General features: G+C 43.8%; 1 protein-coding gene across 1 annotated transcript; it reads left to right on the forward strand.

The window, feature by feature from the left end:
• The first annotated feature begins 4,627 nt into the window (after nucleotides 1–4,627).
• GRPR (gastrin releasing peptide receptor) lies at nucleotides 4,628–54,718 on the forward strand. Its single transcript, XM_073328012.1, has 3 exons — nucleotides 4,628–5,046; nucleotides 48,943–49,294; nucleotides 54,326–54,718. Exons 1-3 carry the CDS (start codon nucleotides 4,628–4,630, stop codon nucleotides 54,716–54,718), a joined length of 1,164 nt encoding a protein of 387 aa, XP_073184113.1.
• Nucleotides 54,719–72,089: the final 17,371 nt, after the last annotated feature.

Raw genomic sequence — 72,089 nt, forward strand, 5'->3', positions numbered from 1 at the left:
TCCTTGACTTTCACGAGGCACTGCTGTGTGTCCCTGTTATAGCCTCTCTCCACCATGCCCTGTGCGATTTTGGTATATATATATTAGCATTTCTTCTTTTTGATCAGAGTTCAGCCTGCACAGATTTTTCTCCCCATACAGCAATCAGATCTAGCGTCTCCCGTTCGATCCATGCTGGAGCTCGTTTGCGATTCTGGGACTGCATGGTCACCTGTGCTGCTGAGCTCGCCACGCTGACCAAACAGGAAATGAAATTCAAAATTTCCCGGGGCTTTTCCTATGTACCTGGCTTGTGCATCAGAGTTGAAAATGCTGTCCAGAGCGGTCACATTGGAGCACTCTGGGATGGCTCCCGGAGGCCAATACTGTTGAATTGCATCTGCACTACCCCAAATTTGACCCAGCAAGGTCAATTTTAGTGCTACTCCCCTCACTGGGGAGGAGTACAGCAGTCGATTTTAAGAGCCCTTTAGGTTGACGGAACAGGGTTGGTTGTGTAGACACATTGCTTTTAAAATCGACCTAACGCAGCTAAATTCAACCTAACCTCGTAGTGTAGACCAGGGCTAAGTTTGATGTAAACAACGCAACATTTTTGTAACATAAATACTGTTTCAAGCTTCACAGTATTTGGCTTTTCCTTCTCTTGCTTTGTTTCTTGAACTTTCCATTCTCTGGATCTCCATTTCTAATCTTCATCTTTTCCTTTTGACAAACCAGGTCAGTGCTCCCAGAACTTTTATGAACTAAAGAACTTTTCAATCATTTATCAGTGCCTAGTGTCATTTCTTGGACATCACTGAACATGATGAGCTGACTGGATTTCCCTGTCTGGCTACAGCTGACAAAGGCACTGCAAGATGATCTCCAAGAAGAAGTGAAAGAGAGGGATGGCAAATAAAGGAACCCGCTTGACAAAGACAGAGTTCAAATAATTGTCCCATCTTTACTTATTTTCCTTTTATTTGTTTGTCCCAAATAGTTTGAATGAAGGAGACTTTACATCCTAAATTGTGATGGGTTGCGGACTTATGTATTCAAAGAAATGAGACTGGCAAGTGCTGTGATTTGACTGTATTTGTTGTTTAGATTTTTTAAAATGGCCTATTATCAGAAGAGAAGTTATTACAGATCCAGCCAGAAGTTTCTAAAGTAGTATTAATATACATTGGTGCTCACTGAAAACATACCATGCTGCATGGCTGTTGTCCAGTCTCTTTTTTATAGAATCATAGAATCTCAGGGTTGGAAGGGACCACCGGAGGTCATCTAGTCCAACCCCCTGCTCAAAGCAGGACCAATCCCCAACTAAATCATCCTTTTCTCCAGCAATGTTCCCTTTCCCATGCAGTAGGTGCTATTATTAGAGCCTCTCTTCTTTTCTGCATAACCACATGATCCCATTTCTGTTGGACTCCCATGATTTGGCTCCCCATTACCCTGAAAGGAAACAAAGGCTGCTACAGTAACTAACAACAGAGTCTGATAGAGATTGTGTGTGTATCCATTTTTTCTGGGCCAAATGCATGGTATGTTCTGAAGAGTAAACTTTAACTTTTGTCATACCTTTTTGTTTCAAATGGGAACAGTGAGATTTATTTCTTTTCCTACTCTCTTCCAGTAGGCACTGGGGCCCCGCTTTGGCAAAGCAGTCATTCATGTGCTTAACTTTAATCATGTAAGTAGTCCTGGTTAAAGTGAAGCATGTATTTAAGTTCATTTCTGAATCGGGGCCTGAATGGATAGCAGCAAAGCTAGCATCAAGTGCTTACGTAGATCACATGGTTGAGTCAAAACCCAGTTATCAATATGCTACAATGCTCCCACTGACCCTTAACCTCATTTTAGCATGCAACTCATGAGTATCTGGCAATTAAAGTTTGTCCAATTATATTTGGAAATATTCAGCTCAATCTAATGGTCAGTATTTATGCTTTTTAGCAAATGTATTATTTGATTCACCCATCCCTTCTTGTGAATAATTCTGGTAATTGATAGCTTATTGTTTTACTTGCAGAATTACCAGGGTGCAATCCAGACCAGTCAGGGACTGTATCACGACATGCCCCATAACCCTCACAATGCTTTGCTGCTATAGCTCCCAACCTGGGCCACTCACAAACAGCCTGACAGCATGCAGGTCACACCCTGAGTGTCTGTGTATAGCTATAGCCCTGGTCCAACATCTCTGACCCCAGGAGCCTGTCAGCAAACACCAGCCGCATTCTGGCTTCCAGCAGCCTTGATTACTACCTGCAGGGCGAAACCAATCCACTCCCAGCTCTTATTTTTCCCAAAATGTGTGTTATGCACTGTCCAGCGTTCTCCTGGGCAGTTTGGATATTAGAGGTCCACTGCCCTTGTAAGGGTCAATATTCAACAGTTTGCTACTTTAATTGGAGTTTCCACACAGCACAGTTTAACTGCAACACTGGCTTAGTTTATATTAAAAATAAAACAAGTTTATTTCACTACAAAGAGATAGATTTTAAGTGAGTACAAGTACAAGGTATTAAAGTCAGAAATGGTCACAGGAGAAATAAAGATAAAACGGTTCCTAGTAGCTAAAACTTAACAAGCTAGACTTGATTCAAGGTAAAATCTTTACCACAGGTGCCCAGCAACATAGCTGACCAAATTCTCAGGACAGGATCTCCCCCAGAGTCACAGGGCTGGTTCCTTTGTCTTCTTAGGTGAAAGAGAAAGAGAGACGCCTTGGGATGTTTTTGCTCCTCAGTTTTGTAGTCCAGTCACCCTCTGACGTGGATTCTTCTGAGGATTACCCTCAAATCAAAGTGTATTCAAACAGTAAAGAAGGCAATAGGGAGTCTCATGGAGAAAATGGCTCCATGCTCTTTCTTCTCCCCTATGAATGCTGAAATGCAGATTTCATTGTCTTCTGCCATTTCACCTCTCTTGCTGTCTCAAGGACCCTGTTTACTACTTATATGTAAATTGAGGTAAAGATACATTCCTTTGTTTAGGATAGACCTGTATAACACCTTTCTCCTAGTCAGGGCTTTGTGGGTTTGAACATGTGCTAACAACAGCAGGCAAGGAGAAGTCATAACTTTACAAATAATGTTCCTACATATATTTCACCATGATATTATTGACTAGCAAGTTATTAGTTTTTGAATGATACCTCCCAAGGCATATTTTATACAAAAATTATTACAATAGTGGGTAAGGAGTGAATATAGGGGTGCTTTCAGTCAAAACCAGTTGCAAGGGTAACTTTCAAATTACATAACATCATTGAATTTTGTAGTGTGATTTAAATTTACCCTTATTCCTTCAGAAGACAGAGTCCTCATACTGTGAGTTGCATTTCTGTTATAAAGCAGTGAGGAATTAGTCATAATGGTCCCTTGATTAATTTATAAGAAAGATCACCTGCAGTACTTGGAGTGACCTAGATACATCATCCCCATGCTTCATCTAAATGTGTATTAGTGTTCTGTGTATACAATTACATTGAAGAGAAGTGTTTGGATCACTAGCATGAAAGGCACCTCAGAAATAGAAATTCCTGAGTTAAACAGTAAAATTTACCACTCCCCATGGTTGCCATGGAATTCCTGAATTATAGTGATGTTTCCAATAATGTGCAGATTTCAGGCTTATGGCAGTTGCTTAGTTTTCATAAGTGTCTACCTAGGCTAACTGTAATATTGATTTTGTCTTAATTGGTCAAGTTCAGTGGAGTTGTCCTGGGGGATGATTTTATTTTATTTTATTGAAGCAGATTGAATATTAGAATGCCAGCACTCTCAGTTGCAAAGGTATAATTGCTGGGCAAATCATAGTATTTGCAGGCTAATAAAACAGTCATTTTTAAGGCATTCCCTGAACCACATCCAAGAGTGAATTAAATGAGACAATGAAGCTCTTTTCGCTTATAATACTGAAAAAAACAAGAGGTAACAATAACAGTTTTATTGGTCTAAAGAGTTAACAGCGACTTCTTTCATGATCAGGCAGTGATTAAATTGTCCAGCAGGTGGCTGGCATTCTCCAGCAGAAACCTGCAGCTTCCATACTATTATTGTAATCATTTAAGCAAGCTTGCTACCCTCCTACAAAGCAGGGAGAGTGTTGACGTCCAGAGGTTCCTGCCTATAGGATCAGAGTCTTTAAAAGAGCTGTTCCCTTCCCTCACATTTAAACCCAGCCTACAGCTGCAGGTTCTGAGAACCGGAAGAGACTGGGAAATGCAGTTTGACAGCCACAATCAAAAGTTTTTGCAAAATGTAATTCATGTAATTCAGACTGAACTCTGCTCAGAAACAGTGTGCTGATGCTGAGAATTTAACTAGCCTGGATTCTGAAAATGCCTTGCGTCTATTTGTCTCTTAATTTGGTAAATGGCCTTTTAGAACTGAGTAATATGTATTCACAAGCCAAATGAATGAGAGGGAGAAAAGTTCAAGGATCAAACTGATTCCAGATTATGGAAATAGTTCTGTTCAGTGACTTTTAAAAAAAAAATCACACAGTGATGTATGAAGTTCAGTCTCTTCTGTCTATTTAAAACAAGCATACAGCAAGAAAACTCAACTCAAGCAGCTTTATGTGAGGATTTTTGAACAAGAACATTATCTTCCAGTAGAACTGAATTCAGACAATGGCTTCTGAAGAGTGTTTTCTTCTAGACTTGGAAGTGGATAACTTTATTCTTTGCAACATCTCCATCAATCAAAGTGCAAATCTTTCCATCCTGAGTGATGATTGGTTCTACCCAGGTTTCCTGTATGCTATTCCAACTATTTATGGAATCATCATTTTGATAGGACTTATTGGCAATATCACTTTGATTAAGATATTTTGTACTGTGAAGTCCATGAGAAATGTTCCTAATTTGTTCATCTCCAGTCTGGCTTTAGGAGATCTACTCCTCTTAGTGACCTGTGTCCCTGTGGATGCCAGCAGGTACCTAGCTGATGAATGGCTCTTTGGTCGGGTTGGATGTAAACTTATCCCCTTTATACAACTCACTTCAGTGGGGGTGTCAGTCTTCACACTTACAGCTCTCTCAGCCGACAGGTGAGCTTCCTACTGAAAGCCTGAAATGTGATCTAGACTTTTATGGACCCACAGGCCATAAAAGGTACAAATGCAGATAGGTAAAATATATACTGTTGCCAATCTAACATAGTAGATTAATGCAATTTCAGTTTATTTCTGGTGTTCATGCCTCCAAACACAAATGTTAGTGGGGAAGTTTTCTGAGGCTACACTGAGTCTTTGTACAGATTAGTTAACATGGTCAGTTTAATTTAATGCAAAGAAAAATGATAGCCGATTAAGATAAAGTTAAAGCCTGGTGAGAAAAGTATCCATTAGTGAAGGATAATTTGTCCTAAGGCAGTATTACAAGTTTTTTAAATAAGATGATTTAGTCACAGGTCTTTACCAGGTCATATTTCAAGAAGTTTGAAGAGACTGAAGTAGCAATTTACTATAGGTGAAATCATTTCTCTCTGATGGCTCAGCTTTCACACAGCTGATTTCATCTGAGGCAACAGTTTATCACGTATGTTCAAAATATTCAAAATTAGGTGCCTGACGTTAGGGACCTAAATCTGTATCAGACACCTAAGTGGTCTGATTTTCAGAGATCCTGCCCTCAAAAGATTTGCCCTGGTTCACTGATTTGCCATTATCTAACCAAAACTGATCTGTGCTATAATTTCTGGCAAACGTGTTTTTCCAGTTAGTGTTCAGGTTATCTATCTATCTATCTATCTATCTATCTATCTATCTATGTTTGACTTCTTAAAACTGCTGTGAGTGTAGGAATCAAGCTGTTTTAGATTTATGTAAAGCTTTTTGAACCAATTTTATAAACTTTAGTTTTCAAAAGTCAACAGACATTTGAATTGTAATATTACTTGCAAGGATACAGCCTACTTTTCTGATATATTACAAGAATTCACTTGCAGTACAGCTCTTACATAAATGCATGCCTATGTCAAACAGCCCAGACTGTCTCATTTGCACTCTGGGCTGCAGAATTGAAGTAACAGATTAATGAATACTGCTATACCTGCTTTAAGTTCTGAACCCTCACAAAGGTACCAACTCTGCCAGTAAGAAAAATAGTGTCCGTTTTGTTCTGCACAGAAAGACATTATGGATGGTATTTTCCTATTCATAAGGAAATCAAATATAAGCTGCTGTGCGAAGATAGAATTAACCATGTGCCAGTCTGGTTGGGCTTTCCTTCAAAAATCACTTCAAATATTTTCATTTCACTGTAAAGGGAGTTTACACATCGACTCCTACATATGCTCTGTGGCTTTAAAACAAACAAACAAAAAAACCCAGTCCATGACACTTCAGAGCATGGTTGGATGTCAGTGGGAATGGAATACAGTTTTGTAGTCACAGTGATTCGACGACTGTATATTAATGCACACATAAAGACACCATTATCAGTGTCAGTCCTAGATAAAACATACACCTTAATGAAGCCAATACTCTCGCTGTAAGAGAGGCGAGAAAATGAGCAAAGCTATATCAATACACCAGAACAGATCCTGTGATCCACCTGTGCTCTTCATTTCTGTGTGACAGGCAACAGGGCTCTTCACCTAGCACAGCTCATTTGAGAGGTTACTGAAAAGCAGGGATCTGTCATGATAGTATTTTTTTCTCGAGAAACTATTGAAAACTAGTATCCTTTCTATGGGTTTAATATAAATCACTCAAAACATGTCAGGAAAAGAAGAGTTCACTGCAAAGAACAAATTACACCAAGGGAAAGATTTGTTGCTACCTAATCACTTGCCAGTAAAAGCAAACAGTGCAGATGTTTTTTACTGAACAATCAGTGAACACAAGCTACTGCTGGAACAAGGGAGCTGAACAGAAAACTGCAGCTGTAGCAAGCTGTTTTCCAGAGATTGAAGCTTTTAATTTCAGCCCCATTTGAACTCAAAGCCATTTGCCCATCATGCTGTGCTGATAGTTGAAAATTGCACCACACTGAAATGTCATTTTGGGAAAATGACTTAAGGAACTAAGGCACCCTTCTTTCTGGCACAACCTGCCCACTCTCTGAGGTAGATTTTGAACTCACTGTATGAGGCTGTATCCATGGAACTACTATTAACCTTAGAGTGAAGAAACTTAAATCCTGTGCATCATACTGACACTGTTCCTTTAATGGCCTTTTCTGTTTAGTTTACTAAGATTTTTATTTTGGTTATTGTCAGTGCTGCTGGGACAATAAAGTTGCAAAAGAACAGGGGGTCACATTGGCCAGTTTGCAGATGCTCAGTAATATAATGTTTATTTTCCGGAGACTGTCAGCTTATGTTCCAGAATCCAATTAAAACTTACAGAATGGTTTAAAAAAAAAACCCCATCTCTCTAGACTCTAACCCTCATGGGCGCAAAGAAAGCTGTCCAAGTGTGAACCACCTGTAAACCAATGCAGTGATCTCTGCCTGAATCAGCAGCCAGACTGAGATGGTAGCTTTGATGTGTATGAACTTTGTCATTCATCTCAGTAAAGTGTTGACACTTAAACCCAGTGATTACAATTTCATTGTTTACTATGTCAGAGTTGATCCAAGTATGTTAGGAAGGACAAGGAGGGTCATATTTCTGAGGAGCTGCTCAATCTACTTTGAGCGGCATCCAAGCCCCACTAAAAGTGAGCTTAGTCCACAGAACTCAGCTGGGCATCTGAGCCTCACCAAGGAGGAGCATAGCCCAAGGATTCCAGCAGGGTATGCCATCCACACGAAGGGGAACCAAGTCTGAGGGGCCCCGTAGGGCATCTGATGGTCACTAAGGGGAACTCAGGAGAATCTGAACTCCACTGCCCTGTTATACCAAAGCTGTGGAGCCAGGAGAGCATGAACATCTGCACAGCCTGCTTTTATGTCTCCAGTGGAGGGGGTTTGTCATAGCATCGCAAACTTTTTTCCCCAGTTCATCTTTTGCATAAGAGTAAACTCAATTCTAGTGTACCTCCGGCACCACTGGCAAAGTTGCACAGTGTGTTGACAGTTAGAAAAAATACTATTATTATTGTTTATTGAAGTAGTGCCTAGAGGCTCCAATTAGGGATCAGAGCTCCAGTGTATTAGCTGCTGTAAGAACATATAGTAAAAATAGAGTCCCATGCCCAGACAGCTTACAGTCATATCTTACAATCTAAGCACACAATGAGAAACAATAGGTAGAATCAACAAACAGATTCGGGGGCAGGAGGGTAGGAGTCACAAGGTAGCAGTGAGATGAGTATGATAGTATAATAAGCAGTAGCCACAGCACCCCATTGTGTAGGCATCATGCAAGAGGTGAGTTTTAAGGAGATTGGAGAGAGGAGGGTGAAGTGATTGGGGAGCTGCTGCCTTGCAATCTTGCTCTGGTATTTACATTAAGCTAATTTGATATGGAAATCAGGGATAAGGAATAAATAGGAAAACCCAGGTGTTTGACCATAATGACTCTTTAACCACTGAGCCACCACACTATTTTAAGTTCCTTTTAGTAGAGAAACCAGAAGAGTTACAAAAACCATAATCAGATTGAGTGCCACATAGGGTGACCAGATGTCCCGCTCTTATAGGGACAGTCCCGCTATTTGGGACTTTTTCTCACATAGGCACCAATTACCTCCCACCCTGTCCCAATTTTTCACATTTGCTATCTAGTCACCCTACAGAGAATTTTATATATTTATTTATTCTACTGATTTTAATTGCCAAATGCACTGAATTTATCAGGCAGGAAAAGTTTAATGAAAGTACAATGTAGAAGGAATGCAATTTTTAAGCTCAAGATAAAATAATTGAATGAGTTGATTCAAGTCAATTTAACATATCCTGAGCTCAGAGGAAGAGAGCATCCCAATTAGCAGAGTCCATGACAAGCTTACTGCAGCACATGGCAATAAATAACCCTTTAACCTTGACAGCCCTACACACATACACAGATTTTTTTGCTAAGTGCAAAGTAAAATCGTTATTTAATGACAGTAAGAATGATGGAAACTGCAGGAATGAAATGTGACTTTTCTTAACTTTTTTTCATTAATGAAAAATTAAAGTTTGTATTTTATGGGCAAATGTTCATACTTCTCTGGTTTTCTGAAGTTAATTTTAACATCAATTAATCCATGGTTTCATCACCTCATGTGATCGCTCTCATGTCTTTCCACTCTGTTGAAAAATCCATTCCACCAGTCTCCAGTTAGATCTGGAATCTTTAAGAAACAGCCCACTCAAAAAAATGCCACTCATGATAAGCTTTCAATGAAGTGTTCTTCCGTGAAAGGTCATTTTGACTGGCTTGGAGATATTTGTATTTCCTTTTGGCTTGGTAGCACCATTAGTTTTATATTTTCTTTAGGCTCATTCTTCCTTTTGAGCCTGTCATAACGAAGAATGAACTCACTAGGACAGTGGCATGAAGTTTGTGATCTTTAAGCAGTTTGTTTAGCGTTCCCTAGAAAGGATGAACAGAACTTCTCTGATGAGCGACCAGTTGTGATCTCAGGCCACAAAGAGACGCAGTTCAGCAGTGTAAGAAACAGAATGTTTTAAATCAGGGGTGGGCAAACTTTTTGGCCTGAGGGCCACACTGGGGTTGCAAAACTGTATGGAGGTCCGGGTAGGGAAGGCTGTGCCTCCCCAAACAGGCTGGCTCCCACCCCCCTGACTGTCCCCTTCAGAACCCGTGACCCATCCAACCCCCCAGCTCCTTGTCCCCTGACCTCCCCCTCCCGGGACCCCTGCCCCTAACAGCCCCCCGGGACCCCATCCTCATCCAACTCCCCCGACCCCTATCCACCCCCCGGGACTCCCATGCCTATCCAACCCTCCCCCCCACCACTCCCTGTCCCCTGACTGCCCTGACCCCTATCCACACCCCCACCCTTAACCACCCCCCAGGACCCCACCCTCTATCTAACCCCCCCTGCTCCCTGGCCCCTGACTGCCCCCCAGAACCCTCTGCCCCTTATCCAAGCTCCTCACCCCCTTACCAGGCCACTCAGAGTGGCAGGAGCTTGCAGCCCCGCTGCCCGGGTAGAGCCAACCACACCGCCGCGATGCCCAGCAGGAGCAGTAAGCCAGAGCGCTGGTGGTGCAGTGAGCTGAGGAGTGGGGGAGAGGGACGGTGGGGAAGAGGGGACAATGGGAGGGGCTGGGGCGAGCCTCCCTGGCTGGGAGCTCAAGGTCTGGGCAGGACGGTTCCATGGGCAGGATGTGGCCTGCGGGCCATAGTTTGCCCATCTCTGCTCTAGAGGAACAAGCACAGGACTAGGAGCAATGAATTCTTGCTTTCTAACGGTAGATCTGATGTGGACTTCCTCTGTTGACATAACTATGTCACTTAATCTTTCTGTTGTAGTTTTCCCATCTGTACAATAGGGATCCTACCACACAGAGTGTTTGTAAACTACCGTATGAATGCTAAACTTCACTAACATACACACAAACTCCTCCAGTGATCTGCCCTCCAGGGACCTACAATTTATTTAGACTATTGAACTTTCACTTGCAAAACTTCTGGCATTGTTAGCAGCTATGCACAAACACCAGGACAAAGTTCTGAGCTCTATTTCTCCTAGAGTAGGAGACAAGGATGGGAGCTGAAAAGCCCCTCCCCCTCCCCCCAAATTGAATTGGTTAAATGTGGGTGTACCCTGAAACAAGGGTTCTCAAACTTTTTCTTTTGGAGCCCCCCCCCAACATGCTATAAAAACTCCATGGCCCGAGGGGGGGAGGGCGCTCTGGGATCGGAGAAAGGGGGCTTACGCCCCATTGGGCTGGGGGTAGCTCAGGGCTTTAGGCCTGCAAGGTGAGGGGCTTGGGGCTTTGTCCCCATGGGGTTGAGGGCTCCGGGTTTCTATCTTGTGGGGAGCTTCTGCCGAGGCTCAGGTCTCCGGGCTCAGGGATTCTGTCCCGTGGGGTGCCAGGGCTTGGGACTTCTGCCCTGTGGGGCAGCTTCTCTCAGGGCTCGGGGTGCTGGGGCTCCTGGCTTCAGCCCCACAGGGTGCTGGGGCTTGGGACTCTGGGCTGTAACTCTGCAAGCGGGGGCTCAGGGCTTCAACCTCGGAGGGTGCTGGGGCTTAGGACTCTGAGTGACAGCCGTCAGGGCTCAGGACTCCAAGCGGCCCTGCAGGGTGGACCCCGTAAAAGGGCTTGCAGTCTCCCAGTGGGCCATGGAGCTCCGGTTGAGAATCACTGCCCTAACGAATCATCTCACAAACTATCCGCTAAACCCTTAAGCCCAACCTGTGAATAATAGTGTGATCATAATAAACAGGAATCAGTTAAATTATAGGATGTGGGGAAACTGTTTTGCTAGATGGGGCATGCTACTGACTCTTTACTGTTATTTACTCTTTGTGTTCCAGTAAAGCCCAGAGGCCCCAATCAGGGTCACATCCCCACTGTGCTAGGTCTGTACAAACCAATAATAAATTATTTAGCACATAGACTGTTTAAAGAAAAGACACAACATTTGAATGAGACAACAAGTGAGGGAGGGGGCACAAGGAAGAGGTAACAATAATATGAACGTGTTGTCAGGTTGGCTACATTGTGCACACATCTGCTCAGCTGTGTTGGGTATGAGCAAGGAAGGTTGTATCCTGTACAGTTTGGCTTTGTATCTACCTGGGTGGCTTCTGGTTTCCTTTGAGCACTTCAGGGGTGTAAGGGCAGATAGGAAAGCGTTAAAGGGTGTGGGGTATTTGAAGCTGTGCTCCATGGCCTATCAGGCACCATTGCTGGGTACAAAAGAACAGGAAAATAAGTCGTGGCTGTGTGGTGGGAGAGAGATCAGGCTAAAAGAGGCTTGGTGAGTCCTTGGAGAGAGAGTGTGTATGTTTTCTAAAATCTGTGAGTGAACCCCGCTGAAGGAAGGCCGTTCATCAGGGTTATTGTCCTGTCTTGGCAGAGGACAGGAGTTTTTGTAATAGTGTTTATTAAATCCCACACAAGGACCGACTTTGTCTTCTTGGGTGTATGCTGGACACAGCTATGTGGCGAGAGCTCACACGTGTGACACTGGCCCACCCAGAAAAGTCAAAACTGTCTGTGTAGATGATGCTCTGTGAACTAAGAAAAAAGGCAATTCATTTTATTGTCCCTGTCACCGGAGATTTCTCTGTTGGTTTGTAAGAGTTTTCCCTCAGAGCATGAGGCTGACAGGCATTTCACTTTTTTTTATTTAAATGAGCTGGGCTGCCATGCACTGAACACGAACTCTCAGTTTTTCACAGAGATTGTTAAAACAAATGTCAAGGTTTTCATGCAGTGAGTTACAAGCCTTTCATCTTCCCAACATAATCTTGTTTTCACAAAACACAGGAGGAAGAAGTGTAGTTGCAGTGAGTTTGCAAATGGCATATTTATTTTAAGCATTCTAGGACAATTTCAAATGGAGGTGCGGACCCCTTTGGAAATCTTAGACATAGTCTACAGTCCCCAAGGGGTCCACAGACCACAGGTTGAAAAACACTGTTCTAGATTATCAAGGTGTTAATACTGGCAGTGTGCAGGGTTGTGTGCCACTCAGCTGTTTCAGAAAACTGCATCGTTATAGAATACAACAGCATTTGATAAATTTATGTGCAGGAGTTGCAAGCATACAGTGATGGGCTAGATCTACAAATGGGACTCAGGGTCACCACTGCAATGTCTAACTTTAGGTGCCCTGACACCTGATGGACTCCACGGCCCACAGTTAGGTGCCCAGGTTCCCTATACAATGCCTGGGAGAGTTAGGCACCTGAGACTCCAAATTCACAAAGCCCAGCATGCTAAGTGGGGAGCTGTCTAAGCTAACCAATAGGAAGATGAGGGGTGTGGCCCAAGCTCCACCCCTCAAAAGGACTTGGGCAGCTTCCTTTGCTTGGGATTCTCAGCTGTGAGCCTCTCCTGAAGTGAGGTGCCTAAGCCATATCAGCCCTTTTTCACAAAAAAGTGAGGAGGTAGACCCCCATCCCCATAGACTAATATTTGAACACTCTCTCAGGCTGTAGGAGACCTGGGTTCAAGTCCCTACTCTGCCTGATTCAGAGCAGAGAGCTGAACACAACTCTCCCATTTCCTGGTTGTGTGCCATATCCACCAGACTATTAGGTATTGTGGGATGGGGCTCTCTCCTGTTGAAGCTGTTCCACTTAGTATAACTATTGATTGAGCATGAGAGTGATGCTATGCTCCAATGGTGAGGGCATCCACCTGTGATGGGGGAAAGTCAGGTTCAAGGCTCTCCTCCAATACTTATTTAATTATTTATACAAAATGGAACAGCTTCAGCAGGAGACCTCAAGATATCCAGAGCTCAGAGGTTCAGGTACTCTCCTAAGAGGTCTGGGGTCAAATTCTTGCTCCATGTCAGACAAAGAGGGGATTTGAAACTGGTTCTCCCACTGAGTACTCCCAGTGAGTACTCTAACCACTGGACTATGGGGAGTGGAAAGGGACTTCCACCTGTATTTTGTGGTGGCGTGTCTGATCTGGTAGGCATGCTGTATGGTGGCCCCTGAGCAGTCCTCCCATATTGGGCTCTGCAGGCAAGGTAGGTGGGGAAATGCCTAGTCTGAGGAGCCTGCTGGGACTTGGGCATGCCCAAGGCATCAGACCTTAGGTAGCTGTGCAACACTGGCAGAAATGTAGGTACCTAGGGGACTTTTCTTGGTGGAAACTCAGTCAGCGATGGGAGTTTAGGTGCCTACTGGATTAGGCGGCAGCTGAGTGGAAGTTTTGAGGATCAGAATTTTGGACTTAGGTGCCTAAAGTGGTAGTTAGGCACCTAAATCCCTTTGTGAATCTAGACCTTGGTTGTTTACAGTTGAAGACAGTGGTAGCTGCAGTAGTTCAGGGCTTTGAAAATCAGGCTTGAGGTGTCTAAAGTTGGGTACTCAAAAATTGAGGCTACTTTTGAAAACGTTGGCCCTAACACTTGGCTTTGTGTTGTCTTGGGCAGCAGCAGAAATGGAATGAAAACTCAGACACACCTGACTCTCTGTCCTGTGCTTAGACTATGTTGTGTCCCTTACAGTAAGTGTGACTATACAAACAATGTGTGCTTCTTCTATGTACTGTTATAGCAGTTTATTGATCTCAAGAAAACCATGGAAAGAAAAGAAATCCACATCCTTTGGGAAGATATTTCCAAGGACTGAAAATTAGAGAAGCCAGTCTCCTTACCTGTTGAATTAACCTCTCCTGCTCCCTGTAGGCATACAGTATACTTTAGTAACTATATGTATAATACCAGAAGAAAGGGTAATGCCTGTAGATCCATTCAGCTGTCCAATTTTATTACTAGTGGACTATAGTGTCTACAGTGGGATTAAATAAAACATGCCACAGGGAAATAAAACCACAATATGGCTTGCTTTTCGACTCAGATTGGATTTCCATGCTATTGTTTTAAAGGTTTGATCTTTTGTGGGTGAAAAAAGCTTGAAATCATTTTTAGCATGGGTTATAAAACTTCAATGTGCATCTGGGTTATGAATGTATTCCAGGCAATCTAGCAATAACACTTCATAAACTCTGTATTGCTTCCAGGGCACTAAAGCACTGTTTTCAGATAATCTGCTTGTTGTGCTATAATTTTCTGTGTAGTAACGGGAAGCTTTTGAGTAAAGTCTGAGTAAATCATTTTCTGGAATAGCAAAAGATTGCCTGTTCAAAGCTATGAAAATTTGCTGAATAGTTCCCTCACAATTACTTTCTGGATTCAGATATGAGAGCTCTGAACCTGAACATTAACACTTCCGGTTCAGATAAGAAAATCTGAACCTGCTGAATGGCATAGGGTTTGATCCAACTTCTATTGAATTCAGTGGAAAGTCTCCCTTGACTACAGTGGGAGTTGCATTGGGCCCTTAATTAATTGTTTCCTCGTGATTGCTTTTGAATAGTTCTTATTGTGCTGCATGCACGGTATACATGTAGATATGCGTATCTCTTTTGCTTGATGTACAAAATCTTACATCCTGTGTTGATTTCCACTGTGTCAACACAATACAAACTCTTATAACAGCCGTGGTTTTAGTTTGCATTAGCTCAGCTCCCTTGTCCATCTGCATGAAGAAAAACAGCACAAACAGCATGAGCTTTCTTAATATTTTGATTACACTTCCAGTTACACCAGATGGCCTAAGCATGGTGGATCCAATTCCATTATCAGAAACACATACAATGGGACTTGTGGATGAAAATCTGAGGGCAGAATTGGTGCTAATGGGCCAGTGTGTGTCAATATTTAAGCAACAGCGGATTATGGGTGGGTTATTGTTTAATATTTGATGTTTTTAGGCATTACTGTAACACAGTCAGGAACCCTGGCTCCATTCTGCTAGGCACTGTCCAGACAATTACCAAAAAGAGCCCTGTTTCTGTCCCAGGGATCTCACAATCTATACATCAGATGGAACACAACAAGGGATAAAACAGAAAAATAGGATGTAAGTGAATTGGGAGGGTGAGCTTTCTGTAAAGGGAACAAGTGTTTGTGACAGATATTAGTCATGGCCATCAATTTACTACTGGAAGGCACTTGTGCCTGGATCCACAAAGGGATGGAGACATTGCAACGCTCAGCATCGCGGCACCTAGAAAATCCAGGGACAATATTACAATCCACAAAGTCTGAGCTAGGTTCCCTATACAACAAATGGGGAGAGAGAGGCACTGTAGAATGAGATCCACAAAAGCCAGCATAGATAGCAAGGAGTTACCTAAGCTAGCCAATGAGAGATGCCAAGAGAAAGGGTGTGTCCTAAACCCTGCACCTCTCTCGGACTGAGTTGCCTAAGTCCAGGCTTCAGGGAGGTGCCTATCTCTGCTTAGTGTTCCATAAACCAGAACCCCACTCCTGGAGTCAGACAGTTTCAGCACCTAAGTAGTTTCTCATAGGAATGACTTAGGTGGCTGCTTCGTACTGCACAAAACAACTGCTCCACTGTGGATAAATACTTACAATAGTCTGTGGGCCAGAAAGAGTGGGAGTGTCATAAATATAAAGGGAAGGGTAAACACCATTAAAATCCCTCCTGGCCAGAGGAAAAACCCTTTCACCTGTAAAGGGTTAAGAAGCTAGGAAAACCTCGCTGGCACCTGACCAACATGACCAATGAGGAGACAAGATACTTTCAAAAGCTGGAGGGTGGGGGAAACAAGGCTCTGTGGGTGGGTGTTATGCATTTGCAGGGAACAGAAAGGAATGGAGTCTTAGAACTTAGAAAGTATCTAGCTAGATATGCGTTAGATTCTGATTCCTTTAAATGGCTGAGAAAATAAGCTGTGCTGAATGGAATGGATATTCCTGTTTTTGTGTCTTTTTGTAACTTAAGGTTTTGCCTAGAGGGATTCTCTATGTTTTGAATCTAATTACCCTATAAGGTATTTACCATCCTGATTTTACAGAGGTGATTCTTTTACTTTTTCTTCTATTAAAATTCTTCTTTTAAGAACCTGATTGCTTTTTCCACTGTTCTTAAGATCCAAGGGTTTGGGTCTGTGTTCACCTATGTAAATTGGTGAGGATTTTTATCAAGCCTTCCCCAGGAAAGGGGGTGTAGGGTTTGGGGAGGATTTGGGGGGGAAAGACGTTTCCAAGTGGGCTCTTTCCTGGTTATATATCTGTTAGACACTTGGTGGTGGCAGCAATAAAGTCCAAGGGAAAAAGCAAAATAGTTTGTACCTTGGGGAAGTTTTGACCTAAGCTGGTAAAGATAAGCTTAGGAGTTTTTTCATGCAGGTCCCCACATCTGTACCCTAGAGTTCAGAGTGGCGAAGGAACCTTGACAGGGAGCGAGAGAGTGAGTGATTCCGTAGCCTTGTGGTTAGAGCACCCACATAGGATCCAGTCCCTCTGCACCAATCACTCTTTCATTGTTTATCCAGCGGAACAGCTTCAAAAGAAGAGACTGAGGAAGCTCCAACATTGGAATATCTTATAGTTCAGTGATTAGAGCAGTCCCCTGCAAGGTGGGAGACCCCCTTGTTTAAATCCTTTCTTCCCCCACTTCCAGAGAGGGGGGGAACTGAATCTGGGTCTCCCGCATTCCCAGGGATGGCTCTAACCACTGGGCTAAAAGTTACAAGATGGGCACCACCTCCTCTAGCTGGATTGTGAATGGGATTTTGCCTTTTCCAGACAGATTTTGAATGAGACCCAATCCAGCCTGCAGCCTCTGCGTACACCTAAAGCAGAGAAGTTAGGTAGATGAGTATATATCTTCCCCTGGTTCATGGATAACATAACTCTAGGGCTTAGGCAGGAGGTAGGAATCCAGACGCCTAGCGTGAAGCACCAGTGCACATTACCAGAGACAGAAAGTTTGGTGCTGAGGGAGCTTTCACATGTGAAAACTTAAATGTTGAGTGAGTGTAGGTGCCTACACGGCTCAGTGGGAGTTTTGTAGTTTACAGTAGAACTGTAAAACTTGGACTTAGGAACCTAAAAATGAGACTTGTGGATCAGAGCCTTAGATACTACTATGATGAGGGAGGCATAAGAACCTACCTGAAATAGAACAGAGTTTAGCAGAAAATCATAAGCATGCAATCATGAAAAATGGACTTGCATCAAACATATTGACACATCCTGAACAATGGATAGGCACCATTGTTTTAAATTGTGTTTTCTTTCTGAAAAGTGACTTTAAACATGGTATTGTGTGAGTTCCATTGGGCTGCTTTTCACTGGTTCCATATCAGATGTGCTTATTTTACAAGTAAAATGATGGGCTCTTTCTAAATGTGATCCTTGCAAATTCAGTCTGGGATTTTAAGTTAACCTGTATTTTCCTTCTCATTTATCACCACCACTAACAAAGATTCTTCAGGTTTAATTAAGCTGTTAGCTAAACAAGAAGCTCTTTTCTCTTCTTTTCTGTCTTTCTTTTTTTTTTTTTTCATTTTACAGTTATTTTTATATACTCTCGTATCCATTTTTATCCATGAAGAATGCAGGATCTGGGGTTTCACGATGTGGAATGGATTGTTAATCTTCATCTGAGTGACTTGTGGTGCTTGTGCAAGATACCATATAGTCAGACTAAAACATAGTACAGGCCTCCATAAATTAGGAAGAGCAAGAACAGGGGCAGTGTAAGCTTCTCCACCACGCCACCAATGCCTAAAAACTGTTCTAGAGCAGATCACTTCCAAGAGCGTAAGGCCATTTTTGTCTCCATGCTTATTCAGTTCTTGGCCTCAGTGCTAAGACTGCCATAATTGCTAAGACTTCCAAATTTTATAATGCTTTTAAATATACGGCTACAACACCTACTAGGACCTGGACTGAGACCACATATCTCATTTCACAAAAGGCAACAAAAAGCCATTAAAAGACAAACCATGAAACCCTGGCTTCTTTGAAGTCAGTAGAGTTTTACCAGGTACTTCAGTGGGACCAGGATTTCATGCAAGGACTTTTGACTGATAATCCCAAGTAGAGAACAGGGGCACTATTTAGGTGGAACAGGGAGGGGCTTCTGCACCTCCCCCACCCCCACGAGTTTCCTACAGGAGGTGTGCTCCCAGGCAGAACTCTTAACAACAGCACTGCATGCATGTGGAATGTGAGTTCTGCAGAGAGGTGCTGCTCCCAGCTTGTGCCCCTGGGGCAGGGAGTCAGTGTTTTGTTTACAAACAGAGGCAGGGTGATTACAATAAGAAAGGGCTGGTAATTAAATTAAGGATCTGGAAGTTCTTAGATGAGCCTGTAAAACAGGACTCCCTCTGCAGGGGGTGGGAGGTGTTGAAGAGAGAATGCAGGGCACTCCAAAGGAAGAAATGCAGCCAAGCCCTCTGAGCCAAGGTTACATTCAGAAAAGAGGGAGATTTGAGGTATGTGAGCCAAAACCAGGGAACAGCCAAAACCCAGGGAAGTTCCCACTCTACCTGTGGTACATATGTGGCCCCATCACCATACAGTCTGAACGCCTCAGAATATCTAACAAAAAGAAAAGGAGTACTTGTGGCACCTTAGAGACTAACCAATTTATTTGAGCATAAGCTTTTGTGAGCTACAGCTCACTTAGAATCATAGAATCATAGAATATCAGGGTTGGAAGGGACCTCAGGAGGTCATCTAGTCCAACCCCCTGCTCAAAAGCAGGACCAATCCCCAATTAAATCATCCCAGCCAGGGCTTTGTCAAGCCTGACCTTAAAAACTTCTAAGGAAGGAGATTCCACCACCTCCCTAGGCAACGCATTCCAGTGTTTCACCACCCTCCTAGTGAAAAAGTTTTTCCTAATATCCAACCTAAACCTCCCCCACTGCAACTTGAGACCATTACTCCTTGTCCTGTCATCTTCTACCACTGAGAATAGTCTAGAACCATCCTCTCTGGAACCACCTCTCAGGTAGTTGAAAGCAGCTATCAAATCCCCCCTCATTCTTCTCTTCTGCAGACTAAACAATCCCAGTTCCCTCAGCCTCTCCTCATAAGTCATGTGTTGCAGACCCCTAATAATTTTTGTTGCCCTTCGCTGGACTCTTTCCAATTTATCCACATCCTTCTTATAGTGTGGATAAACTGGACACTGTACTCCAGATGAGGCCTCACCAATGTCGAATAGAGGGGACGATCACATCCCACGATCTGCTCGCTATGCCCCTACTTATACATCCCAAAATGCCATTGGCCTTCTTGGCAACAAAGGCACACTGCTGACTCATATCCAGCTTCTCGTCCACTGTCACCCCTAGGTCCTTTTCCGCAGAACTGCTGCCTAGCCATTCGGTCCCTAGTCTGTAGCTGTGCATTGGGTTCTTCCGTCCTAAGTGCAAGACCCTGCACTTATCCTTATTGAACCTCATCAGATTTCTTTTGGCCCAATCCTCCAATTTGTCTAGGTCCCTCTGTATCCTATCCCTGCCCTCCAGCGTATCTACCACTCCTCCCAGTTTAGTATCATCCGCAAATTTGCTGAGAGTGCAATCCACACCATCCTCCAGATCATTTATGAAGATATTGAACAAAACCGGCCCCAGGACCAACCCTTGGGGCACTCCGCATTTATACTTGCTGCCAACTAGACATGGAGCCATTGATCACTACCCGTTGAGCCCGACAATCTAGCCAGCTTTCTACCCACCTTATAGTGCATTCATCCAGCCCATACTTCTTTAACTTGCTGACAAGAATACTGTGGGAGACCATGTCAAAAGCTTTGCTAAAGTCAAGAAACAATACATCCACTGCTTTCTCTTCATCCACAGAACCAGTAATCTCATCATAGAAGGCGATTAGATTAGTCAGGCGTGACCTTCCCTTGGTGAATCCATGCTGACTGTTCCTGATCACTTTCCTCTCATGTAAGTGCTTCAGGATTAATTCTTTGAGGACCTGCTCCATGATTTTTCCGGGGAATGAAGTGAGGCTGACTGGCCTGTAGTTCCCAGGATCCTCCTTCTTCCCTTTTTTAAAGATTGGCACTACATTAGCCTTTTTCCAGTCATCCGGGACTTCCCCCGTTCGCCACGAGTTTTCAAAAATAATGGCCAATGGCTCTGCAATCACAGCTGCCAGTTCCTTTAGCACTCTCGGATGCAACTCGTCCGGCCCCATGGACTTGTGCACGTCCAGCTTTTCTAAATAGTCCCTAACCTCCTCTTTCTCCACAGAGGGCTGGCCATCTATTCCCCATGTTGTGATGCCCAGCGCAGCAGTCTGGGTGCTGACCTTGTTAGTGAAGACAGAGGCAAAAAAAGCATTGAGTACATTAGCTTTTTCCACATCCTCTGTCACTAGGTTGCCTCCCTCATTCTGTAAGGGGCCCACACTTTCCTTGGCTTTCTTCTTGTTGCCAACATACCTGAAGAAACCCTTCTTGTTACTCTTAACATCTCTCAGTAGCTGCAGCTCCAGGTGTGATTTGGCCCTCCTGATTTCATTCCTACATGCCCGAGCAATATTTTTATACTCTTCCCTGGTCATATGTCTAACCTTCCACTTCTTATAAGCTTCTTTTTTATGTTTAAGATCCGCTAGGATTTCACCGTTCAGCCAAGCTGGTCGCCTGCCATATTTACTATTCTTTCGACACATCGGGATGGTTTGTCCCTGTAACCTCAACAGGGATTCCTTGAAATACAGCCAGCTCTCCTGGACTCCTTTCCCCTTCATGTTAGTCCCCCAGGGGATCCTACCCATCCGTTCCCTGAGGGAGTCGAAGTCTGCTTTCCTGAAAAGTCCAGGGTCCAGGGTCCGTATCCTGCTGCTTACCTTTCTTCCCTGTGTCAGGATCCTGAACTCAACCAACTCGTGGTCACTGCCTCCCAGATTCCCATCCACTTTTGCTTCCCCTACTAATTCTTCCCGGTTTGTGAGCAGCAGGTCAAAAAAGCTCCCCCCCTAGTTGGCTCCTCTAGCACTTGCACCAGGAAAGTGTCCCCTACGCTGTAGCTCATGAAAGCTTATGCTCAAATAAATTGGTTAGTCTCTAAGGTGCCACAAGTACTCCTTTTCTTTTTGTGAATACAGACTAACACGGCTGTTACTCTGAAACCTAACAATATCTAACCTATTTCTCCTCACAGCCCCTCTGAGGTAGAGCAGTGCTGTTATCCCTATTGTTCAAATGGGCCACTGAGGCACAGAGAGACTAAGGCCCAGATTTTCAAAGGTATTTAGGCACCTAACAGGATTTTCAAAAGCACTTAGAAGGTTTGGTGCTTTGTAAACCCCACTAGATGTTTAGCTCCTTTTTTGGGTGCCTAAAAGCCTTTGAAACTCTGTCCCTAAGGCACCAGCCTGAGGTCATTCAGGAAGTCCCTAGGGGAAGTAGAACGCAACCCAGGTCTCTCAAGGCTAACTCCGCACATGTGCTTTCTTCTTTCTGGGGGGGGGGGGCGTGAAGGGGGGCTCCACCCTCACTCCACTCCTTCTCCCAAGGCTCCACCCTTCCTCCACCTCTTCCCATCTCCGCTCTGCCCCCTCTCCCCAACACCTCCCACACACCACTGAACAGCTGATTGGCGGGTGACTGGTGGGTGCTCAAAACTATTTTTTTCCGTGGCTGCTCCAGCCCCAGAGCACCCATGGAGTTGGCACCTATGTAGCTCCCTATACACTGGATCAGCCTATCTTTCTGCTGTAGGCTGCAAAAAAGAAGATTGATAGATGGGAGCAAAACCAAGAAGGCCAGTTCTCTGAGACTCCAGCAATCGGTCCCAGGCGATTGGGAAGGATGTCATGGTTGACACCATGAAAAGCAGCACAGAGGTCAGGAAGGATGAAGAAAGAAAGAGAACAAGAGTCAGATTAAAGGAGATCACAACCCCCAAGGGGTGGCAGGTTCTGCCCCAGGCTGGGTTGTAGAGCAATGGCTGCTGTGCAATTTTAGATTTTAACATTTTGTCATTTTTTGTTCTGAGTTTGAGAAAAGGAAGGAATGAGAATGTCAGATGAGTATCAGATGTGTTTATGCCTCAAATTCTTAGGATTTCAGCTGTACCCAGGCCACTTCCAGAACAAAGAACAGAAGTTGCATCCACAGAGTCCATAAAGTCAAAAATTATTTTCATGGTTTGTATTATTTGCAGGGCACCATCTGTGTGCTCAGCACTGTTCAGCATATGCCAGAAAATGTAGTCCCTGAGCCAATGCATATAAGATGCATAACTCTGGATAAGATGATTCAGATACTTAACTCTGAAGTGTATAGTTATTGAGCACGTTAATATCTATGAGTGGAGGCACTGATGGCAGTAGAAGTTTTATTTAATTAAGGATTAGAAGACTTGACCGTCCAACTTTCTTTCAAGAAGAAGAGCTGCTCAGAGGTCCTGTGCCTGTGTATTTCCCTTTCCTGCCTGCAGTGGCCCTGATATACCTCAGAAGTCTCAAATTTTCTCATCTTCAAAATGTGGAATGTTCTTGATGTTTGGTTTTAAATCTCCTCCTGTGAGAACTGCATCTCAATCACTGTAGGGCTGTGTTTAAGAGCCGCCTGGAAAGTAATTAGTCTTTAAACAGAAGTGAAAGCAGTGTTGCCAACTCATGATATTTTCATGAGTCTCATGATAATTATTGTTTTCCTTAAAGCCCCAGCTCCTGGAGTCAAGTGGAGATGTGATGATTTCAGCCTTCATTCTTAAAGAAAAACGAAGTTTCTAGCTCTTGTGGCTGCAGAGAAAGCTTCAAATTGGGACCCTAGTGCATCCTAAAAGCTCAAAAAGCAGAAGGGAAATAAAAAGAACACTGAATTGATTATTTTTACATAATCTCATGTTTTTAAAGCCAATCTCTTGATTGTTGGTGAGCCTGATTAATGATTTTTGAACATTTGGGGTTGGCAATACTGTGAAAGTGACTTGAAAGGGTCAGTTTCACTCCTGTTTAAAGTCAGTTTCTTGAGTATTATTTGTAGGGGGGTAACACCCTTAGAGCCCCAGGCAGTTGCAATATAAACTCACAGGCTCTTGCCCTAGTCGGATGTTTCCAAAAGTTAAATAATCCATTCCAAGGTTGGTGAACTGCCAAAAAGTGATAGAAAGTAATCTGGATTTTTCTACAGTTGTTTGAATTGTTGAATTCAAGTTAGTAACAAAGTAAGAATATACATTAAAATTTTAAACCTAACCAGTGTCCCTTAAATTACTTGAAACAAGATATCAGAACATGCTAGTATTAGAGCTGCGTGGGTCTAATATTTATTACATTTTCTTTCTTTATATAGGAATTAGATACTGTGCTCCTGTCTGCTAATATCTAAGTTATTAGAAAGTAGCCACTGGAATCACGGTTAGAGTTGCCCCCCACTACCAAAATCTGAAATGGTGCCCTGGTAGAGAACTACTGAAGTGTTTGCTAAGGAATAGACTGTCCCTAGGGCTGCCATTATTTCAGTGCAATAAACTACTTCACTTCTTCCACAGATTTGTTTTTTATTTTTTAAATTAATTTGGGATAGATTTGAGTGCTCATGACAGGAAGCATCTATAGCAATGATGTTAGCCAGGAATAGTGCAGTCACTGTTAATAGTCACTATTAAGCTCTCCTTCTCAAAATACCGATGAAATGTAATTCTGATCTAATCCCCTTTGCTGTATCAGTCCTGAGCCATTCCTGACCTGAAATTGCAATTCATCCAGATTGTATGGTGATTTTGTAATGCGCACAAGTGAGGAGTAGGATTTGAATTCAAGTCTCAAGAAGTGAACAGTACCTACTATGTTAACTCTGCCATTGAAATGTCAAGTCAGTGGAAAAGGAAGAGGAAGTGATCGACATTCCAAACACTAGCTGCCTATGTATTCGCTTGTCCCAGTATAGATGTATAATTTATTAAAATCAACAAGCTTCAAATACGGATTTCAACAACAACAAAAGTCCATCCTGGAATCAAACATTCTAACCACGGTCTGTAGCAAAGCCCCAGGAAAAATAGGCCCTCTATGAATTGCTAGGCAGCTGTCAGGAGTGTCTTGGTGAGTTGCACAGTCTAGCAACCATGTGTGGAAATATATCTATTTTATAGATTTGCTGATTTACTGATCTACAGATGTATAAATATTCATACGGTTCAATTCTGGGAAAAAAAAAAAACAGCCCAAGGTTTATGGTATTGTTCCACTCACTGCTGCTGCAGATGTCCAGTCAGATTTCTTTTTAATTTCTCCTGTGAAATGCTACTTTACTATCAACAAGACTCCTTCTTACATTTAATTAATATAGTAATTCACACACGTATTAAGATTAAACTACTTTCCCGACTGCTCACGGCCTTTTATATATAAATTAAGCTAGCTGGAATAATGCCAATATGTTACATTTCATGTTTTCGAGGGAACTCTTGCACTGTGACAATAGAAAACTGTAGTTACATATCTTTAATAATTTTCAAATTTTCCCTTTATACGCCGGAGCTGAGCTTGAGGTGCACATATTATGTTTAGCAAAAGGGACAGAGGAACCAGTTCAGGTGAAATTTTAAAAATACATTGAACCTAAGCCTTTTTGACCTTTGGAAAAGTTGACTTTTTAAAAATTGTTCATGTTTTTCTGTTCTTTTCAGCTGGGAGCTCAAATTTGGGAAGACAGTAATAAGAGTTGTTTTTTGCTTCATTACAGCAGGACACACTAGATACTTGATGGGAGTTTTGTTTTCTAGATCTGTGCAAAACTCAGCAGTTTCACTTCTCAGAAATTCACCTCAACATTTGTGAAAACTTCAGTCCACCTGAATTAATACCCTACCCCTTGAGCTTTTTCTTTAAGGGTACGTCTACACTACGAAATTAGGTCGAATTTATAGAAGTCGGTTTTTTAGAAATCGGTTTTATATATTCGAGTGTGTGTGTCCCCACAGAAAATGCTCTAAGTGCATTAAGTGCATTAACTCGGCGGAGCGCTTCCACAGTACCGAGGCAAGTGTCGACTTCCAGAGCGTTGCACTGTGGGTAGCTATCCCACAGTTCCCACAGTCTCCGCTGCCCATTGGAATTCTGGGTTGAGATCCCAATGCCTGATGGGGCTAAAACATTGTCGCGGGTGGTTCTGGGTACATATCGTCAGGCCCCCGTTCCCTCCCTCCCCCCGTGAAAGCAAGGGCAGACAATCATTTTGCGTCTTTTTTCCTGAGTTACCTGTGCAGACGCCATACCACGGCAAGCATGGAGCCCACTCAGGTAACCGTCACCCTATGTCTCCTGGGTGCTGGCAGACGCGGTACGGCATTGCTACACAGTAGCAGCAACCCCTTGCCTTGTGGCAGCAGACGGTACAGTACGACTGGTAGCCGTCATTGTCATGTCTGAGGTGCTCCTGGTCGCCTCTGTGAGGTCGATCAGGAGCGCCTGGGCAGACATGGGCGCAGGGACTAAATTTGGAGTGACTTGAGCAGGTCATTCTCTTTAGTCCTGCAGTCAGTCCTATTGAACCGTCTTATGGTGAGCGGGCAGGCGATACGGACTGCTAGCAGTCGTACTGTACCATCTTCTGCCGAGCAGCCATGAGATGTGGATGGCATGCAGTCCTTCTGCACCGTCTGCTGCCAGCCAAAGATGTAAAAGATAGATGGAGTGGATCAAAACAAGAAATAGACCAGATTTGTTTGTACTCATTTGCTTCCCCCCCTCCCCTGTCTAGGGGACTCATTCTTCTAGATCACACTGCAGTCACTTACAGAGAAGGTGCAGCGAGGTAAATCTAGCCATGTATCAATCAGAGGCCAGGCTAACCTTCTTCTTCCAATAAGGACAATAACTTAGGTGCACCATTTCTTATTGGAACCCTCCGTGAAGTCCTGCCTGAAATACTCCTTGATGTAAAGCCACCCCCTTTGTTGATTTTAGCTCCCTGAAGCCAACCCTGTAAGCGCCCCTCCCAGCGTCAGAGCAATGGCAAACAATCGGGCATCTGAGAGTGCTGTCCAGAGCAGTCACAATGGAGCACTCTGATGGGGCTAAAACATTGTCGCGGGTGGTTCTGGGTATGTGTCGTCAGGCCCCCGTTCCCTCCCTCCCTCCGTGAAAGCAAGGGCAGACAATCATTTCGCGCCTTTTTTCCTGAGTTACCTGTGCAGACGCCATACCACGGCAAGCATGGAGCCAGCTCAGGTAACCGTCACCCTATGTCTCCTGGGTGCTGGCAGACGCGGTACGGCTTTGCTGCACAGTAGCAGCAACCCATTGCCTTCTGGCAGCAGACGGTGCAATACGATTGGTAGTCGTCCTCGTCGTGTCCGAGGTGCTCCTGGCCACGTCGGCTGGGAGCGCCTGGGCAGACATGGGCGCAGGGACTAAATTTGGAGTGACTTGACCAGCTCATTCTCTTTAGTTCTGCAGTCCTATTGAACCGTCTTATGGTGAGCGGGCAGGCGATACGGACTGCTAGCAGTCGTACTGTACCATCTTCTGCCAGGCAGGCAAGAGATGAGGATTTCTAGCAGTCGTATTGTACCATTTTATGCCAGGCAGGCAAGAGATGAAGATGGCTAGCAGTCGTACTGTACCATCTTCTGCCGAGCAGCCATGAGATGTGGATGGCATGCAGTCCTTCTGCACCGTCTGCTGCCAGCCAAAGATGTAAAAGATAGATGGAGTGGGTCAGAACAAGAAATAGACCAGATTTGTTTTGTATTCATTTGCCTCCTCCCCTGTCTAGATCACACTGCAGTCACTCACAGAGAAGGTGCAGCGAGGTAAATCTAGCCATGTATCAATCAGAGGCCAGGCTAAGCTCCTTGTTCCAATAACAACGATAACTTAGGTGCACCATTTCTTATTGGAACCCTCCGTGCAGTCCTGCCTGAAATACTCCTTGATGTACATGCACACCCTTTGTTGATTTTAGCTCCCTGAAGCCAACCCTGTAAGCCGTGTCGTCAGTCGCCCCTCCCTCCGTCAGAGCAACGGCAGACAATCGTTCCGCGCCTTTTTTCTGTGTGGACGCCATACCAAGGCAAGCATGGAGGCCGCTCAGCTCACTTTGGCAATTAGGAGCACATTAACCACCACACGCATTATCCAGCAGTATATGCAGCACCAGAACATGGCAACGCGATACCGGGCGAGGAGGCGACGTCAGCGCGGTCCCGTGAGTGATCAGGACATGGACACAGATTTCTCTGAAAGCATGGGCCCTGACAATGCATGCATCATGGTGCTAATGGGGCAGGTTCATGCTGTGGAACGCCGATTATGGGCTCGGGAAACAAGCACAGACTGGTGGGACCGCATAGTGTTGCAGGTCTGGGACGATTCCCAGTGGCTGCGAAACTTTCGCATGCGTAGGGGCACTTTCATGGAACTTTGTGACTTGCTTTCCCCTGCCCTGAAGCGCATGAATACCAAGATGAGAGCAGCCCTCACAGTTGAGAAGCGAGTGGTGATAGCCCTGTGGAAGCTTGCAACGCCAGACAGCTACCGGTCAGTTGGGAATCAATTTGGAGTGGGCAAATCTACTGTGGGGGCTGCTGTGATGCAAGTAGCCCACGCAATCAAAGATCTGCTGATATCAAGGGTAGTGACCCTGGGAAATGTGCAGGTCATAGTGGATGGCTTTGCTGCAATGGGATTCCCTAAATGTGGTGGGGCTATAGACGGAACCCATATCCCTATCTTGGCACTGGAGCACCAAGCCGCCGAGTACATAAACCGCAAGGGGTACTTTTCGATAGTGCTGCAAGCTCTGGTGGATCACAAGGGACGTTTCACCAACATCAACGTGGGATGGCCGGGAAAGGTGCATGATGCTCGCATCTTCAGGAACTCTGGTCTGTTTCAAAAGCTGCAGGAAGGGACTTTATTCCCAGACCAGAAAATAACTGTTGGGGATGTTGAAATGCCTATATGTATCCTTGGGGACCCAGCCTACCCCTTAATGCCATGGCTCATGAAGCCGTACACAGGCAGCCTGGACAGTAGTCAGGAGCTGTTCAACTACAGGCTGAGCAAGTGCAGAATGGTGGTAGAATGTGCATTTGGACGTTTAAAGGCACGCTGGCGCAGTTTACTGACTCGCTTAGACCTCAGCGAAACCAATATTCCCACTGTTATTACTGCTTGCTGTGTGCTCCACAATATCTGTGAGAGTAAGGGGGAGACGTTTATGGCGGGGTGGGAGGTTGAGGCAAATCGCCTAGCTGCTGGTTACGTGCACCCAGACACCAGGGCGGTTAGAAGAGCACAGGAGGGCGCGGTACGCATCAGAGAAGCTTTGAAAACCAGTTTCATGACTGGCCAGGCTACGGTGTGAAAGTTCTGTTTGTTTCTCCTTGATGAAACCCCCCGCCCCTTGGTTCACTCTACTTCCCTGTAAGCTAACCACCCTCCCCTCCTCCCTTTAATCATTGCTTGCAGAGGCAATAAAGTCATTGCTGCTTCACAGTCATGCATTCGTTATTCATTCATCACACAAATAGGGAGATGACTACCAAGGTATCCCAGGAGGGGTGGTGGAGGAGGGAAGGAAAATGCCACACAGCACTTTAAGCACAGCACTTTAAAAGTTTACAACTTTAAAATGTATTGAATGACAGCCTTCTTTTTTTTGGGCAATCCTCTGTGGTGGAGTGGCTGGTTGGCCGGAGGCCCCCCCACCGCGTTCTTGGGCGTCTGGGTGTGGAGGCTATGGAACTTGGGGAGGAGGGCGGTTGGTTACAGAGGGGCAGCAGTGGCAGTCTGTGCTCCAGCTGCCGTTGCTGCAGCTCAACCATACACTGGAGCATACTGGTTTGGTCCTGCAGCAGCCTCAGCATTGAATCCTGCCTCCTCTCATCACGCTGCCGCCACATTTGAGCTTCAGCCCTGTCTTCAGCCCGCCACTTACTCTCTTCAGCCTGCCACTTACTCTCTTCAGCCCTCCACCTCTCCTCCCGGTCATTTTGTGCTTTCCTGCACTCTGACATTATTTGCCTCCACGCATTCGTCTGTGCTCTGTCAGTGTGGGAGGACAGCATGAGCTAGGAGAACATTTCATCGCGAGTGCGTTTTTTTTTTCTTTCTAAGCTTCACTAGCCTCTGGGAAGGAGAAGATCCTGTGATCATTGAAACACATGCAGCTGGTGGAGAAAAAAAAAGGGACAGCGGTATTTAAAAAGACACATTTTATAAAACAGTCGCTACACTCTTTCAGGGTAAACCTTGCTGTTAACATTACTCTCAGAAATATAAAGGGAAGGGTAAACCCCTTTGAAATCCCTCCTGGCCAGGGGAAAGCTCCTCTCACCTGTAAAGGGTTAAGAAGCTAAAGGTAACCTCGCTGGAACCTGACCAAAATGACCAATGAGGAGACAAGATACTTTCAAAAGCTGGGAGGAGGGAGAGAAACAAAGGGTCTGTGTCTGTCTATAGGCTGGTTTTTGCCGGGGATAGACCAGGAATGGAGTCTTAGAACTTTTAGTAAGTAATCTAGCTAGGTATGTGTTAGATTATGATTTCTTTAAATGGCTGAGAAAAGAATTGTGCTGAATAGAATAACTATTTCTGTCTGTGTATCTTTTTTGTAACTTAAGGTTTTGCCTAGAGGGGTTCTCTATGTTTTTGAATCTAATTACCCTGTAAGATATCTACCATCCTGATTTTACAGGGGGGATTTCTTTATTTCTATTTACTTCTATTTTTTATTAAAAGTCTTCTTGTAAAAAACTGAATGCTTTTTCATTGTTCTCAGATCCAAGGGTTTGGGTCTGTGGTCACCTATGCAAATTGGTGAGGCTTTTTATCCAACATTTCCCAGGAAAGGGGGGGTGCAAGTGTTGGGAGGATTGTTCATTGTTCTTAAGATCCAAGGGTCTGGGTCTGTAGTCACCTAGGCAAATTGGTGAGGCTTTTTACCAAACCTTGTCCAGGAAGTGGGGTGCAAGGTTTTGGGAAGTATTTTGGGGGGAAGGACGCGTCCAAACAGCTCTTCCCCAGTAACCAGTATTAGTTTGGTGGTGGTAGCGGCCAGTCCAAGGACAACGGGTGGAATATTTTGTACCTTGGGGAAGTTTTGACCTAAGCTGGTAAAGATAAGCTTAGGAGGCTTTTCATGCAGGTCCCCACATCTGTACCCTAGAGTTCAGAGTGGGGGAGGAACCTTGACATGGTGGCATAGTGGTGGGATTAACCTGAAATCATTTTGAGATCCAGTTGAGACTTTTTTGAACTAGAAATACAGATTTTAAAAAGGAATTTTTTTTTCCTGTGGAAAGGAAGTCCAGAAAGCAGCTTTGAAACTGAAAGCAGCTTGTTTTTCTCTGCTTTTGTGGCCAAGCAGAGACAAAAGGGGATTATCTTGTGAATTGCAGGTTTTCTTTGCCTGGAGGCAGGGTACTTAACTCCTGCAGGGAAATTCACAGTCTTCCAACCCAGAGGTTTTTTTTTCTTTTCTTCCTAAAAGTAAATAGGGGGTGTGTGTTCTACCCATTTGCTTTTTCTTTGGGCTGGGTAAGCAGGTTTCCAAGTAGTTGGAGGTTTTTTGCTTTAATTTGGGCCCAGAGCAGAGACAAGGGAATTGTCTTTTTCTGTAGGCTGACAGTCACTATCAGAGAATAGGTATTCTATTCCAGCACAGCAAAATTTTACAGCCACGTTTTGTTTGTTTATTTCTAAACCTCGGGTGTAAAGTTAGTTAAAAACAGAGAGGTTAGAATGACCAAATCCTCAGCTCAACGACAGCTGGAATTAGCCAATTTTCAGGCTGAGGAAAAACAAAGGGAACATGAAAGACAGATAGAACTCATGCGGCTGGAGAAGGAGGTACAGGAGGCTGCCCACAAGAGGGAAATGGAGGCAAGGAAGCATGTGGAGGAGGAGAAGGAAAAAGAGAGGAAGCATGTGGAGGAGGAGAAGGAAAAAGAGAGGAAGCATGTGGAGGAGATGGAGAGGATAAAGGCCCAGCAGAATATACCAACAAACCCTAGCAATCCTTCTCCAGGTACCACTTCCCATCCCAGGAAGTTCCCCACCTACAAGGCAGGTGATGATACTGAGGCCTTCTTAGAAAACTTCGAAAGGGCCTGCCTTGGGTACAACATCTCTACTGACCAATACATGGTAGAGCTGAGGCCGCAGCTCAGTGGACCCTTAGCTGAGGTGGCAGCTGAAATGCCTAAAGAACACATGAACAAGTATGAACTGTTTAAATCCAAGGCGAGAGTCAGAATGGGGATAACACCCGAGCAGTCTCGTTGGAGGTTCAGAGCCCTAAGGTGGAAACCAGACATGTCATTTACCCGACATGCCTACCACATTGTGAAACATTGGGATGCCTGGATATCAGGAGCAAGTGTTGAATCTCCAGTAAATTTGCCCTTCCTAATGCAAATGGAACAATTCTTAGAGGGTGTTCCTGAGGAAATAGAAAGATACATCCTAGACGGGAAGCCCAAAACTGTAATCGAGGCAGGAGAGATTGGAGCCAGATGGGTGGAGGTGGCAGAGAAGAAGAACACTGGTCGCAGTTGGAGCGGAGACCAGAAGGGACCACCCCAGACCACACCCTATTACCGGGGGCCACCCAAAGCCCCACCTACCTCCCAAAGAATCCTCCAGACCCCTTATCGTCCCACCACCCCATTCTCCAGCAACCCTCCTCGCCCCAGTGACCCGTCAGCTGGACGATGTTTTAAATGTAACGAGCTGGGGCATGTAAAGGCCAACTGCCCCAAGAACCCCAACAGATTACAGTTCATTGCACCGGAATCACACTAGAGGTCCACAGGCCCAGATACCTCCCAGATACCCTTGGAGCGGAGGGAAACTGTGAGTGTGGGCAGGAAGAAGGTCACCGCGTGGAGGGACACCGGAGCACAAGTGTCAGCTATCCATGCTTCCTTAGTGGACCCCAATTTAATCGACCCAGAGATCCAAGTGACGATTCAACCCTTCAAGTCCAACTCTTTCAATTTGCCTACAGCCAAGTTGCCTATCCAGTACAAGGGCTGGTCAGGAATGTGGACTTTTGCAGTCTATGATGATTATCCCATCCCCATGCTGTTGGGGGAAGACTTGGCCAATCATGTGAAGCAGGCCAAGAGGGTGGGAACAGTCACCCGCAGCCAGGCTAAACAAGCCGTGAGGCCTAGCTCTGTTCCGGAAACTTCTATCAGGACCCAGTCAGAGGTGATGGACCCGGACCCCAGACCAATGTCTGCAACAGCAGTAGTGGATCCAGTCCCAGAGACCCAGACGGAACCAGTCCCAGAACCGGAACCAGCCAAACAACCAACACCAGACCCCGTGCCAGCACTGAATCCAGTACTTGCAACCTCAACACCAGAGGGCCCCACTGAACCTGCACTGGCAGCAGCCGATAACCCTACACAAGAGGCTCAGCCGGAGCCTGAATCCCAACACAGTGCACCAGCGGAGAGCGGTTCACAGTCAACAGAAACAGCTCCATCCCCTATATCGCTTCCAGAGGGAACAAGCCTATGTCCCCAATCCAATGAGGAACTGATGTCTCCAGCATCAAGGGAACAGTTCCAGACCGAACAGGAAGCAGATGAAAGCCTCCAGAGAGCTTGGACAGCGGCACGGAGCAACCCACCGCCTCTCAGCTCTTCTAATCGATCCAGGTTTGTTGTAGAAAGAGGACTTTTATACAAGGAAACTCTTTCTGGTGAACACCAGGAAGACTGGCATCCTCAGAGACAGTTGGTAGTTCCAACTAAATACCGGGCCAAGCTCTTGAGCTTAGCCCACGATCACCCTAGTGGCCATGCTGGGGTGAACAGGACCAAAGACCGTTTGGGGGGGTCATTCCACTGGGAGGGAATGGGCAAGGATGTTTCTACCTATGTCCAGTCTTGTGAGGTGTGCCAAAGAGTGGGAAAACCCCAAGACCAGGTCAAAGCCCCTCTCCAGCCACTCCCCATCATTGAAGTTCCATTTCAGCGAGTAGCTGTGGATATTCTGGGTCCTTTTCCGAAAAAGACACCCAGAGGAAAGCAGTACATACTGACTTTCATGGATTTTGCCACCCGATGGCCGGAAGCAGTAGCTCTAAGCAACACCAGGGCTAAAAGTGTGTGCCAGGCACTAGCAGACATTTTTGCCAGGGTAGGTTGGCCCTCCGACATCCTCACAGATGCAGGGACTAATTTCCTGGCAGGAACTATGAAAAACCTTTGGGAAGCTCATGGGGTAAATCACTTGGTTGCCACTCCTTACCACCATCAAACAAATGGCATGGTGGAGAAGTTTAATGGAACTTTGGGGGCCATGATACGTAAATTTGTAAATGAGCACTCCAATGATTGGGACCTAGTGTTGCAGCAGTTGCTCTTTGCCTACAGAGCTGTACCACATCCCAGTTTAGGGTTTTCCCCATTTGAACTTGTATATGGCCGTGAGGTTAAGGGGCCATTGCAGTTGGTAAAGCAGCAATGGGAGGGATTTACACCGTCTCCAGGAACTAACATTCTGGACTTCGTAACCAACCTACAAAACACCCTCCGAACCTCTTTAGCCCTTGCTAGAGAAAACTTACAGGATGCTCAAAAAGAGCAAAAAGCCTGGTATGATAAACATGCCAGAGAGCGTTCCTTCGAAGTAGGAGACCAGGTCATGGTCTTAAAGGCGCTCCAGGCCCATAAAATGGAAGCATCGTGGGAAGGGCCATTCACAGTCCAGGAGTGCCTGGGAGCTGTTAATTATCTTATAGCATTCCCCACCTCCAACCGAAAGCCTAAGGTGTACCATATTAATTCTCTTAAGCCCTTTTATTCCAGAGAATTAAAGGTTTGTCAGTTTACAGCCCAGGGAGGAGACGACGCTGAGTGGCCCAAAGGTGTCTACTACGAAGGGAAATGTGGTGGTGGTGTGGAAGAGGTGAACCTCTCCATGACCCTTGGGCGTATGCAGCGACAGCAGATCCAGGAGCTGTGCACTAGCTACGCACCAACGTTCTCAGCCACCCCATGACTGACTGAACGGGCATACCACTCCATTGACACAGGTAATGCTCACCCAATTAGGGTCCAACCTTACCGGGTGTCTCCTCAAGCTAAAACTGCTATAGAACGGGAGATCCAGGATATGTTACAGATGGGTGTAATCCGCCCCTCTGAAAGTGCATGGGCATCTCCAGTGGTTCTAGTTCCCAAACCAGATGGGGAAATACGTTTTTGCGTGGACTACCGTAAGCTAAATGCTGTAACTCGCCCAGACAACTATCCAATGCCACGCACAGATGAACTATTAGAGAAACTGGGACGGGCCCAGTTCATCTCTACCTTGGACTTAACCAATGGGTACTGGCAGGTACCGCTAGATGAATCTGCCAAGGAAAGGTCAGCCTTCATCACACATCTCGGGCTGTATGAATTTAATGTACTCCCTTTCGGGCTGCGAAATGCACCCGCCACTTTCCAAAGACTTGTAGATGGTCTCCTAGCGGGATTAGGAGAATATGCAGTCGCCTACCTTGATGACGTGGCCATATTTTCGGATTCCTGGGCAGACCACCTGGAACATCTACAAAAAGTCCTTGAGCGCATAAGGGAGGCAGGACTAACTGTTAAGGCTAAGAAGTGTCAAATAGGCCTAAACAGAGTGACTTACCTTGGACACCAGGTGGGTCAAGGAACTATCAGCCCCCTCCAGGCCAAAGTGGATGCTGTCCAAAAGTGGCCTGTCCCAAAGTCAAAGAAACAGGTTCAATCCTTCTTAGGCTTGGCCGGTTATTACAGACGATTTGTACCGCACTACAGCCAAATCGCTGCCCCACTGACAGACCTAACCAAAAAGAAACAGCCAAATGCAGTTCAGTGGACCGAAAAGTGTCAGAAGGCCTTTAACAAGCTTAAAGCGACACTCATGTCTGACCCTGTACTAAGGGCCCCAGACTTTGACAAACCGTTCCTAGTAACCACAGATGCGTCCGAGCGTGGTGTGGGAGCAGTTTTAATGCAGAAAGGACCTGATCAAGAATTCCACCCTGTAGTGTTTCTCAGCAAAAAACTGTCTGAGAGGGAAAGCAACTGGTCAGTCACTGAAAAAGAATGTTACGCCATTGTCTATGCTCTGGAAAAGCTACGCCCATATGTTTGGGGACGGCGTTTCCACCTGCAAACCGACCATGCTGCACTGAAGTGGCTTCACACCGTCAAGGAAACTAACAAAAAACTTCTTCGGTGGAGTTTAGCTCTCCAAGATTTTGATTTCGACATCCAACACATCTCAGGAGCTTCTAACAAAGTGGCTGATGCACTCTCCCGTGAAAGTATCCCAGAGTCAACTGGTTAAAATCGTCCTTGAGATGTGGAAAATATTGTTAGTCTTTATGTACTTGGTAGTATATTTAGAGATGCATGTGTCTTATTAACTCTGTTTTTCCTAGAGCTCCAGGAAGAAATCCCAGCCAGTGTTTCACCCTAGCTGAGATTTGGGGGGCGTGTCATAAATATAAAGGGAAGGGTAAACCCCTTTGAAATCCCTCCTGGCCAGGGGAAAGCTCCTCTCACCTGTAAAGGGTTAAGAAGCTAAAGGTAACCTCGCTGGAACCTGACCAAAATGACCAATGAGGAGACAAGATACTTTCAAAAGCTGGGAGGAGGGAGAGAAACAAAGGGTCTGTGTCTGTCTATATGCTGGGTCTTTGCCGGGGATAGACCAGGAATGGAGTCTTAGAACTTTTAGTAAGTAATTTAGCTAGGTATGTGTTAGATTATGATTTCTTTAAATGGCTGAGAAAAGAATTGTGCTGAATAGAATAACTATTTCTGTCTGTGTATCTTTTTTGTAACTTAAGGTTTTGCCTAGAGGGGTTCTCTATGTTTTTGAATCTAATTACCCTGTAAGATATCTACCATCCTGATTTTACAGGGGGGATTTCTTTATTTCTATTTACTTCTATTTTTTATTAAAAGTCTTCTTGTAAAAAACTGAATGCTTTTTCATTGTTCTCAGATCCAAGGGTTTGGGTCTGTGGTCACCTATGCAAATTGGTGAGGCTTTTTATCCAACATTTCCCAGGAAATGGGGGGTGCAAGTGTTGGGAGGATTGTTCATTGTTCTTAAGATCCAAGGGTCTGGGTCTGTAGTCACCTAGGCAAATTGGTGAGGCTTTTTACCAAACCTTGTCCAGGAAGTGGGGTGCAAGGTTTTGGGAAGTATTTTGGGGGGAAGGACGCGTCCAAACAGCTCTTCCCCAGTAACCAGTATTAGTTTGGTGGTGGTAACGGCCAGTCCAAGGACAAAGGGTGGAATATTTTGTACCTTGGGGAAGTTTTGACCTAAGCTGGTAAAGATAAGCTTAGGAGGTTTTTCATGCAGGTCCCCACATCTGTACCCTAGAGTTCAGAGTGGGGGAGGAACCTTGACAATTACATACATAGCACATGTGCTTTCATTACAAGGTCGCATTTTGCCTCCTCCCACCGCGTGACTACCCCCTCAACCTTCCTCCCTCCCTGTGGCTAACAGCGGGGAACATTTCTGTTTAGCCACAGGCAAACAGCCCAGCAGGAATGGGCTCCTCTGAGTGTCCCCTGAAGAAAAGCACTCTATTTCAACCAGGTGACCATGAATTATATCTCACTCTCCTGAGGATAACACAGAGAGATAAAGAACGGATTTTGGTTTAATGCCAGCAAACATACACTGCAATGCTTTGTTCTACAGTGATTCCCGAGTACGTGTTACGGGCCTGGAGTGGTAAAGTGTCCTACCATGAAGGACGAAATAAGGCTGCCCTCCCCAGAAACCTTTTGCAAAGGCTTTAGGACTACGTCTAGGAGAACCGCAAATGCCAGGGCAAAGTAATCCTTTCACATGCTTGCTTTTAAACTATGTATAGCATTTTAAAAGGTACACTCACCAGAGGTCCCTTCTCCGCCTGCTGGGTCCAGGAGGCAGCCTTGGGTGGGTTCGGGGGGTACTGGCTCCAGGTCTAGGGTGAGAAACAGTTCCTGGCTGTCGGGAAAACCGGTTTCTCCGCTTGCTTGCTGTGAGCTATCTACAACCTCCTCCTCCTCATCATCTTCTTCATCCCCAAAACCTACTTCCGTGTTGCCTCCATCTCCATTGAAGGAGTTAAACAACACGGCTGGGGTAGTGGTGGCTGAACCCCCTAAAATGGCATGCAGCTCCTCATAGAAGCGACATGTTTGGGGCTCTGACCCAGAGCGGCTGTTCGCCTCTCTGGTTTTCTGGTAGGCTTGCCTCAGCTCCTTCAGTTTCACGCGGCACTGCTTCGGGTCCCTGTTATGGCCTCTGTCCTTCATGCCCTGGGAGATTTTCACAAAGGTTTTGGCATTTCGAAAACTGGAACGGAGTTCTGATAGCACGGATTCCTCTCCCCATACAGCGATCAGATCCCGTACCTCCCGTTCGGTCCATGCTGGAGCTCTTTTGCGATTCTGGGACTCCATCATGGTCACCTGTGCTGATGAGCTCTGCATGGTCACCTGCAGCTTGCCACGCTGGCCAAACAGGAAATGAGATTCAAAAGTTCGCGGTTCTTTTCCTGTCTACCTGGCCAGTGCATCTGAGTTGAGAGTGCTGTCCAGAGCGGTCAGAATGGAGCACCCTGGGATAGCTCCCGGAGGCCAATACCATCGAATTGTGTCCACAGTACCCCAAATTCGAGCCGGCAACGTCGATTTAAGCGCTAATCCACTTGTCAGGGGTAGAGTAAGGAAATCGATTTTAAGAGCCCTTTAAGTCGAAATAAAGGGCTTCATTGTGTGGACGGGTGCAGGTTTAAATCGATTTAACGCTGCTAAATTCAACCTAAAGTCCTAGGGTAGACCAGGGCTAAGTTTCAGGATGAAATGAACCCAGCATCTCAAAGTAAAACTCAAACTGTGTGAGTTAACATTAAAAAATAAAAAGACTCATGATTTCAATGTAAAACCTGATACTAGCACACAATTGGCTCCAACTCAGCCTGAAAGGTTCACAAAGTATTCAGCAAACCTGATACAGTCTGAATGTTGAGTTTGTATTAAAACAGAGGCCAGGCAAATTTTCTGGAATTTTGTTGTAAACCTTTTGCCCAGGAGTCCGGACTCCCCCCGCCCCCCTCAATATACCCGAGTTTTCTGACCAATTTATAAATTGTAGAGGATGGTCTACTGTTTTGTTTTATAGACTGTCCAAAACCCAGCAGCAATAGGATTCTTTTTAGCTGGTAATATTTGGGCCTTGTTCTAAGACCTTCCTACAGACCCAGCCCACAGGAATGCTCTGTCTAGCAGATGTGATGCAGAGTTTTCTCCTCATGTCTCTCCCCAAGATGCATGCAGAGTCTCAGAGTTCTGCCATATAGGAGTAAGGCTTCAACCCTGTCTGCGGTGGGAGGGGAAAGGCCAGCGGAATGGTGCTCTGATGGGAAAACTGAGGATCTCTGGAGGCATTGGGAGACAAGAGACCAGGAGTCTGTAAGGGCACATGTGTACCCAAAATCTGGTGGAGTGTTGGAACAAGTGCAGTCTCACCTGGCAGTCACACTCAATAAGGCAGATATGTAATGCCTGAGAAGGGGGACATTACTATGCATGGCTGATAGGGGACTCGTGCAGGAAGTAGGTGGAACAGAGGTTCTGGGAGGGGTCTGTGAAATGCAGCAGGCTAGAGGACAGTACACTACATGTTCTGATCATCTATTCTGAGTAAAAAGAAAAGGAGTACTTGTGGCACCTTAGAGACTAACCAATTTATTTGAGCATAAGCTTTCGTGAGCTACAGCTCACTTCATCGGATGCATACTGTGGAAAATACAGATGTTTGTTTTTATATTCTGAGCTAGATCTCCAAACGTTTCCTGAGCTAGATCTCCAAATGCCTATCATATCAGAGGGCACATGCAATCTTAGATACTGCCCTTTGATTAAGCGTAATGAGGAAATTTTTCTGGTTGCCACCAAGTCAGTGCATGTTAAAGGGAGATCTCTGTCTAATTGTCAGACTGAAAGTAAGTGTGACTTCTGATCAGTAAGATGAGTTTTTAGTACACTAAATAGGCATCATTCTGAGATATACTGTTGAACATCTGGCTCACCTTCCATTGCATGTTCTTTACTGGAAACTACTGACTTTGGGAAACGTGTGCTGTTATAAATTCATATAAAGCTTCATGACAAGTCATATTTATCAGGGAAACTGTAGGCTCCAGTTGTTTATGGGGATAAGCTAGGGCTATGGGTAATTTGAGATTTGTGAATCCATGATATCTGTATTGGAAAGGAGACTTTGGAATGGCTGTATGGCTCCTATGCACTCTGAGTTTTTAAACTAGGCCCTACCCAGGCCTCCATTTTTGTAAGTAGGTGTGTAAATAGTTGCAGGCCCCCTTTTGTTGCCATGCTCATTTGTACCCACAATTTAGGTAGCTTGGAAGTCTGTGTCTTTGGTTGCATCCACAAATAAGAACTTCAGATCTAAATTGTGAGCAAAAATAATTGCAGTACAAAATTGCACCTTCAGTTATGTGCACACTCAGAAATGGAGAGCAGTGTCCCAACGGACAGAGACTTTGGGTAGTTTAATATGGACACTAATGACTTCAGCTTCTCTGAGATGAGGCAGCCAGACTCTTCAGAGGTGACATTGTTTAGTCAAGGGTTCCCATGGTTTGTTCTGTTATTCTGTGCATGTAGCCCAGATATCCACTTCTACATCAGTGGGCAATCATTCTCTGTGAGAGCTGAATCAAAACATTTTAGACAAAATTTAGTTTTTGCCCCCAAAAAATGCATTTTCAGATCAACAGAAACATTTCACAAATTCATATCCATTTCAGCAAATTGGCTGGGTTGAAATGAATTTTTCTTTCAACATTAGCGAAAACAAAACATTTTGATTGTTTGGAGCTAGCTTCACAAAAACCAAGGAGAAGGTAGTAGTGGTCCCCTTATATCTAATAGCTCATTGGCTAGAGTGTTCACCTGGGCTGGGGAAGAGCTGTGTTCAAATCCTTGCCCCAGAACAGGCATTTGACCTGGTCTCCCCCGTGTCCCGAGTAAGTGCCCGGACTGCTGGACTACTAGATATGAGGAGGGGAACTCCTCCATTTTTGTAACTCTAGCCCTTCATTTCCTTTGTCTCTGTTTAAAGAGGTGAAAACAGACCAAAACCAAAATGTTTCATCTGACCCAAAACAATTTTTTTAAAACTTTTGATTTACCCAAAATTTGGGAAAATGTCGGTTTCAGTTCAGATCAAAACAGATTTTTTTCAGAACTGCCAGAAAACTGAAAAAGTCAGTTATTCACCCAGCTCTGTTGTCTGCCCCATCTACATCAACTCCTTCAAGGAGTGGGACAATCAGAAATAACACAGGGACCCCCATCAAAGGGCCTTATAGCAAAGCAGGGATGCAGTGATTCAAACTTCTCCTACACTTGTTTCAACTGATGACCTGAAAGAGGGAGGAAAAAAAAAAGAGAATGTGAGTCATCAATTCAAAAGAGGCATGAAAGAGAAAAGAAAGGTAAGGCTGCCAGGGGCACCAGCTTCCTCACACAGCGCAGAATTACCTCCTTTAAACAAATGATGGAAACGGAGACAAACATGGCTAAATGGATTTAAACCCTGAGAGAAAACATCACATGTCTTTCCCCAGATTTAGTCATTTTTAAGTTATTTTGCAATGGATGCAACATCCATAGGTCACTCCTCAGCTGTAAGTAGTGAGGAAAAAAACACTAGGGACTTAGACTGTGGCAGCAGGGACAGAATGTCTCTCTCATTGCTGTGGAATAAAAACTGCCCTTCAAATCTCTACAGTTAGGGGTGTCTGAGCAATAATACATTGGGGGGCAGATCCTCGGCTGGCGTAAATTGTCTTAACTTTGTAGAGGAGCACAATGGAGCTAAGCCAATTTATACCAGCTGGCAAGGAACAGAGTTCCCGGTGTGGAGATTTGTTATAATGAATGCTTTTAGAGAATAGGTGTGCAGTTTTTTTTTTCTTATGGCACACATATTAGTCTGTTTATGTCTGTAGGTGCTGCATTAGTGCTGTTTGCATTGCACTGACTAATGTTTGTATAGCTGAAGCTGGAAAGTACATCAGTGGTGGTATTATTATTGGCAGTATTATTACATATCGGAGTGATAACGCAATTTCCCAACATTTTCCGTGACATATTAACCTCAACAGGAAAAAACCTAACCATACAGATCCCTTGTCTATGGCATTTATTAGAAAGGTAAGGCAATTTCAATGATTGGAAAAGCAGGAAATAATTATCTAATCATCACAATACAGATCCAGCCAGATGCACGTAAACAGAGGCGTGCTGGGAGTCAGTCCAGACTAGTAGAGTGGCCAATCCTCCAGGATTGCCCTGGAGTCTCCAGGAATTAAAGATTCATCTCTAATTACAGATGATGTCATGATATGAAACCTCCAGGAATATGTCCAACCAAAACTGACAACCCTAGTCTAGAGACACATACTTAGAGAGATCTAAGTACTGTCGTGTCCTCAACAGCCTGTCTTCTATTCTTCTCCCGGCTTGGTTTTTAATTCTGGCAGTTATAACAAACTCAGAAGAGCAAAAATTAAATAAATCAGACCACATATTGGAGGGAGTCAGTTAGCCATGGCTCACAAAAAGGGGTGAGGCTAGGAAGTGCTCTCGGTGAAACACGACTGAGTATTGTATGTGTAGCTATTATCCTGCTTCTAGGGCAACGGCAGGGACTACACTGGGTCAGGTTTTGCTAGGCAGATTCTTGCCTTGTTCAAATTTGAGAAAAATTCATCATACATAATTCAGTCAGACAGAAGTTTATTGGCATTTAGAGTCAGTAGGCCAGTTCCTGGGCCTTGGCTGGGGAGAGCTGGGTGCAGCTCACAGGAGATTCAAAAGGGACCTTTTGGATCTTCCAAGTGGTGACTTCAACACTAGACCAGCCTCCTGGCACAGATTAGAGTAGCCATGTTCTAAACTATGCTGGCTGCCCATGACTCTCCTGGGCTGTTCCAGCAGCCAGGAATTGCCAGGGGCAGGGATATTCTGGCCAGGCCCCCTTTGAAAAGTCCAGAGAAAAGGACTAGCGCTGAAGCTGTTGTAGCAGCTCTTTGCCACCCTGCGGGGTGCCCTAGGGAGGGGGAATTGTGAAATGGGCTAGCTGAGCTGGCTTTAGGGCAGCTTTGTACTGCTGCAGCACTGGCTGAGCATCCAGCCCTATGTTTTTATGATTGACTGCTTTCCTGCTACGTATGGTGCCTTAAGAATGGGTTTTAAAAGAGTAACTGATTTTGTTTAAAGCCTCATCTATGATTTCTTTGTCCTGGTAATAATAGGATCCCAAGGCACATAGCACTCAGGCAACCATCCTGCATATGAGGTCATTAGTGGCTTCTGTGTGATTCTCTGTCTAATGCGTACAATGGGTACAGAACAGTTCAAAGTCTGAACAGAAGCATAGGTCAGTCTCATTCATATTTCCAATTGAATCAGCAATCAGGCTTTTTCCTCTGTGCAGATTGACAACTTGGAATGCTTGGCACTGACGGTGTTTCTTGACTAGCATCAAATTTTATGTGATTGAGTCTTCAAAAGGCATGTTCTCCTTTCCAAATGTTGGCCTTTATTATGGCCCCTGAATCATCTCTTGCTTTTTAATCCTCTGTGGGAATTCCTTTAGGTATTTTTCAACTGAAAAATGTCAGTATCACACAATAATTAGAGATATTGAATTTGAGAGCAAACTGGGGTAGCAGCACCAGGAAGGTGGTGGCTAGGTTTGTTACTGAGAACTGAATGGTACCATACAATGCACACCTCAAGCTGCCATTGAGTTTAGGGGGTTTGTGTGCTTGTGTATGTATGTATGTATATAATGGCAGGATCAGGCCCTGAGTGTGTGTGTGTGTGTGTGATGACAAGATCAGGCCCTTAGTCTCACTGCATGGATAGCAGAGAGCACATTATATTAAGAGCTTCAGTTAGGCCCTGCTTCAGCAGGGTACATAAGCTCATGGCTAACTGTCAATATTACCACTGAAGTTCTATTTGAAATGAATGAGACTACGGTGACCCAGGAATCTCTCAGTGCCATCTGGCAAGGGACACAGAGGGAGTGTACGTGGGTTACAGGAATCTTCTGCCCCAGCCCTGATCCCCCTCCTGTACCCCAAACCCTCATCCCCGGCCCCACCCCAGAGCCTGCACACCGAGCCAGAGCCGTCACCCCCCACACCCCAACCCTCTGCCCCAGCCCTGAGCTCCCTCCTACACTCCAAACCCCTCATCCCCAGCCCCACCCCAAATCCCTCACCCCCAACCAGAGCCCTCACCCCCTGCACCCCAACCCTCTACCACAGCCCTGAGCTCCCTCCTACACTCCAAACCCCCCCAGCCCCAGCCCCGTATACATCACCTCCATATTGGTGCACATAACAAAATTCATTCCACACATGGATGTAAAAAATTAGAGGGAAAATTGATCTCGGCCAGGCTTGGCTGAAAATGCTGGAGAGACCTTTGGGTGAGAAACTTCTTTAGACAGGAAGTTAACCTGTTAGTTAGGTCTAGAAAGAAAGCATGTTATGATTTTATTTTACAATAAACCATTTGAATCTCTATTATTTGATTGATTGATTGATTGATTGATTGATTGATTGATTGATTGATTGATTGATAGATATAGTGAAAACAAGAGTAAGAGTAAGTGCTGTGGTGTTAAACCAGCTGGCGATCCTGAGTATATTGTGACTTTGGGAACAGCTGACCTGATAATTAGGCGAGTCTCCAGTGGATCAGGAACAGAGCACTGCAGGGAATGCTCTGAGGACCCAGAGGTTGGTGTGTGCCTCTTGCTACCTGTACAGAGGAGGCGAGGCCTGTGGAGGCTGGTAGGCAGTGCTTGTGCTGTCAGAGAGCTTATCCACAGCAGGCACAGAAAAGACTGCTCCATGCTAAAGGCAGGTGGTGATAATGGTGAGGGGCCTCACCCCGCTGGGTACGCTGGGGAGTGTCACAATTACGCCCATGCTTAAAGTTAGGTATATGCTCAAGCACCTCGCTGTCTAACATAGAGAGTAGGAGAAGCGCAGATCCTCATTATCCCCTATGGTCAGTTATTTGCTGCGTATGTGTTCTCGCTGCATGCTGCACTGGTTCTGGCCAGATAGTCCATACAGCAGGCTCGATCAAACTGCCCCAAAAGATCACAGACTTTATTCAGTGGCAGAGGTGTTTGGCCAGGTTTATTGCCAAGAAAGCACAGTATTAATGCCCTATACGTGCTACAAGTGCACTTAATACATGTATGCCCAAGACAATGGATCAGCTCAGTGAATGGCGGGACTTTCAGTTCCCCCCTCGACCGGCCAAAGACACCCCCTTTTTGACCCCTCTTTTATACGCCGATACAAACAAATTACGCATTGCCCCACTGACGTGGTTAGTTGCCACCCTTTACCGTGTACCTATTGGTTTGATCAAAACGTCTCTAGCCATCACCCTGTCAGCCTGACCTTATCTTTAAGGGGGGGTCAGTGTGTCCACGTACCATCTTCGGGGAGCGTGTTTATACCATAACCTTGTATCGGGGTATTCTGGTACTAGCCTTCTGGAATATGTTTACAGAAATTCTCAGTGCCTAGGAATGCTTGTGTTTTTGCAATGACAGCTCTGTTCTTGCCAAGTTCATATATCGGATCGTGAACCTGCAAGCAAGCATCTGCTTTGTAACAGGGCCTGACTTTTGCTCATAGCCAAACTTTTGCTAACTTTGCTTTATATCAGCAGTGCCTGACTATTTTAGTTCAGGCCTTAGGCCTTACACCAGACCCGCTATACCAGGCCTCATGTCTCAGGCTCTCTCTTTCTACTACATCCCGCCAAATATGTGGTATTAGTAATCATGGGAAGCAAAGATGTTGATTCCTGCACTTTTACCCATCCATGGGTCTGATCCAATGTCTTCCCACTGATTTCAGTGGGCAGACTCCCATTGACTTAATCGTACATTAAGTTAGAGACAAAAGGAGCCCCACCGTGGTTTGGGGCAATATATCACTGGCTACACAACAGTCAACGTGGATGTGTCTGTAGATATTTTTGGGTAGAGACCATTTTGAATCTAGAACTTAGCTCTGAAGAATGTTTACCTGTTGAACAGGTGACCCAACAAACAGGATGCTATAATGCTGAGTGACAATGAAAGATTTAGAAAAAGCCTTCAAGAAACTTCATGAATGGTCCCTCAACACAAATGTTCTAGCATGGGTATTCAGTGTAGAGGGTTTCCCATCTGTAGATCTGATTACAACTTGACAGAACAGGAAGTATCCCTACTTCTGTTCCAGGGTGGGACACACCTCAGGATCAATGTCAGACACTTTCCTGTTTCCATGGAACAAAGAGCTCCTCTTTGCCTACCTGCCAGGACCCCTGATTCCCAGGTCATAGAATCATAGAATATCAGGGTTGGAAGGGACCCCAGAAGGTCATCTAGTCCAACCCCCTGCTCAAAGCAGGACCAATTCCCAGTTAAATCATCCCAGCCAGGGCTTTGTCAAGCCTGACCTTAAAAACCTCTAAGGAAGGAGATTCTACCACCTCCCTAGGTAACGCATTCCAGTGTTTCACCACCCTCTTAGTGAAAAAGTTTTTCCTAATATCCAATCTAAACCTCCCCCACTGCAACTTGAGACCATTACTCCTCGTTCTGTCATCTGCTACCATTGAGAACAGTCTAGAGCCATCCTCTTTGGAACCCCCTTTCAGGTAGTTGAAAGCAGCTATCAAATCCCCCCTCATTCTTCTCTTCTGCAGGCTAAACAATCCCAGTTCCCTCAGCCTCTCCTCATAACTCATGTGTTCCAGTCCCCTAATCATTTTTGTTGCCCTTCGCTGGACTCTCTCCAATTTATCCACATTCTCAAGAGGTCATTCTCAAGCTCAAGCAAGATCAAGGCAAGATGATCCTTATAGCTCCAGCCTGGCTGAGACAGATGTGGTACACAGAGTTCTGCAAATTGTCCACTCATGAACCTTTATTGTTACCAATAGTCAGAGATCTCCTGACACAGAACCACAGTTGGGTGCTACATGTTATGGCATGATTCATCAGTGGCTGAATGTAAAGAAGGCACATTGCTTAGTAGCAGTTCAGAAAGTACTCCTTAATAGCAGAAAGCCACCCACAAGAGCTACTTACCTGAGTAAATGGAAGTGTTTTTCCATCTGGGCCACCTCCCATAATTCTGGACCATTTTGTGTACCTTCAGGAGTCAGATCTAGCCCTTAGTCAGGGGATAGTCAGATCTAGCCCTTAGTCATCTTGGCATTTCACCCTTGCACAGATGATTAGACTGTTTTCACTTGCCCAATCACTACCAGGTTCCTTTAGGGTCTTGATAGATTGTTTTTATTTGTCAGAGACCCAACACCTTCTTGGGATTTAAATCTGCTGTTGTCTGCGGTTATTGACCCTCCTTGTGAGCCTTTAGCATCATGCTCATTTCAACATCTGTCAGCACAGGTAGCCTTCTTAAAGGCCATTACCTCCATCACAAGGATGAGAGAATGGAATGCATTGGTCACAGATCCATCCTCCACAGTCTTCTACAAAGACAAGGTTCAGCTGAGAATATACCCCATGTTCCTTATAAAGGTGGTGGCCAATTTCCATTTTAATTGGTTTATTCACTGGCCAGTTTCCTTCCTGAACCACATACACATAAAGACAAGCAGAGGCTCCGTACTTTGGACATTCAGCAAACATTGGTGTTTTACCTAAATAGAACAAAGCCTTTTTGTGTCTTTTCCCAGCTTTGCGTCTTTTATGGAATATATGAGAGACCACCCGATTACAACTCAGACTCTCGAAATGGATCACCAGCTGCATTACAATGTGCTATACTGGCAAAGGAGCAATGCCTCCTGAGAAACACACAGTGCACTCAACAAGAGCTCATTTGAACTCAGCAGCATTTGTGGCACAATCCCAGTTATGGGCATCTGTAGAGCAGAGACATGGTTTCCATTCATACACTCACCAAGCACTGTATGCTGCATCATAGAAGCATGCCAATGTTGGGAAGCAGTCCCTCTTCTGATGAGACTCCCTACCCTGCCTCTTGGGGTAATATCTTGGGAGTCACCTAGAGTATAACAGGCGTATGCAAGCACTTGAAGAAAAAATGGTTACTCATCTTCTCATAATCATTGTTCTTCACGATGTTCGTAGGCATGTGTCCATTACACGACCCACCCTCCTTTCCTGATGCATCAGAGCCTACTATCGGTTCCGGTGTGAAGGAACTGAAGGGGGGATGGGGCAACTCCACCCTTTATATCCTTGCTTCAGAGTATGAGGAGCCCAGCAGTGGGCAGAGCCACCCTGATGGGTACCACTACAGAAAACTCTCCAGCACTGGTGCACGTGATGTGCAGACACCTAAAGTGTAATGGACATATTCAACACATCGTGAAGAACAGTTATGAGAAAGTGAGTCGCCATTTATGTTTTATTCTATGTTGACCACTTAACCCCTAACTCTATAGGGATTCATTTTCCATATACTCTTTTAAAGGGGGATTGGGCAAATAAAAATATCTAGATTTTAAGTAGAAAATAGGATATAAATTCCATTATCATGAGTATGATTAATTTAATAATACTGTATAAAACCTGTAGATATTATTTCCTAAATTCCATCTGTTACTTCTAATTTATACTTTATATACTATAGTATAATACTATACTATTTATGAATTGTGAATTTTTAAATGCACCTATTTCAATCTGGGGTTCTTTTTATATGTGGCTATTTTGTTATATGGGCTTTTCATTCTACATACAAGCTTCAAATATATTTTGCTTCTGTGCTGAATTGGAAATTCAAACTTTTAAAAAAGTTTGAAATTCTGGAAGGAAAAAGTGTACAGAAACACAAAATCTATTATGCATATTTACATAATGTAGCACGTAATTTCTTTCTTCATAACTTGTCTTCTGTAAATCACCACATGCTAGTTAATTTGGATACAATTAATTATGAACAAATGGAAACTGCGTCCTAGACCACACATAAGTAATTTAAATGGGTAGAATATCTGTTACAATTTTGAAAACACAAGGTCTGAGTTTCAGAAGTGCTGTGTACCCTCAACTCCAAAAGAAGTCACCAGCAGCTTTTACAAACTCTTTAAGCAATATCTAGTCTAGTTTTCTTGAACAATACTGAATGAAGTGCTATTCTATTTGTAGTAGTATCACGCTGTTTATGCTTTAAAAGTACACGCATTTATTTTACTTCCTCTTAATGCCACTTGTACACATACGTGGATCTCAGAATATATCTGTACATGTTCAAAATCAATACACCTGAAATTGAATTAACTGGTGACAAGTTGAGCTGATTGCAAAATTTCAGAAATGTTAAAAATTTCAACCAGCACCAGTTGAAAACTGTTGCTGGGATTTTCCAAAATGAAAAGGGGACTCAGTGAAAGATTGGACAAAGATACATTTGACCCAGTGTGACTATTTTCAATGTCATAGTTAGTAACAGTTCTTTCTCTTTGCTCTTAGGTATAAAGCGATAGTGAGACCGATGGATATCCAAGCCTCCCACGCGCTGATGAAGATTTGTGTGAAAGCTGCTATGATCTGGATTTTATCCATGCTGCTGGCCATTCCTGAAGCAGTGTTTTCTGACTTGCACCCTTTCTATGACAGAGACACTAACAAAACATTCATCAGCTGTGCTCCTTACCCACATTCTGATGGGCTACATCCAAAAATTCATTCAATGGCATCATTTCTGATCTTTTACATCATTCCTCTATCCATCATTTCAGTGTATTACTATTTCATTGCTAAAAATTTGATCCGGAGTGCTTACAATATACCTGTGGAAGGAAACATACATGTTAGGAAACAGGTATGAAATTATTTTATTTGAAAGTACATTACCCTTGTGGACGACACCCACCTTGATTGCATTGGCCTCGTTGGCACTACAAAAGTACTTTTCCCTCTCTTGATATTCACCCCTTCTTGTTAACTGTTGAGAATAGGCCAGTTCCACTTTAATTGAATTGGCCTCATTAGCACTGACCTCCCACTTGGTAAGGCAACTCCCATCTTTTCATGTGCTGTAATGTACTGCTTATTGTATTTTTCACTCCATGCATCTGATGAAGTGGGTTTTAGCCCACAAAAGCTTATGCCCAAATAAATTTGTTAGTTTCTAAGGTGCCACAAGGACTCCTCATTGTTTTTGCTGATACAGACTAACACAGCTACCACTTTGAAACCTGTTCTCATTTAGTGGCTGGAGATTTGTGAATCTACTACTGCTTCCAGCTAAGGGCACAAACAGTATATGTTTATACTGGAGATGGCGTTATTTCTAGCTCAGGTAGACATATCTTTCATAGCTTTGATCAAGAGAGAGTACTAAAAATAACAGTGTCCATGGGGGCACAAACAGTGAGCTGGGCTAGCTGCCCCAAGTACAATCCTGTCTGAAACCCTTGGCATGTACTTGCGGGACAAGTTGCTTGCACCAGTGTGGCTCCACTCCTATTTTTAGCACACTAGGTTGATCAGAGCTAGCACAGGTATGTCTCCTTGAGCTGGAAATGACCCCTCCAGCTCCAGTGTGCTGCTACCCTTAGATCTTGTCTAAATGGGAAAGTTACAGTTCTTTAACTTGAATTGCTTTTAAACTTTTAAATTAGTACAGCCCCCTGTGTGGACTTTCCTATTTCAGTTTACATGTGGATTATTTCAGTCTGGCTTAAGTCCCACTTGATTGTAAGTAAACTAACGTAAGCCATGCTTAAACTGAAATAAGTGTTAGTACAGGGTTTTGCTCCAGTGTCAATAAATCAGTTTAAATCCTCACCTTAAATTGAGCTGGTGCAACTTTCTCATGTAGCAACTTTCTTGCTACTTTAGCTCAATCAGTAGAGGCTCATGCTTTTATGTTTTAGGCTCCAAGTCTGCTGTTAGTCTGAGTGGGATCAGCTGTACAAACAATGACTTTACCCTAAGTCAGTAACAGATCTGAACTGAATTTCTTGAACCTTTAGAAATTTTCCCATCACTGGTTATCAGGTAGCACCACGTGGGTGAAAAGATGTGCTTTCAGCATAGTAAATGGGGGGATTTCACAAAGGACGTATCTTACATTACTTTTGAATGTTTATAAGTCTTTCTCCCACCACTCCCACCTTTCCACCTGTTTGGTGACTGCTTTGATTACCCACTAAAGTGCACTAGAAGTATAAAGAGTCACTTCTCGCCTGTCCTTTCCCCAAAGGTTTGTATACAGAATTATAAAGATAGCAAAAAGTGAGTCTGCTCCAGCAAAGTCAGTCAATGATTTGACTCCTGCAGTGCATTCAGCAGTGATAGGTCTTTGTCTTAGATAAGTGATATTGATTTCTTTATTGCATTGTTTCCTTTCTTCATAGTGCGGATGTGGGCCACAATAGCTTCAGTATCAAATTAAGGATACATTAAAAATATATATGTACAGTTCACTCATGAGAGACTTATCCCACAGGGTTTAATTTACAGTTAGATCTTTGGGGACATATGACTGTCATCTGGTACATGTCAATCTTTTCTGAATTCAATAGCTAATTTTCAGCTTATGCAATTAAAGGAACACAAAATAAAGTCATGACGTGCTATGGCAGTGTTCTGTTGCCTGCTTCGTGCTTGCTTCTATCATGGGAAAAGATTTGCTTTTTGTGACCATCTTAATTCTCAGTTTACTTATAGTGCTTTGGGATGTGACTATCTGACTCAAATCTTTCATGTGAGTAATGAGAATATAGCATTTGCCACATTGGGTCAGAGCACAAAAAGCCTCAAATCTTGCCTCAAGCAGTGCCAAGCAGTACCTAATGATTGTTCAGTGCTATACATTGGGGTGTGAAAAGGAGCACAAGTGTGTAAAGGAGTGGCTGATCAGACTTTGATACACTTTATAAACATCTATACCTCAAATGAGACCCATCTAACTCTCCTTAAATTTTACAAGGATGAGAGCTGGGATTCTGAATATGACTACTCAGCAAAAGCTGTGTACAGGCTAGTGTATACCAGTGTTTCTCTACCAGGGATACATATACCCTTGGGCAGGGGAGGGCAAACTATGGCCCACAGGCCGCATCCGGCCCGTCAGGGCTTTCAATCCAGCCCACAACATTTCCAGCAGCCAGGCCCCCTGCCTGCCCTGGCCCCGTGCCACCTCCCGGAAGCGGCCAGCACCACGTCCCTGGTGGGGTGGCGGGGGAGGGCAGAGGGCTCCGTGCGCTGCCCTCACCTGCAGGCACCGCCCTCCACAGCTCCCATTGGCTGGGAATGGGGAGCTGCGGCCAATGGGAGCTTCAGGGGTGGTACCTGCAGGCGAGAGCAGCATGCGGCGGAGCTGCCTGCCCCACCCCACCCCCAGGAGCCACTGCCAGACATGCTGGCAACTTCTGGGAGTGGTGCGAGGCCAGGACAGGCAGGGAGCCTGCCTTAGGGCCGCTGCACACCGCTGCCACCCGGAGCTGCTCGAGGTAAGCAGTGCCGGGCCGGAGCCACATCCCGAACCCTTCCTGCACCCTGTACCCTCCACCCCACACCCCAACCCCCTGCCCTGAGCCCCCTGCTGCAGCCCGCACCCCTCCTACATCCCAACCCCCTGCCCTGAGCCTCTTCCTGCACACTGCACCCCCCCCACACACACAGCCCGCACTCCCTCCTGTACCCTAACCCCCTGCCCCAGCCCTACATTCATGGCCCTGCATACAATTTCCCCACCGAGATGTGGCCCTCGGGCCAAAATGTTTGCCCACTCCTGCCCCTGGGGGGTACGCACAGGTCTTCCAGGGGGTACATCAACTCATCTAGATATTTGCCTAGTTTTACAACAGGCTACATAAAAAGCACTGGTGAAGTTAGTACAAACTAAAATTTCATACAGACATTGACTTGCTATACTATACACTGAAATCTATATTCTACTTGCTTCTATATCTATATTCTACTTGCTTTATGTAGAATTTTATGGTAAAATGAAAAAGTAAACAGTTTTCAGTCATATTGTACTGTGATACGTTTGTATTTTTATGTCTGATTTTGTGAGCAAGTAGTTTTTAAGTGAGGTGAAACCTGGGGGTACGCAAGACACATCAGACCCCTGAAAGGGGTACGGTAGTCTAGAAAGATTGAGAACCCCTGATCTGTCCAAGCTAGGAGGTAACAAAAGCAGTGAAGACAAGAATTTGAGAACAGGTAGTGAGACTCTGGGTATGTAACCAGCTTGCTGTGCTGTCTTCCTTGCTATTGCTACCTGTGCCAGCTGGAGTCAGGCATAGGTAAGCGAGCCTGTGCACAGCGTTTGCTATGTTGTCCTACCCACACTTTCAGCTCTCACCCTTCTCAACTGAAGCAATCAGAACCGAGCCCATTACTCTGCAAGGGCCTGAATGTGCCCAGCTGCTGCCCGGATATGGAAGAGCAGGGAGGCCCCAAGCGGTGTTCACAATTTCAAGACTTACATGCAGAGCAAGTGGAGCTAGCAGCAAAAGCCACTCTAGGAAGGGTGGGGAGGAGGTAGGGCATGACCACAAAGTGACATGCATACAGCAGCCTCTTAAGACAAGTGGTAGTACACTGTCTGCCAGCAAGGTCCAGGAGGCATTGCATCTCCCATGATGCAATACTGTCTAGAGGTTCCCTGGGTGGAGCAGCTGTATCTTCCTCTTTTGGATGGTGGGTCCCCTCTAAGGTCTTGTCCTCTCTAGGGACATAAATATGTTTTTACAATGAGAGAGAGAGAGAACACATTGTATCACCCTAGTGCAGACTGGGCAGGTTGTAGCTTTACTTAGATTTAGCTGCTCGAGGTGAACCCTAGGCCCCCCTCAGGATTTCCCCTTCGCCCTCTAAATCAATGTAAGACCACAGCTTGCCCTGTCTGTGTAACATGTTAGCTATCATGTGGTAAAATTACAGCTTTTCCTAGTGTAGGTCAGGCCTCAGGGAGTTTGTCCTTTCATTGCGCCTCGGCCTTCTCCCATCATGGTTTGAACTGGAAGATTGGCACAGCCATTTCTGAGATGGCCCTGTGACAAGTTGGGGGTTCTGTCTGCAATTTACGAATGGTGGATGATATTATTAAATTGTATCATGAAATTTCTGTGTCACGGAAAGCCAATACGTATGTGGATCCATCATTGCTGACAGGACATGCAGCTGGTACTCACTAGACAAAGGACAATGGGGAATACTTAATGTTAATGATGGTTGTTTGGTCATACAAAAGTTATCCTAAAGAGTGACTGCAACTTAGGGAAAGCCATTTTTACCCTTCTTCTCTGAGGGGAGGGTTTTTCTGGAGAAAATTTACTAACCATAGATCAAAGAAACCCAGGAGACTAGGAGGGGTTTCAATAAGGAAATATACAAGAAGCTTGGAGAAGGAGAAAGGAAGGCTACAGGAGCTGGGGAAGAAGACTCCATGAAGGAGAAACAATGATCCCACCTGCCTGACGAGCAGGGTCTGCCGGCATTATATACGCGTATGTTTACCACATGGCCCCAAGTAGTAACGTATTTGCACTCTGTGAAGTATGCTAGGTAGCCCCTACCCTGGCTAATATGTTGCTGATTCTTGGACTTCTGTAGACCATGCTGGGGTTAGTGATACTCTGTCACTGAGCATTAGGTTCACCTGAGTTTTATCTTTAGGATAGAAGAGATGTTTTAGTTGTTTCGTTTCTTACTTTTTGGGCAGCTGACTCGCTCAGTGCTAAAGTCCTGTCCAGTCCAGACTCCCCTGCAATAACTGTCTCATTTCCCCCACATCCACGCCCGGTGACAGGAAAAGTAATTAGCTTCCAATTTCACCAGCTTTTGCCAAAGTGAGGAACATTCGCTAATCTACTTTTCTCTTTGTTCTTTTCAGATTGATTCACGTAAGCGTCTGGCCAAGACAGTGTTGGTGTTTGTGTGCCTCTTTGCTTTTTGCTGGCTTCCTAATCACATCATCTATTTATACCGGTCCTACCATTATTCAGAGGTAGACACCTCAGTGCTGCACTTCATCACCAGCATCTGTGCTCGAATCCTGGCCTTTGCTAACTCTTGCGTAAACCCTTTCGCGCTCTACTTGCTCAGCAAAAGTTTTAGGAAACAGTTCAACAACCAGCTGTTGTGCTGCAGAACCCGTCTCCTCATCAGGTCCCAAAGCATGGGCAGAAGCACCACTCGAATGACCTCCCTCAAGAGCACCAACCATTCAGTGGCCATGTTCAGCCTCATCAACGGCAACCACATCTGTAATGAAGGCTGTGTATAGGGTACATGGCAGGGGACAGCTTTGGAAACTGTTGTGCGGTGTAGTTAGCATGGCTGCCTGCTCTGCTTTGCGGGAATAGTGCGTCGCATACATGCATAGAGAAATCAACTGCATACAAGAACTTCCAGGTACTTTAGGGCCTGACACCGTCATAGTGAACATCTCGTGTGATGTGCTGAACGCCTTCAGTGCCCACCGATTTAACAAGAGTTGAGTGCACTCAGCCCCTATAAGATCAGGCCTTCACTGGCTTGGAGTCAAATCCTGAGATCCATAGTTTTGCCTCAGTTCTGACTCAGGCAGACTCCAACCACGGTCACATAAAAAAACTGTGTAAGGGACTCAAGATTTGTCCCTTTGTTTGCGGAAACAGCTTCATGGAGTTTTTTTTCTCTGTCTTGTTTTTTGGCTGAAGTAAATTCATCTAAATGAGAGCAACCCTTTTAAAAAAAGTGAAGTGTAGATCATTCCCTAGAGCTGTCAAATATTTATAAATGTTTGAATACAGTATTCATAGTGTAAAAAGATTTTCACAGTGTTTACTGGGGTGTGTTGGCCCCATCTGAAATGAGTAGTATCTTGTACACTATCAATGTACCATTTGAATAAATGTGAGTTAGAAGATGTTTACAGTTTGAGTGTGTGCGTTTTTCCATATTGCAGAGGCAAAAGCACAGCACTTTGAGAGTCACTGACAATTCTGCTCTTCTCTTCAGGGGGCAAAATAATGGGGGTTACATTATTAAACGTGTAATACAGAATTTGAATTGCGTTTGATTAAGGATGAACAACAAATGTCAAATGAAGCACAGAAGTTCTTCATGGGGATGTATTCTAATATGGGGATGTACAGTGAATGTCATTACAAACTCAGGGCCTGGTCTCAAACCCATTACAGTAGATTTATACCTGTATTTCCACTGAAATCATAAAACTGGTGGAGAATCAGGCCTTCACTATTTTCCACTGCCAAGTGGTTGGGGCACCATGGCATCCATTATTCTCAGAATAGGAAGATAATGTGCCACGGACATGGCAGATTGCAAATCCTGCGTTAACATAAGGCAAAATCCAATTCCCATTGAAACAGGTGGGATGCAGTTAAGCTGTACAGTTACAAGCCTCTTAAAGCAAACTGGTGCAAGTGAGAGCAGAATTTGACCCTTGGAGCAGTGAATGCTGAGTTAATGGTGCATCTTGTTGGGGAAGGGGAAAGAATCAAAGACAAAGAGAGAATGAAACCAGCAAAACATTGTGGTAAATTTGGATTGAAAATGCAAAACCATAATGTAATGGTTGGGGTATAATCAGAGCAAAACCTCCCAGTGCCCATTGAGTTCAGTAACAGGTGCGTGCCTGCCTCCAGGGGCAGACATTGGATGTTCAGCAGTTCACAAGGGTTGGTTTCCTTCTCTTTCAGTCTACGGGAGTGCATGTCCCCTAAATTTTAGTTAGGGGGTTATATTAACTCAGCATTCACAGCCGTAGAAATGACTTTTGTCTCGTTTAGATGTGAAACCATAGATTGTCCTGGGATCTCAAGACTAGGGCCCTACCAAATTCATGGCCCTGAAAAACACGTCACGGACCATGAAATCTGATCTCCCCTGTGAAACCCTATACTATACAGATGTCATGGGGGAGACCAGTATTTCTCAATCTGGGGGTCCTGACCCAAAAGGAAGTTGTAGAGGGGTCAGAAGGTTATTTTAGGGGGGTCACGGTATTGCCACCCATATTTCTGGGCTGCCTTTAGAGCTGGGCGGCCAGAGAGCGGCGGCTGTTGGCCGGGCGCCCAGCTCTGAAGGCAGCGCCCCACCAGCAGCAGCGCAGAAGAAAGAGTGGCGATACCATCCCATGCCATCCTTTCTTCTGTGCTGCTGCTGACAGCGGCTCTGCTTCAGAGCTGGGCGCCCGGCCAGCCGGCGACGCTCTCCGGCCGCCCAGCTCTGAAGGCAGCACCGCCACTAGCAGCAGTACAGAAGTAAGGGCAGCAGTACCGCACCCCCCACTCCAATAACCTTACGACCCCCCCACCCGCCCAACTCGTTTCTGGGTCAGGACTCCTGCAATTACAACACTGTGAAATTTCAGATTTAAATAGCTGAAATCATGACATTTATGTTTTTTAAAATCCTATGACTGTGAAATTGATCAAAATGAACTGTGAATTTGGTAGGGCCCTGCTCATGAGATTGGGCCCAGGTCTGGGAACCTTTGAGAGACTCTGGGTTGCATTTCAAGCAGTCCAGGAAATGCCAAATGAGAGGAACATATGTGGTTTTGGATTTTGCAATGAATATTTTCCATGATCTAGTACAGTGGTGGGCAACCTGAGGCCCACGGGCCACACGCGGCCCATCAGGGTAATCCGTTGGCGAGCCGCAAGACAGTGTTTACATTGACCGTCCGCAGGCACGTCCCCCTGCAGCTCCCAGTGGCCAGGAACAGCAAACCAGGGCCACTGGGAGCTGCGAGCGGCCGAGCCTGTGGACAGTCAATGTAAACACTTTCTTGCAGCTCGCCAGCAGATTACCCTGATGATTACCCTGATGAGATTACCCTGATGAGTGCGGCCCACAGGCCACAGGTTGCCCACCACTGCTCTAGTAATTAAGTACATTCAACTAATGTGAATTAGTGAACACAATGAGGAATGTTTAGGGCTTAACCGATTTTGAGTAGTACCTTACAGCATAAGTAGTCCCACTGACGTCAGATGGACCTATCTGTAGCTCAGGGTACTACTTAGGCCTTGTCTACATTACAGGGGGGAGATCGATCTAAATTATGCAACTTCAGCTACGTGAATAATGTAGCTGAAGTTGACGTGCTTAGATCTACTTACTGCGGGGTCCACACTAGGTGATATTGGTGGGAGAGGCTCTCCTGTTGACTTCCCTTGCACCTCTCATTCAGGTGGAGTACAGGAGTCGATGGGAGAGTGATCAGCATTTGATTTAGCGGGTCTTCACTAGACCTGCTAAATCAACTGCCGATGCATCAATTGCTGCGCATTGATCCCCCGGTACGTGTAGACAAGCCCTGAGTGTGAATAACCCATCAGACTCTGGTACTAACTGACTATTGTTAGTTTTCACCTTTCTACTGCAAGTACAGGTACTGAGATCTATGAGGGCGGCAGTGGAGAGATTTGCTGTTCTGATTTAAAAGTGCTTTCCTCAAAACGCAAACAGCAGGTAACAGTTTGTTCTTCAAAAGCAAATGCACTAATTTTGGTGCACAAGATAGATGGGACAGTACAGTGAAAGAAGAGAGTTCTTTCTAGTTACAAATTCATGTATGTAATTTACTATATTCTCCTGATGTCTCAATTTTGTTCTTCACATCTAAAGCTGGTCAAGGGTGTGTGTGTGTGTGTTTCTGCTGAAAATTTCAACTTTTCACCAAAAATTGGAAAACCTGAAAAAGTGTTTGGTTTTTAGCAACTGAAAACCAAAATAGTTTGGCTGAAAACTGAACAGATCTTGGGGTGGGGCAGAAAAAAAATCAGGGTTTGGTTTTCTGCCAAAAATATTTCAGAAAGCGTCTACTTTCCTCAAAATAGTCTCCCTTCAGTCAAAACCCCAGTTTTCCACTGAAAAAAGCATTGATCGAAAATTTTCAGATCGCAAAGAATTGAACTGGGCTGGCCCAGATGGATTTCTCAAATGTGTTTTCTTTGAAATTTGCAAAGAATTTTTTTTCTATCAGACAAAGAACAAATTTTCTCTGCAGCTTTCTTGCCTGTGTGAAGCTGGCATTTGTTTTTGGCCCGTCACTGTACTAAAGTAGCAGCAAAACACAACCTGGGACATAAGGAAGGACAGGGACTTTGAGAGGGCTTTGTTTGTTTGTCTGTTTGTTTGTTTTTAAGGACGATGAAATTTTGGGGGTGTATTTTTTGTAGTCTATTACTTGTCTCATTACCCCAGTTTCAAAAACATGATGCAATTTGTTACAGAACTGCAAAGGTCTGAATCCTGATCTCATTGAAATCAATAGCAATTTTATCATTGACTTCAGTAAGCCCATGGATTTGGCCCAAGATGTAGTCTCAGGAAATTGGGGTTTTTTGTTTTTTGTTTTGCTTATTTAAAAACAAATGGGACTTTAGAAACAATTAGCACTAAAGAGCAACCTGGGGTTACACAAGTTATACATCAGGCTGAAATATTGCTTAATCAGACTGTAATCATAGAATATCAGGATTGGAAGGGACCTTAGAAGGTCATCTAGTCCAACCTGCTGCTCAAAGCGGGACCAATCCCCAATTTTTGTCCCAAACAGCTCCCTCAAAGATTGAACTCACAACCCAGGCTTTAGCAGGCCAATGCTCAAACCACTGAGCTATCCCTCTGTCCCACCCTTCAATGCTTTATACAGCAGAGGAGTCTTGCCTTTGACTTCAGTGGGGCCAGGGCCAAGATTTCATCTTAAAATTGCATTGGCTTAGAATTATTCTTTGAGAATTGTTCATAAGAAAAACACCAGAAACAACCTAAAAAGACAAGAAAACCTCTGTGATTGAAAGGAACTAATCCAGCTCTCTTATTCACCATGCAGCTCTGCACCACTAGTGCAATTGTAACCCAGTGTTTCTAAATATTGTATTCGGTCAAATATGTAATTATTGACCCTCAAATGTTTGTGCTGCATGGCAACAATTACCTAATCAAGCACATGGTGGAATGTAAGTGTGATATTGTTGAATCCAAATATTTATTTTGGGCAGAAAAGACTGCCATTTTACTCTGAGCAGTGACTTCTAATTTTTCATTTAAAGGAAGTTTTTTAACCAAGCAAGGAAACGGGAAATATGGCATATTGATAAACATATAGGCAATTTTCATAATTAATTTGATCAGTATGGAAGTAAAGCTATGGCCATAGAATAGAAAGATGACATTTTCCATGCATGATTTGGCAAAAGATACTTCCATTATTGCTTGTGCCTCTGTCCCGCTGACAAAAAAAATCCCATTTTAAAGCAGAAAATCTGTGTTTATTCCATGAGAAGAAACTATCTTTCAGCCTAGCTCAGGTTTGGCCTCTAAAGGCATGGAATTCATTGCTCCCTAACTGAGCAATAAACAATCCACTGAATGTTATTATTGCCAGTGTTATGCATCATTATCACAGTGCAGCTTAGAGTACAGATTCTGTGGAGTCACATAAGATGTGCCGATATAGTTTTTTAAAACATTGTTTAACCCATATATAGTATTGGTCAAGAGAAAAGAGGCAACTGTTCAGGGATGCAGTGGAATATGCAGAGGACATTGTTTAAAAATGGAATGCTTACCGCACCTCTGTGGCAGTATTTGTGATAAACCCTACACTTCATCCAGTTTCTAATGGTACCACTGTATATAATCTCTCATGATAAAACACACATTACTTAGCCAAGGAGCCATAAGATATTACAGTTAAAGAGGTAGTTGATTTGAGGGTCACTTAAATCTGTATTTAGGATCAGAAAAACACACACTTTGCCATTACTGTGAGGATGTGGTTTGCCAAGTATTTGTATTTTGGTTTGTATAGTTCATGAGTCAGTTTCTGCTTTTAGTTACACCAGTACTATTCACACAAACGTAATTAAGGGTAGTTCAGGGCTATAAACTCTAGATCAGATTTTGTTCTGTCAGTGTAACTGAGCTGGCCCGAGATTTATAAGACTGACCCAGCCCCAGTTACATTAATCAGTGCCAATCATACTAACAGAAAACACGTGGCCTTTAAATTACTAGAACTAGATGTGGAATCTGAGTTATAGATATTTAGTATAGTTTTAAGCCCTCAGTTCTATAAAGGTTTACATACATTTAACTTAAGGCACATGCTCAGGTGTTTGCAGGATCAGGACCTTAGAAATGATACTGTATTGAATCAAAACATATACCACCATTTGTAGAACAATTTGATAGATCAGTGTTAATCTTTCTATGTTACATTTCACAATGATTAGTTCACTGGCAATTATAAGTCTGTGTTGTGTCCCAGTTATCAAAGAGACTTTTTTACAAGTCTCTATAAAACCACATTCAGAATCTCTCATTTTTTAAAGTATATAATTGCTTGTTTCTGGAAATAGCTACTTTATATAATGCATGTGATTAGTTTGCTTGAATATTTACAATAAGTGGAGCCACAATGGTAGAATTCCTATGGAATTATGGATTAAATCCATTTTAGTATAAATGAATTAATTATACTTCAGGCTAATTAATGATGAATATCCTTTTGCTGAGAAGTGTTGCTGTTTGTTTGCAAGACAAGTCAGACTCTAGGGCCCACACAGTATATTGATTTGAATGAATCTTGTATATTTGTGAGCACTTTTCACCCTGGAGGCAGATAAAGAGTGCTACTGATAACCAGACCATCACAGGACATAAGCATTCAGTTACAAGGACCTGTTTTCTCTTGTTGTTGCTTTTTACTGGAAAGTGAATGTGAGAAGTCCGTGCACCAAGAGGCAGACTGAGGGCTTGTCTACACAGTGGGGTAATGTGCATGATCAGGATGTGATTTCTAAAGCTCATTAACAAGATGTGCATTAATTGGTCTGTGTAGACCCTGCAGGTGCACACTAAAGATTCCCTAGTGCACTTTAGTGGACTACATTAAAGCGTACTACGGAGCCTTTAGTGCACACCGGGAGGCTTTATACAGACCAACGAACGTGGAACATGTTAATAAGCTTTAGAAATCACCCCTCAGGTAGTGCGCCTTTTCCAACTGTGTAGATAAGCCCTGAGAATGATGAGAATATTCAGCTCTTATGTAGCACTATTTCTCCTTAGAGCTCAAAGGAAGTTTTCATTGTTCCCATTTTACACTTGGTAAAACTGAGGCACAGACAGGTGAAATCACTTGCCTAAGATTACCACTGATCTCAGAGGCCACCAACAAAGTTCAGCGACCACATGAGTAAAATGAATTTGTTAACTACTAAGCCAGCTATGCCTTGTAACTCTGCTAAAGCCATGTTGTGGCCAGTTTGTGACTGCCCCTTACCCAGATGTGAGGAGAAGGGGTTAAGCAAGGATCTTCCCTCACCCTTGAACTGTCTGTGTGAGGGCCTGTCAGGTGCAGCCTATGCTCAAAGAGGCAACTCCTTTGCTATGGCCCTTGTGGGAGGGCGATGGTCACAGAAATGAGAGGCTTATGGATCCACCCCCGCTCTGCCAGGGCTGCCAAAAGGTTGGGTAGGGGGAGAACTCTGGAGTGAGCACTCATCATTCCTACAGACACATTGAGGGGATTAGAAACATGAGGCTAGATAACTGTGGTGTCTACCTCATGCCTACCTCAGTCCCACAGTGCTTATATCTTTAACCTCTGCACCAAAGGCTGGGGGTGAAAAGCAGGCTGCAACATCTTGCCTTAGGCCAGTGACTAAATATGGCCCTTCATCTGGTGTATATTAGTTGTGGATGCACAAAGGAGGCTGGGCCAGGTTGGTGGCCTACCAGGAATATTCTGCACTGTGGTAAACCTGAATTTATTCTCAGTCTGGGTGCCATATTCCTGATACAGGCAGGAACTGGGATTGCTGCAAAAGCTCTGCATTTTACCTGTGGTGCAGAGATTGTTTTGGGGGAGGGGTCCCCTCACACTGTTCAACAGCAATGCAGCCCCTCTGTCCAATTTATAAGCAGCACCAATAAGCTTCAAAGGGGATTCCAAGGCAGGGCCTTGAGATGGTGATTGAAAGCAGGACTCCAACACTAATCCAGAGCCACCTTCCCATCCATGGAGGAAAAATAAATGTGTTACTATAACTGCTCTGGATGGGCATTCGGGACCAGTTGGGTACTATATAGAATTGGTTTGGATGGATGGCAATCCATGCACTTTAAAATTGTCTCATAAAAAGACCATTTAGTATTTGTTTTTCTACAGAAGTATTATGATGGTGATCAGTAAATTTGTTAGTCTCTAAGGTGCCACAAGGACTCCCCATTATTTTTGCTGATACAGACTAACACAGCTACCACTCTAAAACCCTTCTAGACTAGATTTATTAACACTTCACACTTAGGTGGTTCAAAGACACAGCCATCCTTTGTGTCATTTTCTGAGTTTAGATGTACAAGTGCTGAACAAAACCCGTACCTATTTCCAGGTGTGTATGATTTTAATATCTACTTTGAATATTTATTGCCTTATAAAGTAATATATGCATTATTAAACCATCTGGCTAGGATCACCGTATTTTAGTTATTGTGTACAGAGATAATGACATTTATTTTATTTGAAACACGCATCGCTTTCTCTTTTCCAGAATGCTGTGTAGTTAGATGTGAAATCTGTTGACCAACTATTTTTCTTATAAAAAGAAAACTTGCATTGATTGTAATGTTTCAACTCCTATAAAATAAGACTCAGAAGCCAATTTTTAGGAAAAACAAATGCTAAAATATGTGTCCTTAATTTCATCTGTATGTTTCTGAAATATCTTCTAGTTTTAAATGTGCTTTTAAATGCTCATGAACAGCCTGTACGTGAATGTGGGCTCAAATCAAATGCACTCTATCAAAAGATAAATATTGAATTACATGAAGGTTTGACTGAACAGCACCCCGGTAGCTAATAAAGCATGACAGATGAAATAAAAATGTATCTTCTTGGTTTAGAACAAATCTCCTGTTTGCTAAGAGTGTATTCTGTTCAATTGACATCAGCTGTCAAGCATTTCAACCGCTTTTCCAATATTGATCAAATGTGGAAGTTAAAGGTGGCATCACATAAAATCCTTAAGCTTTCCTTTGTCACTGGGAGTTCTTACATTGGGGTGAATTTGGTCCATGTGTCCATTTTATCTATGATGCTCGTTTATAGCAGCTGAGGATCTGGTCCTTAAATGTTTTACTTTGCTGGCAGTAAGCAAACTAAGCAAACTAAGCAGGAAAGTGCTCCTTAGGTGGGGTCCAGTTGGCTACCAAATCTCTGACAGCTATGGCTGGCATCTAGTCAGAAGAATGGCATTCATTAGAACAATTGAATTTTCATGATAATCAGTTTCAGGTAGCAGAGTTCAACTGAATTAGTCTGCTTGATTAATGGACAAGGCATCATTCTACATTAGGGAAATTGTCAGCAGCTACACCAATGGGAGTCTTTCCATTGACTTCAGTGGGCTTTGGATCAGGTCTACTGAAAGAAATCGATCAGCCTTGGTTTAACTTTTATTCTGCTTTGACTGAGCATCCATTGCATAGCAATTTCGGCTTTTGTAGAATCAATGACAGATTGTGTTTAAGAGAGTCCCTGTTGACCCCTGATGATCCAGGATGCAATAATGTCCTTCACTAAACACTTCCCACACTTGATACAAAACAACACTGTCAACTGGACTCAGAAATAAAGAGTGAAGGAGGCTGTATGGCAGTAGAGTATCAAAGTAACAATACTGTTCGTTCAAGTCCTGCCGATTTCAGTCCCTTCTCTTTGGCATGGTATGATTCATGTTTATATTCCAGCTCATACTCTTTGTTCCATTTCTAACCTAGTCATTCCATTTGTATCATATACAGTATCCAGATACCAGGTTTGTTTATTGAAGGCATTCTCTTCAATACAGTATTCACACTAGCTAGTTTACCTAATTTTTTACCTTTGAACAGTGAGCATTACTGTTGTGTGCGCTGTATTGCTACTCTTTTATACTGCATTTTGATACTAATCAGGGGTGCTTTCAAATTAATAAGTGCTACAATATATAAGAAGAGTACTATATTTGGAGTGGAGTTTTCAGTCAGCATATGCACCCAAACTAAGATATTTCAATGTGTGTGTGATGTGAGGGAATATGAAACTTGATAGTCACAGATTCCAGTATCTTTTTAAACGCAAATTTAATTCAGTGGATTGCACAAAACAGAAAGCCCCTTTTACTCCATGGAACACTTACTTTCTGCACAGAGGTGTTGCAAGCTTCCTCATAGCACAGCACTTGAAGAAAGTCGATCTTTGGAACTGTAGAGGAAGATTAGATTCTAAGCTTATTCCATCTTGTTCCTTTCTACTGAGACAAGCAAAAGTTGTGTCATTATGATAGTGTTTTGATGATCTTGTGAACAACTATCTTCTTGGAATTAAATGAACAGTCACCTATGGCTAGATTTTTAAACAGGTATTTAAATGCCTAAAGGTGCAGATACGTGCCTAGTGGGATTTTTAAAAGCATCTAGGTAGCTAACATCTATTGAAGTCATTGAAAGCTGGCCCCTAGATACTGTGATGATTGGTCCATTAGAAATATCCTGATAGATTACAGCAGATAAAATTAGATTGACTATTGAACAATCTTATGAAAAGTCTTTGATCCATAACATAGGTAAACTATTCTGGAATTAATATATCTATAGAGATAATAAATAAAATAAGAATTGCCTGAGCTCAGGTTAAATTACTTTGTGACGCTAGAAATGCACAAAAGCTAGGGAACTGACCCTAAAAACAGAACACTTAATAACTTATTCACTAAACATAACTGAATCTTGATGTGCAGCTGATCTACTGGGGAATATGTTGGAGTTCAGTTAACATTAGTTAGTAGTACACATGCATTTATTTCTGTATGATAGGTGTTGTGAACTCTTTCCAGGTAACAAGGCCTGGATTCAAAGCTAAAATAATTTGTTAAATGTAGGTATTTTCTGCAACAAAATTTGGGGTATATTATGATTTTAGTTGATGGGATTTGGATTTGATATTTAAAATGTCAATCTAGCAGTCCTCAGATTAGATTTCTGCCAGAAGCTTAAAACAAATATTAAATAGAATCTAGATCTAGTGATATTTATTTTTCAACATGATCTGCATTAAGCTCTCCATTAATTAGTACTAACAGGGCCCTGATTCATGGCTATTTAAATAATGGCTGCATTAATTTTTTCCTAGGAGTTATACTACGATGCTTCAGGCTAGTTAATCAATTCTATTTCATGAATATGATCTAGATCAGATTCTTATGTTTTCCTAAATCCCCCTTATTATAAGGTGTGGTCCTGCAAAGTACTGTGTGCCCTCAACTCCTGTTGAATTCTGTGTGAGCTGAGAGGAGAGCACTTGACAGCTTGCAAAACTGGGCTTCTACCTAGACAGATTATTTTCCTCCCAAAAAATATGAATTTATTAACAGAGACTGTGTCTAAAACTACTGAAATCCCATGAGCAACTCCAGTGAAACTGGAATTGGGTCTTTTATCCATTGAAAGTAAAAACTTTTGGAAAGAAGCCATTGCACACAAAAATAAAATAAGCTCCTTACGAAAATCAAAGCTTCCGAGAACATGAGAGGAGCAAAAAGCAGACTCCACGAACATCTTCCTGCACCAAACAAAACCATTGGATTAAGCACTTAGACATTGTGGTGACAGGCAATCTAGAAATACCTAAAGTAGATTAGATGCATAGAAATGAGTTAACCCCCATTATCCAGTAACATTTGGTTAAAATAATTATTATTTTAGAAACAGGAAATTAGCTGTTTCTAGCCAAAATGATTACATCAATTTTTAACAGATATCACTAGAAATTTTCTCTACATTCAATTTTTCAGCCCAGAAAGATGTTATTTTAGTCTCTGCAAATAGGGTTTATAATAAAATTGCACAAAGACTGACTTATAAATACTACTTTCCTTTAACCAACAAAGTAGTCTTACATGGCAATGACTAAATTACTGTCACTACAGCTAGTTGCAGTGTACCAGTACATGAGTGATTACATTTCAAATGTCTTAGGTAAGGAACATTCACTCTTAAAAAGAGCCAATGAAAAAATACCTCCAACAATAACTAAATATAATTTCATGTAAAATAACCCATCAATCACCTTCTTGTCAAGTCCAGGGCTGCAGCAGCAGACCAGTGATTAAAAAACTTTGGAAAGGAACAATGCACTTAATTATTTTTCAGTTCAATGTAAAATAGGACAAGCAAAAATCTGAGTAAAAACATAAATGGAAGCACTAACCAATGCCATTGCATTGCTCACATAGGCTCTGATTCTTTTCCCAGTAGAGTCAATTGGAGCTGGGCCCACACTTGGCAACAGGTTAGGGCCCCGATCCTCAAAGGCATTTAGGAGCCTAACTCCCTTTGAGTTCAGTGGCAGTTAGGCACCTAAATATCTTTGAAGAGCTGGGCCCAGGAGCCTATAGTGGTCCAATTATTATTCATTTTATTATTTTATGCTTACTTTGTAGAGCAGGGCCCCATTGTGCTCTGAACTGTCCAAACACACAAGTAGATATTGTACCTACCACGTAGAGCTTCCGATCTAATTTGAAACAAGTGAATAACAAATAATGGCAGGAAACAGGCAAGGGAAAATGAGCACAATAAGGTCAAGAGGTTCCATATATGTACAGTTTGATCACTCCAAATCATTTGAAAGTTTATCTTAAAATAAAAATATCAGCTATCCCTGGCTGCTTGTCAGTCTATCATCAGTCAATGGTTGGCTGATTTCTTGAAGGTGCCACATATAAAGATGTGAAGATCTGTGATGTGCAGATGTGAAGAAGGGAAAGTGCAGTCTCATGGGGTACTCACTCAACACAGGTGGCGCCTCCTCCTGGCTGTTCTGGGGATTGTCTGTCTTCCTGGTCTAACACCTCCCCTTGCAGTCTCTCCCCACCCCCCACCCCTCACCTCCACCCCCCATCGTCCTCTTTCTCATGCTGCAGCCCCTCTCTCGCTCCAGAAGCTGCAGCTTCCTCTTAGTAACTAGGCTCTCTAGCCAGCTGACAACAGTCGAACCTCAGAGTTATGAACTGACCCGTCAACTACACACCTCATTTGGAACCGGGAGTATGCAATCAGGCAGCAGCAGAGACCAAAATAAAAGCAAATACAGCACAGAACTGCGTTAAACGTAAACTACTAAAAAAATAAAGGGAAAGATGAAAGTAAGATTTGACAAGGTAAGGAAACTGTTTCTGTGCTTGTTTCATTTGCTTTAAGATGGTTCAAAGCAGCATTTGTCTTCTGCATAGTAAAGTTTCAAAGCTGTATTAAGTCAATGTTCAGTTGCGAACTTTTGCAAGAACAACCATAACGTTTTTGTTCAGAGTTACAAACACTTCAGAGTTATGAACAATCTCCATTCCCAAGGTGTTCGTAACTCTGAGGTTCTATCGTAATGTGTGTTCCCAGGTTCAAATCTCTGTCCTTTTCAATAAATGTATGGAGTGTGTTTGTGTCTTTTTGTTAATGTTTATAGAGCAGGGGAGCAGAACTCCTGCTTAGCTACTCCGTTGTATAGTCTACACTTGACCATTTACACTGGTTAGCTACATTTCTGTCTTTCTAACGTCCTTTTCGTGCCTCACAATATGCATTTTGCCCATGACGTGGCTTTGTAGTATATGTCCATATTGCCTCTAGAGGCTCACTACTTGGTTCCCCAGGGCACTTATCTGCCCCGCCACATAACGTTTCCCACTTGTATGCTACTTCTTGTGTCCTGCTGGCAGCGTAGCACTCCACAATGAATAGGCAATGGCTAATCCTAGCCTGCCTCAGCACATTCTAAAAAAGGCTCTAAGAACCCGACCCATTCGCAAAGGTACCAGCCTTTCACTGAGCTGCTTAGCAGTCACAGTGGAGCAGTGAGGGACACTTTTGAAAGATTCCTTAACTAATGAATGAGTGCATCTAAGAAGACTTATAGATAAAATTCTGTTAGAGCCAGCACTGTATGTAGGCTAAAATTCCTATGATAATATAGGTCTATTTCAACCTTAATTAACAGAGCTCTCATTGCCCTTTGCATAACTGTTCTTAGTGTAAACTCCAATGCTTGCAATTTCCACTAGATTAAATGGATAATTGTGATAAGACATGCTGCTATGTATCTATTGTGAGACCCTGAGATGAGAAATACATTCGTGCATGTCACAACCACTGGGTACCGCCTTCCAACATGTCGGCGTAAATAAAACTCATCAAGTATCTCTGAGTTGCTCATTACTCAGATTTGAATGACACACTTATTGTTCATCTGTCTTCTGTGTCTTTCCAGAACTCTTCATCATGTCATTTTGAATCTCTCCAGAGACAAAATGTATTCGTTTCTCTAAATTATATTTTTGGCTTGTTACTCTTTTATATTGGTCAAAAACTGCATAGGTCTCATTTTATTCTGGAAAGTCTGGGGGAGATTTTAGTTCCCCAGACATAAAGATTTCATTAAAATAAAATTTTAATCTATACTTCCTAAGTAAAATGTGTCCACGTGGATGCAGGAGATGAGGCTGGGATGCAATATGCTGCAACAGAAGCTAGGACCTGAGCCAGGATAATGAGCTGGAATACTTATCTGATATAACTGTAAGAAAAACATTTAGGATTGCTGTTCATTATCTTAATTATCTGCTGTGCTGACATCTCTGCAGGTGTACTAATCAACAGTGAACTCTGTGGTTCGGGCAGAAATGGGAGTTAATCACTTGTGTTCTGCTTTCGTTTATCAGATCTTGGTTTCAGTCATTACTAATGGCAAATGATGGAAGGGTCAATTCAGCGTTCCATCCTCACAGATGGAGGGCCAGCAAAAGCAAAACAGACTTTTCTCTAGTCCCACCTGCCCTTTAGGAAATCAGACAATGGAATTAATGTCTTTGCAAAACATCAATGAAAATGGTTCTAATATCCATGAAGTGAGGTTTAATTCACTATACGTGACATAGTACTGTGTTTTTTATCCATGCTGGATGAGATAGAATGTATCCTATAACAAGGTCTCTAGCAACCTCTGATTAGGCAACTGCAAAATTTGTTGCAATGTTTACATTCTGCGGTACGTTGGAATGACTGCAGTATTTTTAATGTTTTACTTTTTGCAGAACCCCATGGAAGAGCCTACAAGCTACTACATTTTACATAGTTATATCCTGGCAAAACTCTCCATAATAAAAAGGACCCTTTTTACATGGGTGACATATTTTCCAGTGAGGTTTTCTCCATTTAAGCCTGGATCCAGTGCCCACTGAAATCAATAGGAATCTTCTCAACAGCTTCAAGGGGAATTGAATCAGACTATACAAGCCTGATCCAAAACCCATTGTAGCTAATGGAAAAATCTCCATTGGTTTAAATGCCCTTTGGATCAGACCCATAGTTTCTTGCAAAATCTAGTAATAAGCTGTGCTCCGTCAAACCAGTGCTGAGTGATGGTTGGAGTTTTCAGAGATGTGTTAATTATCTCTCCATAACTACTTCATTAGTATGCGTCACCATGGCAAAATAATTACGAAATTAGTTATTAAGATAGCTAGGGGCAGCAGTAACTGTGAATTAGTCGGAAAGTTAAGTAGTTTCTTCAACATAATAGATCTTACTGTACTGCTACAAGATAATCCAATTTAGAAGGGGTGTGAACAGTTTTTTTTAGCCAGAAGCAGTAACGATTTCTCTAAAACAGCAGCTAATACTGGAAAATCCGACGGAGAGATCAGAATTCTGAAAAGAACAATCAAAACATATTGAAAACATTAGAATGTTTCAGTGCTTCTATGAACACACTCTTTGCTATAAATACCACTAGAACAAACTCACCGTCTTTTCACAATTCAATAGCACCACATCCTACGACAGTACAAGATTGCAATCTTCAAATGTATTGAGAATGTGCTCTGTTTCTACTCCATTTACAATAATGATCAATAGGAAATATTACTGTTTGGCCATTATATCTATTTGTGACACACTATCATGAAAATAGACCTTTTGTGTCATCATTGTACAGTACTTTCTCATAAGGATATTAAACTAGTACTTAGCTCTCCTATATACTTTTGGAAAAACAGTAAGACTTTTAAATATTATTTTGATTGTCTGCCTATGCTAACTTTTTCCTGCAGTTTACGGATGCCCCGTAAACAAAAGAGAACAGGGTGAGCATAAAAGAAATTGACATTGAAAAGATCAGATATTTGACCCTGCGGGCTCCTGTGTGCAGCTGAAAGAAGCACAGAGAACAAAATGGCTAGCACTGAGTGGCTGCTGAGCACCAATGCAGAGTCGTTTCTGAATAGTGCAGAGAAATAGGTCCAGTTCACAGCAGTGTCAACACACCATTCTTCTTGTATTCAAGATAAGCACTGCTGAGTGTTGGGGAAAGCGGGCATGGCGGCAAAGGCTGCTTTAGCTATAGGTAAGCTAGAAAACTGCCTCGGGTGGCAGATTTCTGGGCAGCAGATTTGACCCAGCCACTTCTCAGCCATGCTGGAGAGGCAGTTGGGCCAAAGCTGACAAAGTTGGTGCTGTGACTCTGTGCAGCAGGTTGCAATGCGACTCGCTCACATTTGGCCTGGCGGAGATAGTTGGACCATATATGAGTGGAGTGGGGGGCAGCACACTGAAGCATTGCTGAGGGCAACAAATTGGCTTGCGCAGCCTCTGCAATGGCAGGGGGCAGAGTTGGATCAGTGCAATTCAGTGAATGCAAATTATGGGTCAACTGATGTAAATTGGCATAATGCCACTGCTTTCAGTGGAACTGTGAAGGATTTCTGCTAGCTGCAGCAGATCTGGCTCTCTGAAAGCACCGGATTGAAGTTATTAAGGTTTTGAAATTACTTACTCTTGCTCGTCATCTGCGAGTAGTGGCTCCTCTGAGCACGCCTATGAGCAGGGGCAGCCAGGAGGGCTGGATCGTAGGAGAGAAAAGTTCTAATAAAACATTCTATTTCACAGGCAGGTGGTCAGTGCTGCATGACATGTACTGGACACAGAGTTCTTGCCAGCCCCAGCCTGTAGTCTCCTCCAGGTTAAATTATGAGAAGCAGCCCTCCTGATGGCTCAGTAATGGTCTCGCACACTCATCCAAACCCCAAAGGAGGGAACTGCAAGCAGTGCAACTGAAATTGTTTTGCAAAATAAACTACACAAGGCTTCACATGGAATTTAATCTCTAGGGATATTAACTATAATGAAAGAGAAAACAACAGAAGGGTGAAAGTACTTGAGAAACTCTGAGTTGAATTCTGCATGTAATGGGAAAAAGTTTGCTGATTTCTGGAGAGGGTGTGAGGTGGAGTCTATCCATTTTTCAGGCTCTTCCCTCTGGCACCTGAAGCTCTGTATTGCTCCTTAGGCCCCATTTCTCACAGGCAGCACAGCTCATTCCTGCTCTATGGAGCAGAAATTGATGCTGACTGGAACAGCATTAATTTACATGTATGCTAGCTGAAATCTGAAGGGAACATGCCATACAGAGCGTCTGCTCCCCAACTCCACTTCTCATCCCCAAGAAGCCCCTGAAATATGTTCGAATCCTATCCATACAGAGATACTGACTGGTGTTTCTACGAGTGAAAGGAAAGAGTAGCATATCTTAGCTATGTCTA

The sequence above is a fragment of the Lepidochelys kempii genome, chromosome 1, assembly GCF_965140265.1.
Source record: "Lepidochelys kempii isolate rLepKem1 chromosome 1, rLepKem1.hap2, whole genome shotgun sequence".
NCBI classification, from domain to species: Eukaryota; Metazoa; Chordata; order Testudines; family Cheloniidae; genus Lepidochelys; species Lepidochelys kempii.

Excerpts from the sequence above, each read along its gene's own strand:
- GRPR (XM_073328012.1), top strand. The coding sequence starts at position 4,628 with ATGGCTTCTGAAGAGTGTTTTCTTCTAGACTTGGAAGTGGATAACTTT. Across the intron at positions 5,047-48,942 it reads ACAGCTCTCTCAGCCGACAG|GTATAAAGCGATAGTGAGAC; the intron begins GTGAGCTTCCTA and ends CTTTGCTCTTAG. Across the intron at positions 49,295-54,325 it reads ACATACATGTTAGGAAACAG|ATTGATTCACGTAAGCGTCT; the intron begins GTATGAAATTAT and ends TGTTCTTTTCAG.